Source organism: Chiloscyllium punctatum, chromosome 2 (genome assembly GCF_047496795.1).
Source record: "Chiloscyllium punctatum isolate Juve2018m chromosome 2, sChiPun1.3, whole genome shotgun sequence".
Lineage (NCBI taxonomy): Eukaryota > Metazoa > Chordata > Chondrichthyes > Orectolobiformes > Hemiscylliidae > Chiloscyllium > Chiloscyllium punctatum.
The window spans coordinates 3267877-3331964 of NC_092740.1; the positions used below are offsets into that span (position 1 = coordinate 3267877).

The 64088-nt window shown below is 51.7% G+C and overlaps 1 protein-coding gene across 1 annotated transcript; it reads left to right on the forward strand.

The window, feature by feature from the left end:
• The first annotated feature begins 590 nt into the window (after nucleotides 1-590).
• On the forward strand, nucleotides 591-42938 carry LOC140493650 (interleukin-7 receptor subunit alpha-like). Its single transcript, XM_072592342.1, has 8 exons — nucleotides 591-693; nucleotides 22380-22546; nucleotides 24830-24907; nucleotides 25732-25886; nucleotides 31371-31548; nucleotides 36617-36695; nucleotides 41988-42063; nucleotides 42507-42938. The coding sequence occupies exons 2-8, from the start codon at nucleotides 22390-22392 to the stop codon at nucleotides 42936-42938; spliced, it is 1155 nt and encodes a 384-aa protein (XP_072448443.1). The 5' UTR covers nucleotides 591-693; nucleotides 22380-22389.
• The last annotated feature ends 21150 nt before the right edge of the window (nucleotides 42939-64088 follow it).

Genomic DNA, 64088 nt, shown 5'->3' on the forward strand with positions numbered 1-64088 from the left:
GTTTTGTATCCACGTTGCTGCTGTCCCTTTTATTCCATGATCTAGAACTTTCCTCACAAGCTTTTTGGGTGGCACTGTATGGGTCTGGCCCACTGGAGTGGTATAAAGGCTGTATCTCTTTTATGTCTCTGTATGTCGGGTTGTGGACTGAAATGAGAAAAGGACTGTTTTCTAAACCCTGAGGATTGTGGGAGGGATTGGTGCACCTTTCCAAAACAAACAGCCTGCCCCTCACTGGAAGTGCTGTTTACACAGCTGCTTGCTCAGTCAGTGGGAGGGGCTTCCTGAAGATGAGCTGGGGTCAGGGGCTGGGTCATTTCTGAACTTAGTAATAAAACCGAGTGAAAGGAAAAAATGGTTTGTTGTGGTGGTTGAATGAAAAGATTGATATAAATAGCAGAGCTGGGGGGCCAGTATATTCCTTTTGATGATTGTAACTTTGGTGTGAAGGTGGCCTGTGGGATTGGTGAGTGTTGTGAGAGCTGTGTGGCAGTGACAGGGTTAATATCTCCGCTGCTGAGTGCAGGATGTGGGTTACTGTGAGGCACAGCTGCTGACACCAGGAGATTTCACTCTGAGCGACGGGCTCCAAAATGCTGGGACACGCAAGTTTCAAGAAGTGCCTTCTCCTGGCCATCATCGTGCAGCTGCTTCAGGATCTGCCCCGGATACTGGCTCAAAGTGGGTCCGAAGGTAAGCAGATCCCAGTGAAGGCACTGGCTCTGACAAGCACAAACTGAAGGGACTCAGCAGCTCTGGCAGCATCTGTGGAGAGAGAAACACGGTTCACATTTCAGCTCCAGTCCAACTCACCTTCTAGACTGAGAGCGCCTGGGAATGGGGGGAAAGAGGAGAGGATGGAGATGGGGGTCCAGAGGAACAGAGAGAGAAGAAGCAGACAAAGGGACGGTGAGTGATCAGGATATGGGCAATCAACTGGGAGAGATAGATAAATGGATTGACTTTTCTGGGAATAACTCCAACAGAGCCAGGTTCTCCAGCACTTTCTGACTGGGATTTCAGTTTCCAGCTGCTCTCTGTTCTATGTTGCTGTCTCTGACACTTCATGGTGACACTGGGACAGGACTGCTCAGCTCAACTACTGCCGTGTTCACACCGGCATCTCACTGCGATCTCACTGGGATCTCACCGGGATCACACAGGGATCTCACTGGGATGGCACCGGGATCTCACCAGGATCACACAAGAATCTTACCAAGATCTCATCGGGATCGCACCAGGATCTCATTGGGATCTCACCGGGATCTCACTGGGATCTCACCAAGATGAATCCAGAGAAAGTATATTCCTGTCAGGGTGAAAGGGAAGGCTGGTAGGTATAGGGAATGCTGGATGACTAAAGAAATTGAGGATTTGGTTAAGAAAAAGAAGGAAGCATATGTCAGGTACAGACAGGATAGATCGAGTGAATCCTTAGAAGAGTATAAAGGAAGTAGGAGTATACTTAAGAGGGAAATCAGGGGACATGAGATAGCTTTGGCAAATAGAATTAAGGAGAATCCAAAGGGTTTTTACAAATACATTCAGGACAAAAGGGTAATTAGGGAGAGAATAGGGCCCCTCAAAGATCAGCAAAGTGGCCTTTGTGTGGAGCCTCAGAAAATGGGGGAGATACTAAATGAATATTTTGCATCAGTATTTACTGTGGAAAAGGATATGGAAGAAATAGACTGTGGGGAAATAGACGGTGACATCTTGAAAAATGTCCATATTACAGAGGAGGAAGTGCTGGATGTCTTGAAATGCATAAACGTGGATAAATCCCCAGGACCTGATCAGGTGTTCCCTAGAACTCTTGTGGGAAGCTAGAGAAGTGATTGCTGGGCCTCTTACTGAGATATTTGTATCATCGATAGTCACAGGTGAGGTGCCGGAAGACTGGAGGTTGGCAAACATGGTGCCACTGTTTAAGAAGGGTGGTAAGGACAAGCCAGGGAGCTATAGACCAGTGAGCCTGACCTCGGTGGTGGGCAAGTTGTTGGAGGGATCCTGAGGGACAGGATGTACATGTATTTAGAAAGGCAAGGACTGATTAGGGATAGTCAACATGGCTTTGTTCATGGGAAATCATGTCTCACAAACTTGATTGAGTTTTTTGAAGAAGTAACAAAGAAGATTGATGAGGACAGAGCAGTAGATGTGATCTATATGGACTTCAGTAAGGCGTTCGACAAGGTTCCCCATGGGAGACTGATTAGCAAGGTTAGATCTCATGGAATACAGGGAGAACTAGCCATTTGGATACAGAACTGGCTCAAAGGTAGAAGACAGAGGGTGGTGGTGGAGGGTTGTTTTTCAGACTGGAGGCCTGTGACCAGTGGAGTGCCACAAGGATCGGTGCTGGGTCCTCTACTTTTTGTTATTTACATAAATGATTTGGATGCGAGAATAAGAGGTACAGTTAGTAAGTTTGCTGATGACACCAAAATTGGAGGTGTAGTGGACAGTGAAGAGGGTTACCTCAGATTACAACAGGATCTGGACCAGATGGGCCAATGGGCTGAGAAGTGGCAGATGGAGTTTAATTCAGATAAATGCGAGGTGCTGCATTTTGGGAAAGCAAATCTTAGCAGGACTTATACACTTAATGGTAAGGTCCTAGGGAGTGTTGCTGAACAAAGAGACCTTGGAGTGCAGGTTCATAGCTCCTTGAAAGTGAATCGCAGGTAGATAGGATAGTGAAGAAAGCGTTTGGTATGCTTTCTTTTATTGGTCAGAGTATTGAGTACAGGAGTTGGGAGGTCATGTTGTGGCTGTACAGGACATTGGTCAGGCCACTGTTGGAATATTGTGTGCAATTCTGGTCTCCTTCCTATTGGAAAGATGTTGTGAAACTTGAAAGAGTTCAGAAAGGATTTTCAAGGATGTTGCCAGGGTTGGAGGATTTGAGCTACAGGGAGAGGCTGAACAGGCTGGGGCTGTTTTCCCTGGAGCGTCGGAGGCTGAGGGGTGACCTTATAGAGGTTTACAAATTATGAGGGGCATGGATACGATAAATAGGCGAAGTCTTTTCCCTGGAGTGGGGGAGTCCAGAACTAGAGGGCATAGGTTTAGGGTGAGAGGGGAAAGATATAAAAGAGACCTAAGGGGCAACTTTTTCACACAGAGGGTGGTACGTGTATGGAATGAGCTGCCAGATGAAGTGGTGGAGGCTGGTACAATTGCAACATTTCAGAGGCATCTGGATGGGTATATGAATAGGAAGGGTTTGGAGGGATATGGGCTGTGTGCTGGCAGGTGGGACTAGATTGGGTTGGGATATCTGGTCGGCATGGACGGGTTGGACTGAAGGGTCTGTTTCCATGCTGTACATCTCTGTGACTCTATGATCTCACTGGGATCTCACCAGGATTTCACCAGATCCTCACAGGATGTCACCCGGACCTCACTGGGATCTCGCCAGGATCTTACAAGGATCACACCAGGATCTCAACGGGTTCTCACCGGGATCTCACACAAACTCACTGGGATCTCACTGGGATCTCACATAAACTCACCGGGATCTTACACAAACTCACTGGGATCTTACAGGGATCTCACCGGGATCTCACACAAACTCACCGGGATCTCACACAAACTCACTGGGATCTTACCGGGATCTCACACAAACTCACTGGGATCTCACTGGGATCTCAAACTCACCGGCCTCTCACACAAACTCACTGGGATCTCACACAAACTCACTGAGATCTCACTGGGATCTCACCGGGATCTCACACAAACTCACCGGGATCTCACTGGGATCTCACCGGGATCTCACACAAACTCACCAGGATCTCACACAAACTCTCTGGGATCTCACCGGGATCTCATGGCTGTTTGTTGTCAGACAGTTTGTAACACAGAAATATTTCTCCAGTCACTTGGAGCAGTTACTCAGCATCTGGTGAATGGGTTGAAGATGCTGCTGAATACACTGAACAGAATTCTTGCAACTTGTACCCACCAATAGCAGAGGTCAAAACAATGACTGCAGATGCTGGAAACCAGATTCTGGATTAGTGGTGCTGGAAGAGCACAGCAGTTCAGGCAGCATCCAAGGAGCTTCAAAACCCACCAATAGCAGGACCCACAGGAGCATTGAAATTCAGAGGGACCTTGGTGTAAGTCCATTGCTCCCTGAAAGAGGCAGCAGAAGTGGATAAGGTGGTAAAGAAGGTCGATGGAACACTTACCTTCATCAGATAGGGCACTGGGCATCAAGGTTGGCATGTCATGTTCCAGCCGTACAAACCTTTCATTCGGCCACATTTAGAGGATTGTGTGAGTTCTGGATGCTGCACTATAGGATGGATGTGGAGGTTTTGGAGAGGGTGCAGAAGGGGTTTACCAGGATGTTGCCTGGATTGGAGGGTATTAGCCTGAAGGGGAGGTCGGACAAACTTGGGCTGTTTTCGCTCAAGCATCAGAGACTGAGGGGGGGAACCTGATCGAGGTGTTTCCAATTCGGAGAGGGATGGATGGGGTGGCTAGTCAGAGTCTGCTTCCCAGGGTGGGAATGTCACATACTGGGGGGCATTGGTTTAAGGGGAGAGGGGGAAAGGTGTTTACACAGAGGGTGGTAGGTACCTGGGACACACTGCCAGGGGAGGTGGTAGATACAACAGCAACGTTTAAGAGACATTTGGACAGACACATGAGCAGGCAGTGAACCAGAGGGATATGGACATGTGCAGGCTGATGGGATTAGTTTGGAATGACATCATGGTTAGCACAGACACGGTGGGCCGAAGGGCCTGTTCCTGTACTAGACTATTCTGTGTTCCATGATTTGCTTCTCTCTGTTGTTCTTGCAATTTCTATCACTTTGTTTTTCTGTATCTCTCTCTCTCTCTCTCTCTGTCTATCTCAATGATCTCTCTCTGTTCACTGCTTATTGATCTATTTTTATCTCACTCAACTTTTCCATCTCCGCACTGGCGTCTTTCACCATCTCTCTTTTGTTTTGTCTTTTGATCCCTTTCTCTCCATCAGAATCTCCCCCCTCTCTCTCCCAGTCTTTCTCTTTCTGTTGGTCTCTCTTCCTCCGATCTCTCTCTCTCTCTCGTTCTCTCAGTGGAATCAGTCTGTGTGTGATGATGCTATTACAGAAGGTGTGGGTGTCAAGTTGGGAGGAGGCTTCAGAGGGCCTTGGATAGAGCAGGAGCAGAGCGAGATTCTAACATTGTGTGTATGTACTCACTGTAACTGGAGAAGCAAGAAGACAAAGCATTTCTTAAATCTTAAGATGTGGAGATTTAGTGATGGTGCCAGCATTGACTCTCAAGGGGCAGTGATTGTGGTGTCTCTTGTTGGTGATGGTAATTACTTGGCATTTGTGTGGCGCGAATGTTACTTACAACTTGTCAGCCCAAGACTGGATATTGTCCAGATTTTGTTGCATTTGAACACGGACTATTTCAGTATCTGAGGAGTCACGAATGGTATTGAACATTGTGCAATCATCAGAGAACACCCCCACTTCTGACCTTATGATGGAGATTTTCTGAAGCAGCTGAAGATGGTTGGGTCGAGGTTATTAATGTGGATTTCCTGATGACCTTTGAGAAAATCCCTCCTGAGAGACTGTTCCCTGAAGATGGAGCTGATGAAACTGAAGATCCCTGATTGGTCAGGATTGAAACAGTGAGCACAGCTCCCTGGATTACACCTCTTCCCACCCTATCTCCTGCAAAAATCCCATCCCGTATTCCCAATTCCTCCGCCTCCACCGTATCTGCTCCCAGGAGGACCAGTTCCACCACAGAACACACCAGATGGCCTCCTTCTTTAGAGACCGCAATTTCCCTTCCCAAGTGGTTAAAGATGCCCTCCAACGCATCTCGTCCACATCCCGCACCTCCGCCCTCAGACCCCACCCCTCCAACTGTAACAAGGACAGAACGCCCCTGGTGCTCACCTTCCACCCTACCAACCTTCGCATCAACCAAATCATCCGCCGACATTTCCGCCACCTCCAAACAGACCCCACCACCAGGGATACATTTCCCTCCCCACCCCTTTCCGCCTTCCGCAAAGACCGTTCCCTCCGTGACTACCTGGTCAGGTCCACACCCCCCCACGACCCACCCTCCCATCCTGGCACCTTCCCCTGCCACTGCAGGAACTGTAAAATCTGCGCCTACACCTCCTCCCTCATCTCTATCCAAGGCCCTAAAGGAGCCTTCCACATCCATCAAAGTTTCACCTGCACATCCACCAATATCATTTATTGTATCCGTTGCTCCCGATGCTGTCTCCTCTACATTGGGGAGACTGGACGCCTCCTAGCAGAGCGCTTTAGGGAACATCTCCGAGACACCCGCACCAATCAACCCCACCGCCCCGTGGCCCAACATTTCAACTCCCCCTCCCACTCTGCCGAGGACATGGAGTTCCTGGGCCTCCTTCACCGCCGCTCCCTCACCACCCGACGCCTGGAGGAAGAACGCCTCATCTTCCGCCTCGGAACACTCCAACCCCAGGGCATCAATGTGGACTTCAACAGCTTCCTCATTTCCCCTTCCCCCACCTCACCCTAGTTCCAAACTTCCAGCTCAGCACTGTCCCCATGACTTGTCCGGACTTGTCCGACCTGCCTATCTTCTTTTCCATGGTAAAAACAATGACTGCAGATGCTGAAAACCAAATACTGGATTAGTGGTGCTGGAAGAGCACAGCAGTTCAGGCAGCATCCAACGAGCAGCGAAATCAACGTTTCGGGCAAAAGCCCTTCATCAGGAATAAAGGCAGTGAGCCTGAAGCGTGGAGAGATCTCCACGCTTCAGGCTCACTGCCTTTATTCCTGATGAAGGGCTTTTGCCCGAAACGTCAATTTCGCTGCTCGTTGGATGCTGCCTGAACTGCTGTGCTCTTCCAGCACCACTAATCCAGAAAGTGAGCCCAAAGGGTCAATCTAGGAGCCAGGCCTCTCGAGGATGGAGCAGATACCACAGTCAGACCCATTGTGATCTCATCGAATGGCAGACTATCACTGAGGGATTGTTTGGGACACACTTTCTCCTACTTTCTGTGGTTTGTCGAGAGGCTGCAAGCAGGAGACAGATGGAGGAATGGGCAGGAAGTAAATGGTTGCGTCTTGTGAGGATCGATGCTGGGTCTCACGGTATTCATGAACAACCTTGAAGGTTACATTTTTTTCAATTAGATTCCCTACATTGTGGAAACAGGCCCTTCGGCCCAACAAGTCCACACCAACCCTCCGAAGAGTAACCCACCCAGACCCATTCCCCTCTGACTAATGCACCTACCACTGTGGGCAATTTAGCCTGGCCAATTCGCCTGGCCTGCACATCTTTGGACTGTGGGAGGAAACCCACGCAGACACAGGGAGAATGTGCAAACTCCACACAGACAGTCACCTGAGGCTGGAATCGAACCCGTGTCCCTAGCGCTGTGAGGCAGCAGTGCTAACCACTGAGCCACTGTGCTGTCCTAAATAGAATGCGAACCTACACATTTGCTGCTGATACATTCAGGAACAGTGTGGGCAGAAACACCAAATCATAAAGAGATTCAATGAAGGTGCAGAATCTGTGACTAATGTGTTCTCACATCGGCAGATGTGAAATCACCCACTCTGCGCAGAAAAGGGATTCTCTCCAGCACTATTCTTACAATGTCATCAAAATGTACAGAGAAAGATCCCAAAGACTAAATAATGGAATTAGAAAGAGTGGGTTTTTTCCCCTTTATTTTCTCTTTGATCTGATGACTCTCAGGTTTCTTTGTTGAAACATTTCCAGCTCTGAGATTCCAGAGACTTGGCTGAAAGAGGGACAGCACTGGCAGCTGAATGTGCCAGAATTTCGATGTTTCAGGTGTGATAGAAAAGGAGGGAAAAGAGTGAGAGAGTTGCATGGCTGGTAACGGACTATCTCACTGCTGTACTGAGGGAGGATACCTCTGAGGGCTCACATGGTGGGGCAGTATGGGTAGAACTCAGGAATGGGAAAGGTGAAATTACAATACCACAGGTCTCTCAACAGCCAGCAGGAAGTAGAGGAGAGACGATGTAGACAGATTTTGGTAAGAACAGCTGGGTTGTTGTGGTGGGTGATTTTAACTCGCCCCACAGTGACTCGGACTCACTATGTGCTGGGGCTTGGCACGGGGCAGAACTTGTAAAGACCATTCAGGAGGGACTTGGACACAATAACTAAACAGTCCAATGAGGGAAGGAGTAATACTGCACCTGGCTTTGGGAAATAGGTCCAGCAAGATGAGTGAAGTTTCAGTGGAGGAGCATTTCTGGAGTAGTGACCATAATTACGTGAGTTTTAACATACTCAGGGATAAGGATAACAGCTTTCCTCGGGTGATGGTGTTAAACTGGAGGAAGGAAAACTGAAACAGTATTGGGCAGGAACTGGAGAATTTTATTACAGGCTGTTGTTTGAGGGTAAATCTATATCAGACATTGGGGAGTATTTCAAACAGCAGTTGATAAGAGTTCAGCAGCAGCACGTTCCCGTGAGAATGAAGGAGAGGTACGGCAAGTTACGTGAACCTTAGATGACCAGGGACGTTATGACCTTGGTCAGAAAGATAAAGGAAACATTCATTAGGTCTGGGTGGATGGGAACTGGTGAAGCCCTTGAAGTATATAAGGAAAGTAGGGACAAACTTAAACAAGGAATTAGAAGGGCTAAAAGGAGGCATGAAAAACCATTAGTAAACAGGATTAAGGAGAATCCCAAGGCTTTATATCCAGATATAAAAAGCAAGAGGGTAGCCAGGGAAAGGGTTGGCCCACTCAAGGACAAAGGAGGGAATCTATGTGTGGAGCTAGAAGAGGGGGGTGAGGTTCTAAAGGAATACTTTGTGTTGATATTCACCAAGGAGAAGGAATTGGTGGAGAATGATCTCAGGGAAAGGAGTGTTGCGTTTCTAAGCCAAGTTGCTATTAAAAAGGAAGAAGTGGTACGTGTCTTAAAAACAATTAATGTAGCTAAGTCCCTAGGTCCTGATGAGATCTATCCCAGATTATTGAGGAAGGCAAGAGAACAAATTTCTGGAGCATTGACACACATCCTTGGTCCTCCTTGGCCACAGGCAATGTCCCAGATGACTGTCCTATTGTTTAAGAAGGATAGCAGGGAGAATGCAGGAAATTATAAGCCTGTCAGTCTCACGTCAGTGGTAGATAAATTATTGGAAAAGGTTCTCAGGAACAAGATCCATACGCATTTGGAAGCAAGTAGGACTATTAGTGATAGACAGCATGGTTTTGTGCAGGGGAAGATTGTGCCTCATTAACTTGATTGAGTTTTTGAGGAGGTGAAGAAGATTGATGAGGGAAAAGCAGCTGATGTTGTCTACATTGACTTCAGTAAGGCCTTTGACAAGGCCCGTCATGGCAGACAGATACAAAAGGTGAAGTCACATGGTATCAGGGAACTAATTAGTATGTTTGTGGACAATACAAAGATTACTGCAGTTGTGGATAGTGAGGAGGATTGTCAGAGGACACAGCAGGATATCGATCAGTTGGAGGCATGGGCAGAAAGATGGCAGATGGAGTTTATTCTGGATAAGTGTGAGGTGATGCATTTTGGAAGGTCAGGTACAGGTGAGAATTATACAGTGAATGGCAGAACCCTTTGGAGTATTGCTGTGCAGGGGGGTCTGGGTGTGCAGGTCCACAGATCACCGAAGGTGGCAGTGCAGGTAGATAAGCTAGTGAAAAAGGCCTATGGCATGTTTGCCTTCATTGGAGGGGGCATTGAGAATAAAGATGGACAAGTTATGCTGCAGCTTTAGAGAACTTTAGTTTGGTCAGACTTGGAATATTGCACACAGTTCTGGTCACCACACTCCCTGAAGGATTTGGATGCTTTGGAGATGGTAGAGAAAAGGTTTCCCAGGATGTTGCCTGGCATGGGGGGATTTTAGAGATGAAGGAAGGTTGAATAGACTGGGTTGGTTTTCACTGGAACACAGGAGTTCGAGGGGGCGACCTGACAGAAGTTTATAAAATTGTGAATGGCATGGATCGTGTGGGAAGATCGAGGCTTTTCCCCAGGATGGAGGGGTCAATTACTCAGGGACACGGGTTCAAGGTGCGGGGGGGGTTGGGGGGGGGCGGGGGGGGGGGGGTAGTTTAAAAGAGATGTGAGAGACAAGATGTTCACACAAAGGGTGGGGAGTGCCTGGAAGGAGCTGCCTGAGGAGGTGGTGGAAGTAGACACAATAGCAACATTCCAGAAACACCTGGATAAATACAGGAATAGGAAAGGGAATTCAGGGATACGGATCCTGTAAGGGAAGACAGGTTTAGTGTGGAAGGGCAAAACGTGTCAGCAGAGGCTTGGAGGGCCGAAGGGCCTGTTCCTGTGCTGGATCATTCTTTGTTTTTTGTGTACAACTTAACTGCCCAATCAGAACTCCAGCTTTAGGGACCGCAATACAAGAGAACATTTATCATCATTGCAGAACATGCTGGAGAAACCCAGCAGGTCCAATTTCTGTGAGCTCCTCTTCTGAAGACTTATACCAGCCTCACAAAGTTAACTCTGTTTTCCTCTCCAAAGACACTGCCAGATCTGCTGAGTTTCTCCAGCACATTCTGTGTTTGTTTCTGATTTCCAGTATCTGCAGGATTTTGTTTGTATTGAGGAATTTGTCAGATTTTAGCTGTTTATCCCACACCTGGCGAGGGCGCAGTTTAAATTCACCCAAGACACCCAGGACTGCAAGGGTTAAATTCCTGTGAACCTCTTGAATAAATCCCTCTGCTCTGACACTGATGTACCTCCAAATCGTTGCTTCTAATCCACTTTTGCTAAATTTGGCTTCTGTTCATACTTGGCTTGTGGCATTTCCTGGATACAGGACCCTGTGATAATGATGGCTCCGTTACACAGGACACATGGAGTTAAGGAGATTTAATGGAATAAATTAATTAAATTGTTGAAGAGCTTAATGGCGACAAATGGATGAATAGAGGGACACAACTGGGGAGTCAGGATTTGGGGAATAGTCTGAACATTTGAGTGAGATCTCTCAGGAGGGAATTAGGGAAGATATTGCTACACTAAGGCAATGCAGGCCTGGGTCTGTCTTAGGGTGGGCTTTGTGTTGAATCGGTCGCCTGAGATAGAAATGGAGAGGTCTAGGAAGGGGAGGGAGGAGTCTCAGCACCGCCTTCCTAACCTGCAATCTTCTTCCTGACCTCTCCGCCCCCACCCCCACTCCGGCCTATCACCCTCACCTTAACCTCCTTCCACCTATCGCATTCCCAACGCCCCTCCCCCAGTCCCTCCTCCCTACCTTTTATCTTAGCCTGCTGGACACACTTTCCTCATTCCTGAAGAAGGGCTCAGGCCCGAAATGTCGATTCTCCTGCTCCTTGGATGCTGCCTGACCTGCTGCGTTTTTCCAGCAACACTTTTTCAGCTCTGGGTCTGTCTTACTCAGATAGTGATTGATGTTAATTGATTGTTAGTTTTATTTCAGGACAAATAGATTCTAATTTGGGACAGAGTGCAAAGCTGGGAGTACTAGATGGGTTAGTGATCTGCCCTGATCTGACTGACCTGTACAACAAGCTCCAGAGTGTGAGAAAGTGCTTCTCCTTTGCTCCAATACTGAATTCCTCTTGAGCAGCAACTCCCACTGATCCAGAGTCAAACATCCCAGTCCAACCATGACCCTCGGATCTGAGGCCTCATACTCCCTGAGCTGACCACTAGGGCTTTCAAATCCCCCTCCCTACCCTCCATCCACTCCACTCTCACCCTCATTGGCCAGCGTCTCCCTTTCTCACTCCCTCACTCGCTGTTTCACCTCAGGATCAGTGGCTCAGTGCTATTCCCACGGAGCCATCATTATCACAGGGTCCTGTATCCAGGAAATGACACAAGCCAAGTATGAACAGAAGGAGGTACATCAGTGTCAGAGCAGAGGGATTTATTCAAGAGGTTCACAGGAACTGTGTTCCCACAAAGAGAAAGGGTGTGATGGTCAGATTCAGAGCTTGGATGTTGAGGAGCCTACTGGGTAAGACAGGACATAAAAAGAAAGCTTATGACCTATTGTCATAGGCCCAGGGCAATATGAAAACCAAGGGGTGAATTTAAAAAAATAGTTAGAAAACTCAAAAGAGGGTACGCAACAGTGACTCCTGGGGTATTGCAGGAATCAGTGCTTAGACTCCAGCTGTTCACAACATACACGTTAATGACTTAGATGAGGGAACAAAATGTAATATCTCCAAATTTGCAGTTGACACAAAACTTGGTGGGAAGGTGAGGTGTGAGGAGCATATAGAGCTATTAGGTAATTGCAACAAGCTGAATGAGTAGGAAAATGCATGGCAGATGCTGTACAATGCAGATAAATGTGAGATTATCCGCTTTGGTAACAAAAACAGGAAGGCAGATTATTATCTAAACTGGTGAAGGGGAAGGTGTGCTGAGGTCTGGGTGCCCTTGTACACCAGTCACTGAGAGTAAACATACAGGGCCAGCTGGCAGGGAAGGAGCAAAATGATCTGTTGGCCTTTGGAACAAGAGGATTCGAATACAGGGTAGTGAAGAAGGCATTTGGTATGCTTGTCTTTATTGGTCAGAGCATTGAGTATACAGGTTGGGAGGTCAAAACAATAACTGCAGATGCTGGAAACCAGATTCTGGATTAGTGGTGCTGGAAGAGCACAGCAGTTCAGGCAGCATCCAAGTAGCCTCGAAATCGACGTTTCGGGCAAAAGCCCTTCATCAGGAATAAAGGCAGTGAGCCTGAAACGTGGAGAGATAAGCTAGAGGAGGGTGGGGGTGGGGAGAAAGTAGCATAGAGTACAATAGGTGAGTGGGGGAGGAGATGAAGGTGATAGGTCAGGGAGGAGAGGTGGAGTGGAAAAGGAAATAGGCAGGTTGGACAAGTCATGGGTAAAAACAATGACTGCAGATGCTGAAAACCAAATACTGGATTAGTGGTGCTGGAAGAGCACAGCAGTTCATGAACCGCTGCTCGTTGGATGCTGCCTGAACTGCTGTGCTCTTCCAGCACCACTAATCCAGGACAAGTCATGGGGACAGTTACTGAGCTGGAAGTTTGGAACTAGGGTGAGGTGGGGGAAGGGAAATGAGGAAACTGTTGAAGTCCACATTGATGCCCTGGGGTTGAAGTGTTCCGAGGCGGAAGATGAGGCATTCTTCCTCCAGGCGTCTGGTGGTGAGGGAGCGGCGGTGAAGGAGGCCCAGGACCTCCATGTCCTCGGCAGAGTGGGAGGGGGAGTTGAAATGTTAGGCCACGGGGCGGTGTGGTTGATTGGTGCGGGTGTCTCGGATATGTTCCCTAAAGCGCTCTGCTAGGAGGCGCCCAGTATCCCCAATGTAGAGGAGACCGCATCAGGAGCAACAGATACAATAAATGATATTAGTGGATGTGCAGGTAAAACTTTGATGGATGTGGAAGGCTCCTTTAGGGCCTTGGATAGAGGTGAGGGAGGAGGTGTGGGCACAGGTTTTACAGTTCCTGCGGTGGCAGGGGAAAGTGCCAGAATGGGAGGGTGGGTCGTAGGGGGGTGTGGACCAACCAGGTAGTCACGGAGGGAATGGTCTTTGCGGAAGTCGGAAAGGGGTGGGGAGGGAAATATATCCCTGGTGGTGGGGTCTTTTTGGAGGTGGCGGAAATGTCGGTGGATGATTTGATTCATGCGAAGGTTGGTAGGGTGGACAAAATTTGGGAGAAGATTTGTAGCTCGGGTGCTCGTTGTTGTGGTTCTGTTCGCCGAGCTGGGAATTTGTCTTGCAAACATTTCGTCCCCTGTCTAGGTGACATCCTCAGTGCTTGGGAGCCTCCTGTGAAGCGCTTCTGTGCTGTTTCCTCCGGCATTTATAGTGGCCTGTCTCTGCCGCTTCCAGTTGTCAGTTCGAGCTGTCCGCTGTAGTGGCCGGTATATTGGGTCCAGGTCGATGTGTTTGTTGATAGAGTCTGTGGATGAGTGCCATGAGTGCATGTGGTAGGGTGGAAGGTGAGCACCAGGGGCGTTCTGTCCTTGTTACGGTTGGAGGGGTGGTGCAGGATGTAGACAAGATGCGTTGGAGGGTATCTTTAACCATGTGGGAAGTGAAATTGCGGTCTCTAAAGAAGGAGGCCATCTGGTGTGTTCTGTGGTGGAACTGGTCCTCCTGGGAGCAGATCCGACAGAGGCGGAGGAATTGGGAATACGGGATGGCATTTTTGCAAGAGGTAGGGTGGGAAGAGGTGTAATCCAGGTAGCTGTGGGAGTCGGTAGGTTGCTCCCGATGTGGTCCCCTCTACATTGGGGAGACTGGGTGCCTCCTAGCAGAGCGCTTTAGGGACCATCTCCGGGACACCCGCACCAATCAACCACACCGCCCCGTGGCCCAACATTTCAACTCCCCCTCCCACTCTGCTGAGGACATGGAGGTCCTGGGCCTCCTTCACCGCCGCTCCCTCACCACCAGACGCCTGGAGGAAGAACGCCTCATCTTCCGCCTCGGAACACTTCAACCCCAGGGCATCAATGTGGACTTCAACAGTTTCCTCATTTCCCTTCCCCCACCTCACCCTAGTTCCAAACTTCCAGCTCAGCACTGTCCCCATGACTTGTCCGACCTGCCTATCTCCTTTTCCACCTATCCACTCCACCTTCTCCTCCCTGACCTATCACCTTCATCCTCTCCCCCACTCACCCATTGTACTCTATGCTACTTTCTCCCCACCCCCACCCTCCTCTAGCTTATCTCTCCACGCTTCAGGCTCACTGCCTTTATTCTTGATAAAGGGCTTTTGCCCGAAACGTCGATTTCAAAGCTACTTGGATGTTGCCTGAACTGCTGTGCTCTTCCAGCACCACTAATCCAGGTTGGGAGGTCATGTTGCAGCTGTACAAGACATTGGTTAGGCCACTTTTAGAACACTGAATACAATTCTGGTCTCCCTCCTGTAAGGAAGGATGTTGTTAAAGGTGAGAGGATTCAGAAAAGACTTACAAGGATGTTGCCAGATTTGGAGGATTTGAGCTACACGGAGAGGTTGAACAGGCTGGGGCTGTTTTCCCTGGAGCGTCGGAGGCTGAGGGGTGGTCCTGTAGAGATTTATAAAATCAGGAGGGGCATGAATAGGGTAAATAGACAAAGTCTTTTTTCCCAGGTTATGGGAGTTCAACACTGGAGGGCATAGGTTTAGGGTGAGAGGGGAAAGATATAAAAGAGACCTAAGGGGCAACGTTTTCACACAGAGGGTGGTATGTGTATGGAATGAGCTGCCAGAGGACACGGTGGAGGCTGGTACAATTACAACATTTAAAAGGCATTTGGATGGATATATGAACAGGAAGGGTTTAGCGGGAGGTGAACGAAATGCTGGCAGGTGGGACGGGGTCAGATTGGGATGTCTGGCAGATGCAGATGGGGTGTACTGAAGAGTCGGTTTCCCTGCTGGATGACTCCAGGTCAGAAACAGGGGGTAACGTGCTGCAATTGTACAGGACCTCACTTGGAATTCGACCCTCAGGTGACTGTCTGTGTGGAGTTTGCACACTCTCCCCGTGTCTGTGCGGGTTTCCTCTAGGTGCTCCGGTTTCCCCCCACAGTCCAAGGATGCGCACTTTAGGTGGATTGGCCGTGCTGAATTGTCCTGTAATATCCAGGGACGTGCAGGCAAGGTGGGTTTGCCGTGGGAAATGCAGGATTACAGAGATAGGATGGGAAGGGGGAGTTGGGGTACTCTTTGGAGAGTTAATGCTGACCCAATGGGCTGAATTCCTCTTCCTGCACTCTAAGGATTCTCTAATTCTGTGAATATTATCTGCATTTCATCTCCTTATCTGAGGAAGCATGTTCCTAGTTATTGAAGGAATGTAAGGCTTTCTAGACTAATTCCTGGGATGGCAGGACTGACAGTATGGAGATTAACTGGATTGGTGAGGACTATATTCACTGGGATTTTAACAGGACTGGACAGGATAGATGCAGGAAGGATGGTCAGGATGGCATGTGGGTCCAGTACTGGGGTCACACTCAAAGGATATGGGGTTGGCCATTTGGGGCTGAGATGAGGAGACATGTCTTTAACCAGAGAGTGCGGAGCCTGTGGGAGTCACTGTCACAAAAAGCGGTTGAGGCCAAAACACTGAATGTTTTCAAGAAGGAGGGAGATATAGTTCTTGGGGATAAAGGGATTAAAGGGTATGGAGAGAAAGTGAAAACAGGATGTTTAGTCATGATCATATTGAATGGCAGAGCAGGCTCGAAGGGCCGAATGGTCTACTCCTGTTCCTGTTTTGTATGTTTCTGTGAAACATTTTGTTGACTGAGACAGAGATGTTGGGCTTACCCAGTGAACTGTCTGGGAACTGACTGAAGGGGTTGGCCATTTGGGGCTGAGATGAGGAGAAATGTCTTTAACCAGAGAGTGCAGAGCCTGTGGGATTCCTGTTGTCGAGAGGCAGGAGGGAGACACTCTCCCTTTTTAAAGGAGCAGCAGAGGGAGAGGCCATGAGGAGGAGCAGAGGCTGCTGGGTATATATTTGGGCAGTGGCTGAATCCCAAGACACAACACTTGGAGTGTCTCCCCCACCCCGTCCTCCTGTTACCAAAGAATTGGGACTCTCGTGTGTTGCTAAGATAAGGCCTCTCAATTTATATTTCTTGTGTATTGTGTGATAGATTACTATCATTTCTAATATTACTGGCTAGCCTACCTTCATATTTGATCCTCTCCTTCCTTATTTCTCTCTTTGTTATCCTCTGTTTGTTTTTGTAGTCTTCCCAATTTTCTGATTTCCCACTGCTCTTGGCCACTTTATGGATCTCTCTTTCTCTATGATACATTTCCTGACTTCCTTTGTCAGCCATGGCTGTCTAATCCCTCCCTGGATAATCTTTCTTTTCTTTGGGATGAACCTCTGTACTGTGTCCTCAATTACACCCAGAAACTCCTCCCATTGTTGCTCTGCTGTCTTCCCCACCAGGCTCTGCTTTCAGTCGATTTTCGTCAGTTCCTTCTCATGCCCCTATAATTACCTTTATTTAACTGTAACAGCATTACATCGATTTTGCCTTCTCTCTTTCAAACTGCAGACTGAACTCTACCATATTATGATCGCTGCCTTCTAAGTGTTCCCTTACTTTAAGATCTTTTATAAAGTCTGGTTCATTACATACGAGGGAGGTGGGGAGGCTGCAGAAAGATTTAGACAGTTTGGGAGAGTGGTCCAGGCAATGGCTGATGAAATTCAACGTGTGCAAATGTGAGGTCTTGCACTTTGGAAAAAAGAACACAGACCTGGACTATTTTCTAAATGGTGAGGAAATTCATAAAGCCAAAGTACAGAGGGATCTGGGAGTGCTAGTCCAGGATTCTCTAAAGGTTGACTTGCGGGCTGAGTTCAGAAAGCAAATGTAATGTCGTCATTTATCTCAAGAAGGTTGGAATATAAAAGCAGCGATGTGATACTAAGACTTTATAAAGCTGTGATTAGGCCCCGTTTAAAATACTGTATCCAGTTTTGGGCCCCCACACCTCAGGAAGGACATACTGGCACTGGAGCGTATCCAGTGGGGATTCACACAGATGATCCCTGGAATGGTAGGCATAACATACAATGAACAGCTGAGGATCCTGGGATTGTATTCATTAGAGTTTAGAAGATTAACGGGAGAGCTAATAGAAACTTACAAGATAATACATGGCTTAGAAAGGGTGGACACTGGGAGGTTGTTTCCGTTCAGCGGGGTGACTAGGACCGTGGGCACAGCCTTAGAATTAGAGGGGGTCAATTTAGAACGGAAATGCGGAGACATTTCTTCAGCCAGAGAGTGGTGGGCTCTGCCATAGAGCACAGTGGAGGCCGGGACGGTAATTGTCTTCAAGGCAGAGACTGATAAATTCTTGATCTCGCAAGGAATTAAGGGATACAGGGAGAGTGCAGGTAAATGAAGTTGAAATGCCCATCAGCCATGATTAAATGGCGGAGTGGACTCGATGGGCTGAATGGTCTTGCTTCCATAGAACATACAACATTATAGTGCAGTACAGGTCCTTTTTCCCTCGATGTTGTGCTGCCCTGTAAAACCAATCTGAAGCCCATCTAACCTACACTATTCCATGTTTCCACTTCTATGTCTAATGGTCTAATGAAGGATTTGTCAATGAGTTCTCCCAGGACATTGTCTACTCTGCCCAGGGGTTCCTTACAAACACACAGTGTCATTCAGAGGAAATTTGGTGGTTTTTTTTCAGATGGTGATGATGAGCCCGATCTCCCCAGGATCACTTGCTACAGCAAATTGACCAATCAGGCTGCAAATGACAGAATCATCTGTGAACTGATTGAACCAATCACTGAGAGCGAGACACTCAACATCACTTTCAGGCAAGCAATGTCGACAAAGGGGGAAATGGTGAGAGATGTGGACCCCAAAGGGGTAATGGTGACAGGTATTTATCCCTACTTGGGGTAATGGTGAGAGATATTTACCCCAAAGGGGTAATGGAGAGAGATATTTACCCCACAGGAGGTAATTGTGGGAGAGACATAGAGTTGTACAGCATGGAAACAGACCCTTCGGTCCAACCCGTCCATGCTGACCAGATATCCCAACCCAATCTAGTCCTACTTGCCAGCACCCGGCCCATATTCCTCCAAACCCTTCCTATTCATATATCCATCCAAATGCCTCTTAAATGTTATAATTGTACCAGCCTCCACCACATCCTCTGGCTGCTCATTCCACACACGTACCACCCTCTGTGTGAAAAAGTTGCCCTTTAGGTCTCTTTTATATCTTTCCCCTCTCACCCTAAACCTATGCCCTCTAGTTCTGGACTCCCTCGCTCCAGGGAAAAAGACCTTGTCTGTCCATGCCCCTCCTGATTTTATAAGTCTCTATAATGTCGCCCCTCAGCCTCCGACGCTCCAGGGGAAACAGCCCCAGCCTGTTCAGCCTCTCCCTGTAGCTCAGATCCTCCAACCCTGGCAACATCCTTGTAAATCTTTTCTGAACCCTTTCAAGTTTCACAACATCTTTCCGATAGGAAGGAGACCAGAATTGCACGCAACATTCCAACAGTGGCCTAACCAATGTCCTGTACAGCCGCAACATGACCTCCCAACTCCTGTACTCAATACTCTGACCAATAAAGGAAAGCATACCAAACGCCTTCTTCATTATCCTATCTACCTGCGACTCCACTTTCAAGGAGCTATGAACCTGCACTCCAAGGTCTCTTTGTTCAGCAACGCTCCCTAGGACCTTACTATTAAGTCCTGCTAAGATTTGCTTTCCCTAAATGCAGCACCTCACATTTATCTGAATTAAACTCCATCTGCCACTTCTCACCCCATTGGCCCACCTGGTCCCAATCCTGTTATAATCTGAGGTAACCCTCTTCGTTGTCCAAAAGTAGAGGACCCAGCACCGATCCTTGTGGCACTCCACTGGTCACAGGCCTCCAGTCTGAAAAACAACCCTCCACCAGCACCCTGTGTCTTCTACCTTTGAGCCAGTTCTGTATCCAAATGGCTAGTTCTCCCTGTATTCCGTGAGATCTAACCTTGCTAACCAGTCTCCCATGGGGAACCTTGTCGAATGCCTTACTGAAGTCCATATAGATCACATCTACTGCTCTGCCCTCATCAATCCTCTTTGTTACTTCTTCAAAAAACTCAATCAAGTTTGTGAGACATGATTTCCCATGCACAAAGCCATGTTGACTATCCCTAATCAGTCCTTGCCTTTCCAAATACATGTCCATCCTGTCCCTCAGGATTCCCTCCAACAACTTGCCCACCACAGAGGTCAGGCTCACTGGTCTATAGTTCCCTGACTTGTCCTTGCCACCCTTCTTAAACAGGGGCACCATGCTAGCCAACCTCCAATCTTCCAGCACCTTACCTCTGACTATGCCAAAGAGGTAATGGTGAGAGATATTTACCCCAAAGTGGGTAATGGTGAGGGATATTTACCTCACTGAGGGTAATGGTAAGAGATATTTATTCCAAAAGGGGTAATAGTGGGAAATATTTACCAAATGGGCAATTGTGAAAGATATTTACCACCACTGGGGGTAATGGTGAGACATATTTACCCCACTGGGGGAGATGGTGAGAGATATTTACCCCAAATGTGTAATGGTGAGATATTTACCCCATTGGAGTAATTGTCAGAGGTATTTACCCCAAAGGGGTAATGGAGGGAGATATTTACCCCAATGGGGTAATTATGAGAGATTTTACCCCCAGCGGGGCTGATGATGGGAGATTTTTACATCCACTGGAGGTAATGAGATATTTACCCCAAATGGGTAATGGTGAAAGATATTTACCCCAAAAGGGTTAATGGTGGGAGATATTTACCCCAAATGGGGTAATGGTGGGAGATATTTACCCCAAATGGGGTAATGGTGAGAGATATTTACCCCAAAGGGGTAATAGCAGGAGATATTTATCCCCACTGGGGGGTAAAGGTGTGAGGTATTTACCCCCACTGGGGGTGGCAGAAAAAGATGTTTATCTCCAAGTGAAAGCTAGTTAACCCGTGTCGGGTGTAAACAAGGAGAGAGGTCGTGCCCTTCCCTTCCCTGACTGAGGAACTGGTTTCTGGGTGTCTCCATCTGCTCAGAGTCATGTGTCTGTGGGTTTAAGTCTGTCCCAGACTCTCTGGAATGTTCCAGTGCACACAGTAACCTCTTGGTACACTGTAACAGAGAGCCCCTCTCCAACCAAATGTCAGCTCATTTCGCTTAATGTCTGGTTTTGGGATAATGTTGGAAGCTATGATTAAAGATGTTCTAATAGGGCAATTGGGCAAGCCCAAGGTAATCAGGCAGAGCCTCCATGGTTTTGTCAAAGGGAACTAATTGATTGGAATTCTTTGAAGCAGTAATGTGTGCTGTAGATAAAGGGGACCCAGTGGATAGATTACATTTTCAGGAGACATTTGATGAGGTGCTACCTGAAAGATAATTACTGAGAATCGAAGCTCATGGTGTCGGGGGGGGGGGGGGGTGGTAAGGTATGTGAGCTGAGAAGGGGGCATAAGGAGCCCACAAAGGGATACAGGTAGGTTCAATACATGGGAAAAGATCGAGCAAATGGACGATAATGTGGGAAAGTGTGAAATTGAAAATATAGCAGACAGAATAAAAACAAACCAAATTACCTAAACGGTGAGAGGTTGCAGGGCTGGGAGATCCAGTAGGATCTGGGTGTCCTGGTGCATGGATCACAGGAGGTTAGAATGTAGGGACAGCAAGTCATCAGGAAAAGATCGAATGTTGTGTTTTATTGTTGGGGGAATTGAAAATAAGAGCAGGGAGGTGAGGTTTCACTCATACAGGGTACTGGGGAGTCTGCAACTGCAGTACGGTGTACAGGAGGATGTAAATGTGTTGGAAAAGTTCCGAGATGATTTATTAGACTAATCCCTGGATTGACCAGATTGCCAGGTGAGGAAAAGCCAAACAGACTAGGCCTGTATCCTCTGGGGTTCAGAGAGTCAGAGGTGACTTAATTAAAATGGATAAGATCCTGTGGGGAGTTGAACAGGTGGATGTGGAAAGGAGGCTTCCTCATGGGGGAGAATCTGGAACGAGGAGTCTCTTTATAAAACACAGAGGGCACCCATTTCAAACGGGGGCGAGGAAATATCTTTCTCTCTCAGACAGTTGTGAGTGTTTGGGATTCACTTCCTCAAAAGGCGGTGGATGCAGAATCTTTAAATATTGTTAAGGTCGAGCGAGATAGATTCTTTATTTACCAAGGGGATGGAAGATTGTCAGGGAAACGCAGGAATGTAGAGTTCTGGCTAAAGTCAAATCAATATCTCCCCCTCACTCCACCCAGGGCCCAGAGTGGTTCCCATCACCCCTACCCCTGACCACCCCACCCCCCCAACACCCCCACCCCAGGGCCTGGACCATCCTCCCCCCTGGCCTGGAGCTGTCTCAGGTAGGGCAGCCTGGAGGGTGAACCAGCGAAGGGCAGTCAGTAAATAACTGAGGCCCAGGTTAAAGCCTGAAGAAAGGGAAGTTGCCCCAGGAGGCCCAGAGGGAGAGTGTGTCTCAGGGCCTGCCAGTGGGATGGTGACCTCTCAGTGACCAACATAATGTCCAACAGAAGAGGATGGAGTCAGAGTCTAACTCCTGACCCCACTGCCATTGTCCACGGTACCATCAAAGTGAACCAGCAAAGACCTTGTCCAATCCCAGCGCCTGCTCAATGTGCCTGTTCATCTCTCTATCGCGGGTGAGTGGAGAGGGGAGGGCGAGACGGTCTGGGTGTGAGCAGGGACTCAGGGCTGTGGGCTGAAGATTGACCTGCCAAGACAGGAGGGTGGTCTGGTCAGTACACAAACCCCAACGTGAGCTCTGTGTTACCCCCACAGTGAGGACAATATGCTGGAACGCTGTCAGATCAGGCTGACAGAGACACGCAGCTGCAGTGTGGAAGCTTCACGGTTCACCCTCTTCAGTCCGTGCTGTATCCGGGTCAGCAGATCGGGATCACTGGAACATGATCTGTGTGTGCTCAACAAACAGATTGTTCACATGGGTAAGAACATCGACAATTCACAGCCCACTCATCGACTACTCCCTCACAGTAAGAGAGACAAGGACAGAGGGAGGGAGAGACACTGAGGGAGAGTGGGGAGAGAGTGTATGTGTGGGGGGAGAGAGGAGGAGAGAGTGTGTGGAGAAAAAGGGAAGGTGAGAGAGAGACACACAGAGAGAGTCAGAGAATAAACAAGAGAACAATACTAAGGAGTGTATGTGTGTGAGTGTGAGTCTAGACACGTGTCTGAGTGAATGAGTGTGAGTCTGTGTGGGTGAGTCCCAATGAGGGTGACTCCAGGTTAATGTGTGTCTGTGTGAATCGGGGCGGAATGAGAGTCCGTGTGAATGAGAGTCCTGCTGAGTGACAGGCCAGGTAAGTGTGAGTCACAGTGAGTGTGAGTCGTGGTGAGTGTCAGGCTCTGTGCTCTGCTCTCTCCGTACAGTGAAGCCGGAGTGTCCAATCCGGTGAGTGCGAGACTCGGTGAGTGTGAGACTCAGTGAGTGTGAGACTCAGTGAGTGTCAGTCCGGTGGAGTGTGAGTCACAGTGAGTGTGAGACTGGTTGAGTGAGAGTCACAGTGAGTGTGGGTCACGGTGAGTGTGCGATCTGGTGACTGAGAGTCCAGGTATGTGTGAGTCCTGGTATGTGAGAGTCCTGGTGAGTTTGAGTCTGGGTGAGTGTGAGTCATGGTGAGACCGGGGATGAGTGTGAGTCACTTGAGTGTGGATCATGGTAAGTGTGAGGTTGCTGTGCTCTGTTCTCTCCATACAGTGGATCTGGAGTGTTCGATCTGGTGAGTGAGAGACTTGGGGAATGAGAGTCCGGGTGAGAGTAAGTTGCAGTGAGTGTGAGTTGCAGTGAGTGTGAGTTGTGGTGAATGTGAGGTTGCTGTGCTCTGCTCGCCATTCAGTGAAGCTGGAGTGTCCGATCCAGTGATGGTGTGTCGCGGTGCATGTGTCGTGGTGTATGTGCGTCACAGTGTGTGTGTCGTGGTGCGTGTGTGTCACGGTGTGTGTGTGTCACAGTACTGGTGCGTCACAGTGCATATGCGTCATGGTGCATGTGTGTTATGGTAAGGGTGTGTCGTGGTGTGCGTGTCACGGTACGGGTGTGTCGCGGTGAGTGTGTGTCACGGTGCATGTGTGTCAGAGTGCATGTGTGTCATGGTACAGGTGTGTCGTGGTGCGCGTGTGTCACAGGTGAGTGAGAGATCTGGTGAGTGTGAGTCGCAGTGAGTGTGAGGTTGCTGTGTCTGCTCTCTCTGTACAGTGAATCCAGAGTGTCCGATCCAGTGAGTGTGAGTCTGAATGAGTAAGTGTGAGACTTGGTGAGTGTGAGTCACGGTGAGTGTGAGGTTGCTGTGCTCTGTGACACACAGTACGACACACACGCACCGTGACACACGTGCACTGTGAAACACAGAGTGTGCTCTGGTCTCTCCCTACAGTGAATCCAGAGTGTCCAATCCAGTGAGTGTGAGTCACGATGAGTGTGAGGTTGCTGAGTGTGAGTCGCGGTGAGTATGAGTCGCGGTGAGTGTGAGTCGCGGTGTGTGTCGTGGTGAGTGTGTCGTGGTGAGTGTGAGATTGCTGTGGGTGAGTGTGTTGCGGCGAGTGTGAGTCGTGATGAATGTGTCACGGTGAGTGTGGGTTTGCTGCGAGTGTGAGTCGTGGTGAGTATGAGTTGCAGTGAGTGTGAGTCACAGTGAGTGAGAGTCATGGTGAGTGTGTCACGGTGAGTGTGGGCTTGTTGTGAGTGTGAATCACGGTGAGTGTGAGGTCGCGGTAAGTGTGAGTCACGGTGAGTGTGAGGTCGCGGTGAGTGTGAAGTCACGGTGAGTGTGAGGTCACGGTGAGTGTGAGGTCGCGGTGAGTGTGAGGTCGCTGTGAGTGTGAGGTCGCGGTAAGTGTGAAGTCGCTGTGAGTGTGAGGTCGCGGTGAGTGTGCGGTCGCGGTGAGTGTGCGGTCGCAGTGAGTGTGAGATTGTGGTCAGTGTGAGGTCGCGGTGAGTGTGAGGTTGTGGTCAGTGTGAGGTCGCGGTGAGTGTGAGGTCACGGTGAGTGTGAGGTCGCGGTGAGTGTGAGGTCACGGTGAGAGTGAGGTCGCGGTGAGAGTGAGGTCGCGGTGAGAGTGAGGTCGCGGTGAGAGTGAGGTCGCTGTGCTGTGCTCTCTCCCTACAGTGAAGCCGGAGTATCCGATGCAGTTGCGGGTGAGTGTGAGGTCGCGGTGAGTGTGAGGTCGCGGTGAGTGTGAGGTCGCTGTGCTGTGGTCTCTCCCTACAGTGAAGCCGGAGTGTCCGATGCGGTTGCGAGTGAGTGTGAGTCACGGTGAGTGTGAGGTCGCTGTGAGTGTGAGTCACGGTGAGTATGAGGTCGCGGTGAGTGTGAGTCACGGTGAGTGTGAGGTCGCTGTGAGTGTGAGTCACGGTGAGTGTGAGTCACGGTGAGTGTGAGGTCGCGGTGAGTGTGAGGTCGCGGTGAGTGTGAGGTCGCGGTGAGTGTGAGTCACGGTGAGTGTGAGTCACGGTGAGTATGAGGTCGCGGTGAGTGTGAGTCACGGTGAGTGTGAGTCACGGTGAGTATGAGGTCGCGGTGAGTGTGAGGTCGCGGTGAGTGTGAGGTCGCTGTGCTGTGCTCTCTCCCTACAGTGAAGCCGGAGTGTCCGATGCGGTTGCGGGTGAGTGTGAGTCACGGTGAGTGTGAGGTCGCGGTGAGTGTGAGGTCGCGGTGAGTGTGAGGTCGCGGTGAGTGTGAGGTCGCTGTGCTGTGCTCTCTCCCTACAGTGAAGCCGGAGTGTCCGATGCGGTTGCGGGTGAGTGTGAGGTCGCGGTGAGTGTGAGGTCGCGGTGAGTGTGAGTCACGGTGAGTGTGAGTCACGGTGAGTGTGAGGTCGCGGTGAGTGTGAGGTCGCTGTGCTGTGCTCTCTCCCTACAGTGAAGCCGGAGTGTCCGATGCGGTTGCGAGTGAGTGTGAGTCACGGTGAGTGTGAGTCACGGTGAGTGTGAGGTCGCGGTGAGTGTGAGGTCGCGGTGAGTGTGAGGTCACTGTGCTGTGCTCTCTCCCTACAGTGAAGCCGGAGTGTCCGATGTGGTTGCGGGTGAGTGTGAATCGCGGTGAGTGTGAGGTCGCGGTGAGTGTGAGTCGCGGTGAGTGTGAGGTCACTGTGCTGTGCTCTCTCCCTACAGTGAAGCCGGAGTGTCCGATGCGGTTGCGAGTGAGTGTCCTGACCACAGCTGCCGAGATCGAGCTCATGTGGGAGAGTGCCCCCGTCAGGTTCACTGAGCTCAGGGACACACTGCTCCACCAGGTCTCCTACTGCAGCTCTGAACCACCCTGGGAGGTAAGAGGATGGGGTGGGTGGGTGTACTGGCCTAGGTGTGGGTGTTGGGGTAGAGGAGGAAAGGGCGAGGGGTGGGGGCTAGGAGGTAAGGGGAAGGGCATGCAGGGTGGGGGGGGTGACACAGTGACGCTAACTTTCATTGCAAAAATATACTTTATTCATAAAATGTCATTGTATACATCCCTCGTCACTAGAACAGTTGGATTCTGTACTGTCTGTACATACAGGGAACAGACAAAAACCCAAGGCATCCCTTAAACAAGACCATATTTACATCTATTTCAGACCCTGGGAGGGTCTGATAACTGAACGGACCCTCCTTATACCTCAGTAGGCGGAGCTCAGACACCGGTCTTTCCCCACTGTCCCTTGGCAACTTTAGTGTGTCCCTCAGATTATAACTCCAGAACTTGGAATGTGTCAGTCTGCAACACTCAGTCAGTGCCAGCTCCTTGCTCTGGAAGACCAACAGGTTTCAGACAGACCACAGAGTGTCTCTCCCTGAGTTGATGGTCCTCCAGGCACAGTCAGTGTTCACCTCGGTGTGTGTCCCGGGGAACAGACCCGACAGCACTGAGTCCCATGTCACTGAGCTGCTCAGGACAATCCTCCACACAAACCACTGCACCTCTCTCCAGACTTCCTTTCCAAAGGTACATTCCAGCAGGAGGTGTGTGACAGTCTCTCCAGCCCCTTCCCCACAGCCCACTCCTCTCAGTGACGCTGCCTACCCTTCACTGTCCCCTCATCTCACACGCTCCTTTTAATTACTCTACACAGGCTCACTATCCCTTTCTCCAGAGGAATGAGAGATGGACAATAAATGTTAGTCCAGCGAGCGACACCCACATCCCAAAAGGACATCAAAATTGACCATGAGGAAGAGCAGTGCAGTTGGTAGCTCTGTCATGGAGTTCTGAGCAGGGACTGAATCCAATATCAAAAGTATTCCCAGGAATGTTTTGGAGGGATGTTTGAATCAGTCCGTGCTGAGTATCAGAGTAACATTGTGATCATGGAGCTACAGCTGAGGGACTGTGGTAGCAGCCGGTGGGACAGAGTATGTGTACCTCCTCGTACATGTGGATGGTAATACTGTCTCAGAGGGTGACGGCAAGAGGCTGGCAGCTGATGAGAAATAAGGGGGGATGAGGATAGATGCAGGGAGGGGGAGGAGTTGCCTGGTCTCAGTGAGCCAGGCTAGGATCCATGCTGCTGGGAGCAATAGCACTGAGCTGGAGGTCAGAGAGAGAGAGAGAGAGAGACAGAGAGAGAGAGAGAGACAGAGAGAGAGAGAGAGACAGAGAGAGAGAGAGAGACAGAGAGAGAGAGACAGAGAGAGAGAGAGAGAGAGAGAGAGAGCTCAGAGGTGGGCAGGATGGACACTGTGACACAGGTCAGGAAGGACAAGACAGGAATGTTTCACATCGTGACACTCACAGGATGTGAACTGTAACTTTGACGGGAGGGGTCTGAATCCTGTCTGATTGGAGCCAGAGCCAGGGGGAGTTGAGGAGGGGCAAGGGGTTGCCAGGTGGTTGTAGGGGCTGGTGCCATGATCACAGATTAAAAGGGGAGAGGAACCCCAATGAGAGGGTAGGTGGGTATTGGGACAGGGGGGAACAGGGGAGGGTAACAATTGGTGGGCCTCATGAACAGGATGAACCGAGAGGAGAGAGAGAGAGAATGAGGGAGAGAGTGAGGAAAGGAAGAGGGGAAGAGAGAAAGAAGGAAGGGCAAAGAGAGACAAGGGGGGAGAGAGAGGAGAGAGAGAGGAGCAGGGGGTGAGAGAGAAACAGGGAATAGAACCATGGAAAGGGGGTGGAGTGGGCAGGGGGTAAGCTTGTGCTGGTGAACTGGGAAAGGGTTAGCAGAGAGACTGGACTGAATGGTCTCAGACATTGGGAGAGAAGGTGGTAAGGAAGACAGTGAAGAGACCGCATTGAGTACCTTTCTCTTGCCTTAGGGTGGGGATGAGAGTTCGGGGTTTGAAGAATGGGTGAAAGACGAGGAACAAACTGACACAGTTAGAAACAATGAGGAGAAAGAGAGGACTGCAGATGCTGGAGACGTAATGAAGGGTTTTTGCCCGAAGTGTCGATTATCCTGCGCCTCGGATGCTGCCTGACCTGCTGTGCTTTTCCAGCACCACACTTTTTGACAGTTAAAAACAAGCAAACTGAGGGAGATGCTATTCGCAAGGTCAAGTGGGGATTTGGTACAAATTCCACTTTTCCACAGAAACAGTCTCAGTGCTTGAATCTCCAGCAGGTAGAGCCCCTCAGACAAGTCTCATACAGGTACCTTAATCATGAAGCAACCAGGTTGGTCTGTCTCAGTGAGGGTCAGTATCTCACACTAACAGTCCTCTGTCTGTCTCAGTGAGGGTCAGTATCTCATACTAACAGCCCTCTGTCTGTCCCAGTGAGGGTCAGTATCTCACATTAACAGCCCTCTGTCTGTCTCAGTGAGGGTCAGTATCTCACACTAACAGCCCTCTGTCTGTCTCAGTGAGGGTCAGTATCTCACACTAACAGCCCTCTGTCTGTCTCAGTAAGGGTCAGTATCTCACATTAACAGCCCTCTGTCTGTCTCAGTGAGGGTCAGTATCTCACATTAACAGCCCTCTGTCTCAGTGAGGGTCAGTATCTCACACTAACAGCCCTCTGTCTGTCTCAGTGAGGGTCAGTATCTCACATTAACAGCCCTCTGTCTGTCTCAGTGAGGGTCAGTATCTCACACTAACGGCCCTCTGTCTGTCTCAGTGAGGGTCAGTATCTCACACTAACAGCCCTCTGTCTGTCTCAGTGAGGGTCAGTATCTCACACTAACAGCCCTCTGTCTGTCTCAGTGAGGGTCAGTATCTCACACTAACAGCCCTCTGTCTGTCTCAGTGAGGGTCAGTATCTCACACTAACAGCCCTCTGTCTGTCTCAGTGAGGGTCAGTATCTCACACGAACAGCCCTCTGTCTGTCTCAGTGAGGGTCAGTATCTCACACTAACAGCCCTCTGTCTGTCTCAGTGAGGGTCAGTATCTCACACTAACAGCCCTCTGTCTGTCTCAGTAAGGGTCAGTATCTCACATTAACAGCCCTCTGTCTGTCTCAGTGAGGGTCAGTATCTCACACTAACAGCCCTCTGTCTGTCTCAGTGAGGGTCAGTATCTCACACTAACAGCCCTCTGTCTGTCTCAGTGAGGGTCAGTATCTCACATTAACAGCCCTCTGTCTGTCTCAGTGAGGGTCAGTATCTCACACTAACAGCCCTCTGTCTGTCTCAGTGAGGGTCAGTATCTCACATTAACAGCCCTCTGTCTCAGTGAGGGTCAGTATCTCACATTAACAGCCCTCTGTCTGTCTCAGTGAGGGTCAGTATCTTACGTTAACAGCCCTCTGTCTCAGTGAGAGTCAGTATCTCACACTAACAGCCCTCTGTCTGTCTCAGTGAGGGTCAGTATCTCACACTAACAGCCCTCTGTCTGTCTCAGTGAGGGTCAGTATTTCACATTAACGGCCCTCTGTCTGTCTCAGTGAGGGTCAGTATCTCACACTAACAGCCCTCTGTCTGTCTCAGTGAGGGTCAGTATCTCACATTAACAGCCCTCTGTCTGTCTCAGTGAGGGTCAGTATCTCACATTAACAGCCCTCTGTCTGTCTCAGTGAGGGTCAGTATCTCACACTAACAGCCCTCTGTCTGTCTCAGTGAGGGTCAGTATCTCACACTAACAGCCCTCTGTCTGTCTCAGTGAGGGTCAGTATCTCACATTAACAGCCCTCTGTCTGTCTCAGTGAGGGTCAGTATCTCACATTAACAGCCCTCTGTCTGTCTCAGTGAGGGTCAGTATCTCACATTAACAGCCCTCTGTCTGTCTCAGTGAGGGTCAGTATCTCACACTAACAGCCCTCTGTCTGTCTCAGTGAGGGTCAGTATCTCACATTAACAGCCCTCTGTCTGTCTCAGTGAGGGTCAGTATCTCACATTAACAGCCCTCTGTCTGTCTCAGTGAGGGTCAGTATCTCACATTAACAGCCCTCTGTCTGTCTCAGTGAGGGTCAGTATCTCACATTAACAGCCCTCTGTCTGTCTCAGTGAGGGTCAGTATCTCACACTAACAGCCCTCTGTCTGTCTCAGTGAGGGTCAGTATCTCACACTAACAGCCCTCTGTCTGTCTCAGTGAGGGTCAGTATCTCACACTAACAGCCCTCTGTCTGTCTCAGTGAGGGTCAGTATCTCACACTAACAGCCCTCTGTCTGTCTCAGTGAGGGTCAGTATCTCACACTAACAGCCCTCTGTCTGTCTCAGTGAGGGTCAGTATCTCACACTAACAGCCCTCTGTCTGTCTCAGTGAGGGTCAGTATCTCACACTAACAGCCCTCTGTCTGTCTCAGTGAGGGTCAGTATCTCACACTAACAGCCCTCTGTCTGTCTCAGTGAGGGTCAGTATCTCACATTAACAGCCCTCTGTCTGTCTCAGTGAGGGTCAGTATCTCACACTAACAGCCCTCTGTCTGTCTCAGTGAGGGTCAGTATCTCACACTAACAGCCCTCTGTCTGTCTCAGTGAGGGTCAGTATCTCACATTAACAGCCCTCTGTCTGTCTCAGTGAGGGTCAGTATCTCACACTAACAGCCCTCTGTCTGTCTCAGTGAGGGTCAGTATCTCACATTAACAGCCCTTTGTCTCAGTGAGGGTCAGTATCTCACATTAACAGCCCTCTGTCTGTCTCAGTGAGGGTCAGTATCTTACGTTAACAGCCCTCTGTCTCAGTGAGGGTCAGTATCTCACACTAACAGCCCTCTGTCTGTCTCAGTGAGGGTCAGTATCTCACACTAACAGCCCTCTGTCTGTCTCAGTGAGGGTCAGTATTTCACATTAACGGCCCTCTGTCTGTCTCAGTGAGGGTCAGTATCTCACACTAACAGCCCTCTGTCTGTCTCAGTGAGGGTCAGTATCTCACATTAACAGCCCTCTGTCTGTCTCAGTGAGGGTCAGTATCTCACATTAACAGCCCTCTGTCTCAGTGAGGGTCAGTATCTCACACTAACAGCCCTCTGTCTGTCTCAGTGAGGGTCAGTATCTCACACTAACAGCCCTCTGTCTCAGTGAGGGTCAGTATCTCACACTAACAGCCCTCTGTCTGTCTCAGTGAGGGTCAGTATTTCACATTAACGGCCCTCTGTCTGTCTCAGTGAGGGTCAGTATCTCACACTAACAGCCCTCTGTCTCAGTGAGGGTCAGTATCTCACATTAACAGCCCTCTGTCTGTCTCAGTGAGGGTCAGTATCTCACATTAACAGCCCTCTGTCTCAGTGAGGGTCAGTATCTCACACTAACAGCCCTCTGTCTGTCTCAGTGAGGGTCAGTATCTCACACTAACAGCCCTCTGTCTGTCTCAGTGAGGGTTAGTATCTCACACTAATGGCCCTCTATCTCAGTGAGGGTCAGTATCTCTTACTAACGGCCTTCTGTCTTCACCAGCAGAATATGAATGTCACTGCCTGTTCCCTGAGACTGCTGATGAAGAATCTGATTCCCAGTTCCGAGTATCTGATCCGGGTTCGATCGATTCCTGATCAAAAGTACTTCAAGGGAATATGGAGTGAATGGAGTGAGACTGTGAATTTCCAAACCCCACAACGTGCTTACCGACTGAGCGCAGGTAAATACTTCACTCACATCGATACCACATCCTCACAGTGAACACGCACTGTTGACGGTCACTTCACCAATGTTTAAACTGAAGGGACAGGAGACCTCGAGGCAGAAATAAAAACAGAAATTGCTAAAGAAATGCAGTAAGTCCAGCAACATCCTGGGGAGACAGAAACACAATTAATATTTCAAGTCTTCTCTCTCACAGATATAGCCAGGTCTGCTGTGTTTCTCCAGCACATTCTGTGTTTGTTTTAGATTGTCAGCATTTGTAGGATTTTGGTTTGGTTGTAGCTGGGAGCAGAGAGTCTGTAGGCATGGAGAGTCTGGACTGAGAACTGGTTTGTACCAGATTCACTTGGGAAGATTTTGAACACAGCAGGAGAAACCTTTGCAAAGAGGTATGATGGTGTGCAATACACTCCCCATGTTCACAATTAAAACAGAAACTGCCTCAGGATTCAGTTGGAGAAGGAACTGGAGCAAAAGGTGCTGGATAGATTTGGGAATGGGGGGTGAATGTGATTGGAGCTATTCCCTTATGTGGAGAGTACGTGCCATCATAGACTGGATGGCTCGAATGGCCTGTTGGTGTGCTGTGTACACTTTCCAGTGAATGTTGACAAACCTCTGGCCAACTCAGATTAAAGGAAATCAGACCAGAAATAGAGCATCCAGCTCCTGTCAGTCAACCAGGCCACTGGTGTTCCAATTTGACCTGACTGTTCAGATTTACAGCGACAGCACTCTGATAACAGTCCGGAAAGTGAGAGTTCACCTTAATGCTTCTGGCAGCACTTTCTCTCACCCCTCACAAAGCAGAGAACAGGAACACACGGGTAATGACACTGAGCGAGTCACTCAAACACCAAGGCTGGTGCTCTGGGAAAAGGTAAAAACAATGACTGCAGATGCTGAAAACCAAATACTGGATTAGAGGTGCTGGAAGAGCACAGCAGTCCAGGCAGCATCCAACGAGCAGTGTTTGACTCTGACCAAAGCACACAGTGACTTTCAAACTGAAATCATTAACTTGGAATTAAAATCAAGCTGAAAGATGACCATGAATTAACTAAGAACAATGAACAGTACAGCACAAGAACACCAGGACTGGGCTAACACATGATGACTTTTTAAACTAAAAACCTTATGCCTCTTGTGTGGTCTGTATCTCTCTATTCCTTATTCATGTCTCTGTCAAGGTGCCACTTAAACATTGCGATTGTATCCGTCTTTCCCACCTCCTGGCAGCACATTCCGGGCACATACCACCCTCTGTGGAAAAAAACCTGGCTCTCACATCTCCTTTCAACTGTCCCCTAGTGATGGGCATCTCTTGCCTGGGAAAGAGACTCTGAATACTCATTCTGTCCACGCCTCTCATAATTTTGTAACCTTCCATCAGGCTGTCCCTCAGCGTCTGATGTTCATCTGAAGTTTTTGCCCATCTCTCCATGTAGCTCACACCCTCCAGACCTGGCAACATCCTGGCAAACCATTTATGTTCCCTCTCCAAAGTCCCCACATCCGTAATGTGGCAACCAGAACCGTACGCAGTATTCCAAATGTGGCCTTAACTAAAGTTCTGTACAGCTGCAACATGACTTGCCAATTTTTATACTCTCTACCCAGATTATGAAGGCAAAAGTCCCTGTGCCTTTTTGACCACCTTATCCTCGTGCTGTCACTTTCAGGGAACTGTGAACCTGTCTGCCTAGATCCCTCTGTGTGTTGATGCGACTAAGGGTTCTGCTGTTCCCTCCTGCATTAGATCTGTCAAAATGCATCACCTCACATTTCACCGGATTAAACTCTATCTCCGCCCAAGTCTCCATCCTGTCTATATCTCGCTGTATCCTCTGACAATCCTCCTCACTATCTGCAGCTCCCCCAATCTTTGTGTCATCCACAAACTTACCCATCAGACCACCTACATTCTCCTCCAAATCACTTCGAAATATAACAAATAACAAAGGTCCCAGCACTGATCCCTGCAGAACACCACTAGTCAGAGACTTCCAGTCAGAAAAAGACCCTTCCACTACTACCCTCCTATGACAGAGCCAGTTCTGTCTCTATCTTACCAGCTCACTGTGGACCCCATGTGACTTCACCTTCTGTATCATCCTGCCATGAGGGACCTTGCTAAAATCCACGTCGACAATATCTACCACCCTGCCCCCACCAATCATCTTTGCTACTTCCTCAAAAAACTCAATCAACTTTGTGAGACCTTCCCTTCATAAAGCCAAGCTGCCTATCCTTAATAGGTCCATATTTTTCTAAATTCCAAATTTTAAAGATTATTCCATGGGACATGGGTGTCGCTGGCTGGGCCCAGTATTTATTGCCTGTCCCTAGTTGCCCCTTGAGAAGGTGGGGGTGAGCTGCCTTCTTGACCCACTGCAGTCCATGTGCTGTAGGGTGACCCACAATGCCCTGAGGGAGGGAATTCCAGGATTCTGACCCCGGGACACTGAAGGAACGGTGATATATTTCCTAATCAGGATGGGGAGGGGCTTGGAGGGGAACTTGCAGGGGGTGGTGTTAAACTCACCAATTTCAATTGTAACCATTCACTGTTTCATTTCTTAGGGAAATGCCCTAACCAATCGGAATCTTCCGGTGGGGTTTAAAATGTAAATAAAACTTGGCTGTTAACTGTCAATCAGCATCAATGGCTGCTTTTTCTGTGCCACCCTGTATACCAATCAGAGTCCACTGGCCAACCAATCAGCAGGCTCCTTTCACACACCAAAGCCTTGATTTTCCTCTTGAACTGGTATTCTTGTGAATTGTCCTGATGAGAGCAAATAAGAATCTTTAACAAAGTGTGTCTTTTCTCACTTACAATTTACTGTGAATAAGCTTGAGTTTGACCTGATGTCTCCTCAATAAGCTGACCACATACGGAGCTGAGAGATTTGTTCAGTTGCATTCCCTTTGCAAACTATTCCACTTTACTTTGACTTAATGGAGACACCTTACACGTAATCAGATGAACCTGGTGCAGGAAGGTGGGGACATGGTGACCTGAGAATGAGGATGCTCTTCTGGGTTTATCACTAGACTAATGATCCAGAGAGACTCAGGTGATGTTCTGGGACATGGTTTCAAATGTCTCTTCATGTGAACCCACCCCACCACTTGCTTATTTTAAGCCTGTTTGAACATGCCGGTGATATTATTTTGTAGGTCTCTGTTTCCAGCTCAGGCAATGCCCCACTGGTATAACCTTCATTTTTCCCTAGTCCTGGAGCCAGTACCCAATGAATTGGAACTCAATTCTCTCATACTGATCTCTGAGCCATACATTCACACAGCTTTGCAAATTCATCATGCGTTCACTCTAACTGTGCACAGCTTTCCAATTGCTGGATACCTTCCCTGTAGGACAGCCAAAAATCGGCACTCAGAGCATGGAGACTACCTCCATCTCTTTCTTCAACCCTACCGTAACCCTTTTGAGACTGAAAATCCTTTCAGTGACCCCGCCTACTCTTCTGAGTGACCTACAGAAAACCTTGGAATGATCCCCTGCATCACCCAATCACTGGGCACAACTGAATTTCGTTTCGTGCATTGAATGTTACTTTGCACAAAAATATCTTCCCAGGTACAGAAAATGGCTTTCATCACAAGTTTAAGGATATGAATTCTGAAGGTGTGAATGTTTGAAATTGTTTATCCCAGGGGCTGTGGCTCCTCAGCTATTTAGCATATTCACAATCAAATCATTTTAAAACCAAATGATGTGGGATTGGTAGGGACATTAGGTGGTGTGTCTGTTATACTATTGTCTAGAGGGCTGGAGTCAGTTCAAAGCATCAAATACAATTAGTAGATGCTCATTCATCATTAATTTGTCCCAATACAGGTTTAGTTGTGCATCTTAAACCTGATCCCTTCAGCCTCTTGTTTTCTTCCCTTGACTTTTGTTTGGTAATTCTGAAGGCGGCGTTTGGGATGCTTGCCTTCAATGGTCAGAGCATTGAGTATAGGCAAAGGGGTGTCACGTTGTGCTGTGTGTAGGAGGCTGAGGGGTGACCTTACACAAGTTTATCAAATCATGAGGGGCGTGGATAGGGTGAATTGACAAGGTCTTTTCTCGAGGGAAGGGGAGTCCCAAAACTAAAGGATATAGGTTTAAGGTGAGAAGGGAAAGATATAAAAGGGACCTGAGGGGCAACTTTTTTACACAGGGTGGTGCTTTTATGGAATGAGCTGCCAGAGGAAGTAGTGGAGGCTGGTACAATTGCAGCATTTAAACGGCATCGGGATGGGTAAATGAATAGGAAGGGTTTAGAGGGAAAAAGGTAAAAACAATGACTGCAGATGCTGAAAACCAAATACTGGATTAGTGGTGCTGGAAGAGCACAGCAGTTCAGGCAGCATCCAACGAGCAGCGAAATCAACGTTTCGGGCAAAAGCCCTTCATAGGGAATTCCTGATGAAGGGCTTTTGCCTGAAACGTCGATTTCGCTGCTCGTTGGATGCTGCCTGAACTGCTGTGCTCTTCCAGCACCACTAATCCAGGGTTTAGAGGGATATGAGTTGAACATGGGTACACGGGACTAGATTAGTTTGGGAAACCTGGTTAGCATGGATGAGAAGGGTCTGTCTCTGCGCTGTCTGACTATATGACAATGTGTTCATGACCCAAGGAGTAATCTCGAGATTATTACCTTTGAAGTTGTGCTTTTTAATTTCATGCTGAGCTTTCTCCAACGCTGTCAGCAGAGTCCTGCTGATGTTGCCGGCAGACAGCTGGACAATGTCAGCAGAATCCTTCCCCACTTCCTGTAATCTCATTCCAGTCCTAAGGAGGCAATCTGAACCCTGTGACAGGGCGGGTAAACCCAGCCTGGACAATGCACTCTGTTGGTGTCAGTCCCACACTACAATCAACTCATCCGACAGACTGAATGACCCTGGCCTGCAGACCTCTGAGATTGTACTGGGTCAATACAAACAAACCAAATGCACACTGCACAAGGGGACAGTGAAACAGGCAGAATGCCTCAATGGAATGCCATTACTCTGATATGTCTTTATATTTTGGCTTTTGGCTACAGGTATCAAGTTAACCATGTCCTTACTGACCCTGCTTCTCATCATTGTAATCGGCCTCAGTGTACTGTGCTGGGAAAACAGGTCAGTGCAATTCAAGAGCTTTTACTACACAGAAACATAAACTGTGCCACAAGCAATCCCCCTTCCACAGCCCCGTGTACCCTCCTCCCCCATCACTGACCCTAGCTCCCCACACTGTGTATACTCTCCCCCTATCATTGGATGACACAGTGGCTCAGTGGTTAGCACTGTTGCCTCACAGTGCCAGGGACCCGGGTTCGATTCCAGCCTCGGGTGACTGTCTGTGTGGAGTTTGCACATTCTCCCCGTGTCTGTGTGGGCTTCTTCCTACAGTCCAAAGATGTGCAGGTTAGGGTGGACTGGCCATGAAATTGCCCAATGTTCAGGGATGTGTAAGTTAGGTGGGTTAGCCATGGGGAATGCAGGCTTACAGGGATAGGGTTGGGGCAGTGGATTGATCGTCAGCTAGTTGGTGTAGACTTGATTGATCAAATAGTCTGATTCAACGCTGTTGTGATTCCATAATCATTGACTCTACTTGCCCATTTAATCCCCTCCAAAGACCCAATATTCATGAGTTCACTCCCTACCATGTTCCCTACTCCATATCCAAATATATTCCCCCCATCACACATATCCATATCTCCCTTTCCATGCCCACCCATATCCTCCACTCTACACCGACCCAAAGCCTTCACCTCACACCCACCCTTATCCCCAATTCTTCCCCCAAATCCCCACACACAAGAGAGCAGCATTGGGGAAAATCTGCTCCTCCAATCACTGGCTGGTTTTGTCCTACACTCTCTGCTGATAGGCTTGATAGGATGCCAATCAGCAGCATACCAGGAGAGATACAATCTGTGATTGGAGAATCAGTGAGTGGTTGGGAAATGAAGAAGCAGAGTCACTGGTGGGTTCTTACCTTAGGCTTGGCCAGGCTCCAGCGTGGTCCCTGGGAAGGCAGGGGTCCAGGTTTAGTGCGAATGAGGAAGCTCCTCGGGAGGGAAGATGTTTCTATTGGACGAAGTAAGGACCAGCAAGATCAAGGAGAAAGAGGCTGCAAATAAAAATGTCAGCTTGAAGCCTGTCAAAAAATAATACTCAGCTAACTGCAAACAGGAATACTCAAAACCAAATGAGGCAGCATGGTGGCTCAGTGGTTAGCACTGCTGCCTCACAGCACCATGGACCCAGGTTCGATTCCAGCCTCAGGTGACCGCCTGTGTGGAGTTTGCACATTCTCCCCGTGTCTGCGTGGGTTTCCTCCGGGTGCTCCGGTTTCCTCCCACCGTCCAAAGATGTGCAGGTTAGGTGAATTGGCCATGCTAAATTGCCCGTAGAGTTGGGTGCATTAGTCAGAGGGAAATGGATCTGGGTGGGTTGCTCTTCGGAGGGTCGGTGTGGATTTGTTGGGCTGAAGGGCCTGTTATTGCACTGTAGGGAATCTAATCTAATCTCAGGGGAAAGGTACATTTGAAAATGAATGTGGATCTCTAGTTTAAGGTTGCATAAATTCAGAAGCTACTAAATAGGGGAAACGTGGTACATGCTATGTCATGCATACTGTGTGCCAATGGTTACATTTAACTGCAATCTGAGAAGAACTGAAAAGAGCAGGAAACTCTCATGGTAGAGCTTGAAAGAAGGTTCTGCTGAACGATTTTGAATACTTAGGAGTCATAGCATCGTAGAGACGTACAGCACGGAAACAGACCTTTTGGTCCAACTTATCCATGCCGACCAGATATCCCATTTGCCAGCACGCGGCCCATATCCCTCCAAACCCTTCCTATTCATATACCCAGCCAGATGTATTTTAAATGTTGCAATTGTACCAGCCTCCACTACTTCCTCTGGCAGCTCATTTCATACACGTACCACCCACTGTGTGAAAAACTTGCCACCTAGGTCTTTTTTATATCCTTCCCCTCTCACCTTAATCCTATGCCCTCTAGGTCTGGACTCCCTCACCCCAGGGAAAAGATGATCCTGTCTATTTACCCTATCCATGCCCCTCATAATTTTATAAACCTCTATAAGGTCACCCCTCAGCCTCCGATGCTCCAGGGAAAACAGCCCCAGCCTGTTCAGCCTCTCCCTTTAGCTCAAATCCTCCAACCCTGGCAACATTCTTGTAAATCTTCTCTGAACCCTTTCAAGTTTCACAACATCTTTCCGATAGGAAGGAGACCAGAATTGCACGCAATATTCCAACAGTGGCCTAACCAATGTCCTGTACAGCTGCAACATGACCTCCCAACTCCTGTACTCAATACTCTGACCAATAAAGGAAAGCATACCAAACACCTTCTTCACTATCCTATCTACCTGCAACTCCACTTTCAAGGAACTATGAACCTGCACTCCAAGGTCTCTTAGTTCAGCAACACTTCCCAAGACCTTACCATTAAGTGTATAAGTCCTGCTCTGATTTGCCTTTCCAAAATGCAACATGCAAAATGCAGTCATAAAGTTTCTACAGCACAGAAAGAGGTCCTTTGGCCCATCATGCTGGTCATCAAACATCCATCTATCGAATCCCACTTATCCTCACCTGACCCATGGTCTTGCCTGCGTAGTATTTGAAGTGCCCATTTAAATACTTCCTCAATGTTTTGACGGTTCCTGCTTCTAACATCTTTTCAGGTGACAAGCTCCAGATACCCACTACCATTTGGGGAAACTTGATTTGATTTATTATATGAAGTATAATGAAAAGCTTTGTTTTGTGAGCAGTATTGGCAGATTATAGCAAACAAGAGCATGTAGATCATAAGGTGTTTAGACAGACCGAGGCATTTACAGACTCTCAGCTTCCATTGCTTTCCTGAAATCTCCTTTAAACCTTCTGCTCCGTACCTTAAAGGCAGATAATTCCCCTGGCCCTGGTCACTTGCATCCTAGGATCATAAAAGGGGTAGCTACAGAGATACTGGATGCATTAGTTATAGTGTTCCAAAAATCCTTAGATTCTGTAGAAGTACCAAAGGATTGGTGAACTACTAATATAGGGGAGAGAGGCAAAAAAAAAGGTATCCATAGGCCAAGGAGCCTAATATCTGTTGTTAGAAACATATTGGAATCAATCATTAAGGGAGTAATAGCAGAACATTTCGAAAATCCGAATGTAATCATGTAGAGGCAGCCTGGCTTCATGAAAGGGAAATTGTGTCTGACTAATTTATCATAGTTTCAATCAGAATAGATAGAGGGGAACCAGCAGGTTATATTTGGACTTCTAGAAGGCGTTCAACAAGGTACGTCACAAACAGTGAAGGCATAAGAGCCCATGGTGTGGGAGGTGGGATATCGACGCGGATAGAGCATCGGTTAATGGGCAGGAAACAGTGAGTGGGGATACAGGCTTCCTGTTCAGGTTGGTGTCCTGTAATCAGTGGGGGTCCACAGGAATCTGTGCTGTCACCATTACTGTCTCCATTACACATTAACCACTTGAAGGAAGGAGGCAAATGTACTGTAACCAAATTAGCAATTGACATAAAAATCGATGGATAGGCAGATGGGGAGCAGGGATACATTGAGTTTACAAAGAGATATTGATGGGTTAGTGAGCAAAATGTTGGCTTATAGAGTGTAATGTGGGAAAATGTGAGGTGGTTTAGTTTGGAAGGGAGAAAAGCACAAGTATTATTGAAATGAAGAGGAACTGCAGAAAGCTGCAACACAAAGGGCTTTGGGGGATACTTGTACACAAAGCCCAGAAGGCTCACCCACGGGGGACAACAGGTCATCGGGAAGGGCGAATGGAATGTTGGCCCATATTTCAGGAAGGTTGGAGTGTAAGGGTAGGGAAGTCTTACTGGAACTGTACAGGGTGCTGGGGAGAGCACGTCTGGAACACTGTCAGCAGTTTTAATCCCTCATTGAAGAGAAAGACATCAGCTCATTGGAGGCAGCTTAGAGAAGGTTCACTTTGATGATCCCAGTATGGGGAAGAGAAGGGATTGTCTTAGGAGCAAAGGTTAAACAGATTGGGACTCTACCCACTGGGGTTTAGAGAGTGAGAGGTGATCTCACTGAAACAGACTGGATTCTTAAGGGGTTTGTCAGGGTCAATGCTGAGAGAGTGTTCCCCCTCAGGGGAGAGTCTGGGACCAGAGGGTACAGTCTCTGAATAAAGGGACACCAATGTCAGACTGAGATGGGGAGGAATTCCTTCTCTCAGAGGGTTGGGAGTCTTTGGAACTCCTTGTCACAGAGAGAGCTGTGGGGGCAGAGTCCTCGGGTATATTTAAGGCTGAGAGAGATTCTGGATCAGTCACTGGGTCAAGGGGGAAGAGCAGGAAAGTGGGTGTGAGGAATGTCGGATCAGCCATGATCCTATTGGACGGTGGAGCAGGCCGGAGGGACTGAATGGCTTCCTCCTGTTCCTGACTGTCTTACATTCAGCCATTCGGTCCCCAGAGCCTTCTCCACCATTGGATTTGAATTTTTGAGGAGGTAATGAGCATGATAGACAAAAGGGATAGCAGAATGCTGCCCACAGAATGGCCTGGGAATCGAGGTCATTGCTGTATATCAGGGAAGGCAAGGCTACCCCACAATAACCCCCAGGGAACTCCAGCTCAAACAAAACATCAATTTACCATCACCTCTCGGTTTCCTGTCACTTACTCGAGTCTGTATCTGTGTAGCATCAAAGTGGTTCAGAGGAGTTTCACTCACCTCATTCCTGGGATGAAGGGATGATCTTATTAGAAAAAGTTGGAGAGGTTCAGCCTGATTGCATTGGCCATTTGAAGAATGAGAGGTGATCTTATTGAAGCATATCAGAGTGTGACGGGGCCTGACAGACTACACACCAGGAGCCGGAGACCTGAACTATGGGAGATAGTTTAAGACCAAAAGTCTCCCATCCACAATGGAGTTGAGGATAATATTATTTTCTCTCTGAAGTGTTACACTGGGGTATTGTCTCCATCAGACAGCAGTGGACACTGGGTCATTGTCTTTACCCAGACTATTTCAGACAAGTTACTGGTTGTCAAGGGAGCTGAGTGTTCTTGGGGCTGGACAGGAGCCTGGTGCAGACCAGCTACAATCTCATTGACTAGTGGAATGGCTCAATGGACCAATTGGCTCCTTCTGCTCCTGTTGATCCACCAACCTTCAAATGAAATTCCACATTGCTCAATCTCTCTGCCCCCAAATACATCACACCATGATTTTTTACAATCCCTCTACAAACTAAATGCACATGCAGCTATCCTGTTGGAGGTAGTGTGTTAGGACATGGGGAATATCCTGGTAACAGGGAATAACCCACCTCAGATTGTCCACTGCGCTCTGACTGTGTACAATTAATTTATTCAAATGTTTTCCTTCCAGGATCAAGCCACACATCTGGCCCAAAATTCCAAACCCAAAATTTACACTGGACAAGCTCTACATGAAACCAAACAAGGTAGGCTTAGTATACAGAGCTGGGAGTGTGTGATAGGAGGCAATGTAAAGAGGTGTTTTACTCTGTATTTAACCCCGTGCTGTCCCTTATCCTGGAAGTGTTTGATGGGGGACAGTGTAGAGAGAGCTTTACTCTGTATCTAACCCTGTGCTGTCCCTGTTCTGGGAGTGTTTGATGGGAACAGTGTAGAGAGAGCTTTACTCTGTACCTAACCCCGTGCTGTCCCTTATCCTGGGAGTGTTTGATGGGGGACAGTGTAGCGGGAGCTTTACTCAGTATCTAACCCTGTGCTGTCCTTGTCCTGGGAGTGTTTGATGGGGTCAGTGTAGAGAGAGCTTTACTCTGTTTCTAACCCTGTGCTGTCCCTGTCCTGGGAGTGTTGGATGGGAACAGTGGAGAGCTTTACTCTGTACCTAACCCCGTGCTGTCCCTTATCCTGGGAGTGTTTGATGGGGGACAGTGATTTGAACACCGCACCAGAGAGGGAGTTGCTGATGACAGACAGAGCACCAGGAGACATCGGGGACACCAGCTGGCAAGGAGGGAAGTGTGCGGGCCAGGACGGGGCGGACAGTCCACAGGATCTGAGGCTGACCAAGAGAGACCCCGAGGGTGAGGGGCTGCCTGACTCTCACCATGACCTTGTCCCAGGACCCAAGGGTCAGAGCACAGTGAGGAAAACCACACCTGAGCACAGCTACAACCATGGCACAGCCTGTGGGGGGCAGAGGCTCAGTGGTCAGGGCACTGGGCAATCTTGCATTGATCAACTGGATCAAGGGACAGGTCTGGGATCTACATTAGCTGAGGGATGCCCTCTTACCACATCTGACCAATCATACATCACCATGTCCAACCTGTACAAGATACAGTGAGAATGTAACTCCTCTCCCCTCACCATCGCCCACCAGATCCACACACCTCCCTGACCCACTCCCCATCCCCGTGAGACCCACACACACCAGACCCACACGACCCACTCCCCACCAGACCCACACACCCCTGAGCCCCCACTCCCCCAGACCCACACACCCCAACTCCCCCAGAACCTCACTCCCCACCTCCGAGACCCACACTCCCCACGACCCACACCCGAGACCCAAACTCCCCAACTCGAGACCCACACTCCCCACACATCGCGAGACCCACACTACCCAACCCCCAGACCCACACCCACCGAGACCCACACTCCCCACCCATCCGAGACCCACACCCACCGAGACCCACACTCCCCACCCCTCCGAGACCCACACTCCCCACCCCCCGAGACCCACACTCGCCTCACCCCCCAGACCCACACTCCCCACCCCCCAGAGACCCATACCCCCCAGCACCCGAGACCCACAAACCCCAGACCCACACTCCCCACCCCCCAGTCCAACACTCCCCACCCCCCAGACCCACACTCCCCAACCCGAGACCCACACACCCCCTAGCCCCCACTCCCCATCCCCCAGACCCACACTCCCCACTCCCCCGAGACCCACACACCCCCTAGCCCCCACTCCCCACCCCCGAGACCCACACACCCTAACTCCCCCAGACCCATGCTCCCTACCCCCCGAGACCCACACTCCCCAACCTGTGAGACCCACACACCCCCTAGCCCCCACCCCCCGAGACCCACACACCCCAACTCCCCCAGACCCTTGCTCCCTACCCCCCAGAGACCCACACTCCCCACCCCCGAGACCCACACTCCCCACCCCCGAGACCCACACTCCCCACCCCCCCCGAGACCCACACTCCCCACCCCCCCAGAGACCCACACTCCCCACCCCCCCAGAGACCCACACTCCCACCCCCCCCAGAGACCCACACTCCCACCCCCCCCAGAGACCCACACTCCCACCCCCCCCAGAGACCCACACTCCCACCCCCCCCCAGAGACCCACACTCCCCACCCCCGAGACCCACACTCCCACCCCCCCCGAGACCCACACTCCCACCCCCCCAGAGACCCACACTCCCACCCCCCCAGAGACCCACACTCCCACCCCCCCAGAGACCCACACTCCCACCCCCCCCAGAGACCCACACTCCCACCCCCCCCGAGACCCACACTCCCCACCCCCCCGAGACCCACACACCCCACCCCCCCCGAGACCCACACACTCCACCCCCCCCGAGACCCACACACCCCACCCCCCCGAGACCCACACTCCCCACCCCCCCGAGACCCACACACCCCACCCCCCCTGAGACCCACACACCCCACCCCCCCGAGACCTACACTCCCCACCCCCCCCGAGACCCACACACCCCACCCCCCCCGAGACCCACACACCCCACCCCCCCCGAGACCCACACACCCCACCCCCCCCGAGACCTACACTCCCCACCCCCCCGAGACCTACACTCCCCACCCCCCCCCCGAGACCCACACTCCCCACCCCCCCGAGACCCACACACCCCACCCCCCCCCCGAGACCCACACTCCCCACCCCCCCCCCCGAGACCCACACACCTCACTTCCCCAGAGGCCCACACTCCCCCCCCCCCCCCCGAGACCCACACTCCCCACTCCGTAGACCCACACCCACACTCCCCATAGACCCACACTTAGCACCCCCCAGACCAACACTCCCCACACCCCCAGACACATACTCGCTATACCCCCAGACCCACACTCCCCACCCCTCAAGACCCACAGTCCTCCCCAATGCACTCCTCAATCCCCCCAGTTTCATCTCCCCAGCTCCCTCCAGGTGCACACTATCCCCCAGACCCACTCTCGCCCAACCTGTCTCTCACTCCCCCACCTCCCCCCTCCCCTACCAACTCTCACTCCCCACCTCCCCTCACTCTCACTGCCACTGGGCCCCGACTCCCATCGGGCCTGCTTGCATTACTGTATGATCAGACAATTTTAGAGAAGTTGTTCTGAGAGCTGCTGCATTTTTCTGAGAAAGACCTTTTCTGAAATAACTCCAGGAGCAGAGTGGGAGGATTCAGGAACTAGATGTAGTCCTCACTTCAGACAGGACCAAAGATAATGCTGGCTCCCTCTGGCCTAGTCTGGGATATCACTCGGATTTGTAGATAACGTGTGGTCAGCACCCAAAGCAAAACACCATGGGGTGTATGGGAGTGCTGTTGAGGGGTGCGGTGCTGTTTTGAAACAGTCAATGCCTTAATGTGAACAAGACTTAGCTTCCGCAGAGTCATATGATCACAGCTGCAATCTTAACTCGTCACTTCGGAATGAGATGCTGCCTTGGAAGAGAGATTCCACCACAAACTACAGAGACTTACTTTGCCTCTCTATTAATTAGCATTCTTCTGTCTTATCAGGATGTCTTTTTAAGTTTTATATTTTGTCTCATAACTGTACCATATTTTCACTTGGTAAACTTTAGCTATAAAATATTGTGTAATAAACGAACAAAACCTTTCAAACTGACGAATGAGACAAAGCCTTTGACAAGGTCTCACACGGGAAACGGATACAGAAGGTAAAAGCTCATGGGATCCAGGGTCACTTGGTAAGATGGATCCAAAGCTGGTTTAGTGTCAGGAGACAGAGGGTGGTGACAGGAGGCTGTTTGTGTGACTGGAGCCCGGGGTGTAGTGGTGTCCCACAGGGATCACTGCTGGGTCCCTTATTGTTTGTGATCTTCATAAACAATGGAGATGGGAATGTGGGAGGGATGGGAAGGAAGTTTGTGGATGACACAAAGATTGGCCGGGTGGTTGGCAGTGAGGAGGAAGGTGTTAGATTACAGGAGGATAGAAACGGATTGGTCAGGTGGGCAGATCAGAGGCAGATGGAATTAAACCCTGAGAAATGGGAGGGGATACACTTTGGAAGAAGGAACAAGACATGGGAGTACTCAGTGAATGACAGGACAGCAGGAAGCTCAGAGGAACAGAGGGATCTTGGGGTGTTTGTCCACACACCCCTGGAGGTGGTAGGACAGGGTAATAGGGTGGTTAAGGCGGCCATGGGGACACTGGCCTTTATCGGTCGAGGCTTGGATGATGAGAGCAGGGAGGTTCTGGTGGAGCTGTACAGGAGTTTAGGGAGGACACAGCTGGAGGACTGTGTGCAGTTTCTGGTGCCCACACTATAGGAAGGATGGGATTGTACTGGGAGGGGGGTACAGAGGGGATTCACCAGGATACTGCCTGGGATGGAGCAGGTTAGTGATGAAGACAGGCTGGAGAAGCTCAGGTTGGTTTCTTTAGAGCAGAGAAGGCTGAGGGGGGGGACCCTGATCGAGGTGGATAAGGTTATGAGGGGCTTGGACGGGGGGGGATAGAAAGCAGCTGTTCCCCCTTAATCACAGCGACAATAACAAGGGGGAACATTTTTAAGGTGAAAGACAGGAGGTTTACAGGGGATTTCAGTTCAGGGTTATTGGCCTAGTGCTAGGAAGGGGATGGGTTTCGAGTAGTTTTTTGGACGGTGCAGACTCGATGGGCAGAAAGGCCTCTTCTGTACTGGATGGTTCTCTAAGACTTACTGCTCCAACCCATGGTGTATACTTCAATACGGCAAGGGCTCTGAATCCTTCGGTCATCGGGACATGGCACGGGTAAACCATTCAGCCCATCTAGCCTGCTCCACCATTCAATACCAGCATGAGTGATCCTCCAACTTCACAACCTGCTGCTACTTTGTCCCCAAACCCTTTGATCCATTCTTCCCCAAGTGCTAGACCGACCTCCTCCTTGAAAACAACACGTTCTTTGGCACAGAGCTCCACAGGCTCCCACTCTCTGGGTGAAGACATCTCTCCTCAGCTCAGTCCTATACGTCCCACCTCGTATCCTTCAACCGTGACCCCAAACATTACAGTCATTTCTTTCTTGTCATCACTGTCACACTGGTCAGCCCGGTCACTCCTATCACACCGGTCAGCCCGGTCACTCCTGTCACACTGGTCAGCCCGGTCACTCCTGTCACACCGGTCAGCCTGGTCACTATCACACCGGTCAGCCCGGTCACTCCTGTCACACCGGTCAGCCTGGTCACTATCACACCGGTCAGCCCGGACACTCCTGTCACACCGGTCAGCCCGGTCACTCCTGTCACACCGGTCAGCCCGGTCACTATCACACCGGTCAGCCCGGTCACTCCTGTCACACCGGTCAGCCCGGTCACTCCTGTCACACCGGTCACTCCTGTCACACCGGTCAGCCCGGTCACCCCTGTCACACCGGTCAGCCCGGTCACTCCTGTCACACCGGTCAGCCTGGTCACTATCACACCGGTCAGCCCGGTCACTCCTGTCACACCGGTCAGCCCGGTCACTCCTGTCACACCGGTCAGCCTGGTCACTCCTATCACACCGGTCAGCCCGGTCACTCCTGTCACACCGGTCAGCCCGGTCACTCCTGTCACACGGTCACTCCTGTCACACTGGTCAGCCCGGTCACTCCTGTCACACCGGTCAGCCTGGTCACTCCTATCACACCGGTCAGCCCGGTCACTCCTGTCACACCGGTCAGCCCGGTCACTCCTGTCACACCGGTCACTCCTATCACACCGGTCAGCCCGGTCACTCCTGTCACACCGGTCAGCCCGGTCACTCCTGTCACACCGGTCACTCCTGTCACACCGGTCAGCCCGGTCACTCCTATCACACCGGTCAGCCCGGTCACTCCTATTACACCGGTCACACTGGTCAGCCCGGTCACTCCTGTCACACCGGTCACACTGGTCAGCCTGGTCACTCCTATCACACCGGTCACTCCTATCACACCGGTCAGCCTGGTCACTCCTGTCACACTGGTCAGCCCGGTCACTCCTGTCACACCGATCACACCGGTCAGCCCGGTCACTCCTATCACACTGGTCAGCCCGGTCACTCCTGTCACACCGGTCAGCCCGGTCACTCCTGTCACACCGGTCAGCCTGGTCACTCCTATCACACTGGTCAGCCCGGTCACTCCTGTCACACCGGTCAGCCCGGTCACTCCTGTCACACTGGTCAGCCCGGTCACTCCTGTCACACCGGTCAGCCTGGTCACTATCACACCGGTCAGCCCGGTCACTCCTGTCACACCGGTCACTCCTGTCACTCTGGCCTTTACAGTCATTCTCGTCACTCAGTTTGGTCAGTCTGGACACACCGGTCAGACCAGTCAGTGCGGTCAGACTGGTCAGTCCGATCACACCGGTCAGTGTGGTCACACCGGTCAGTGCAGACACACCAGTCAGTTCAGTCAGTGCAGTCACACCGGTCAGTCTGGTCAGTGCGGTCACACCGGCCAATGCAGTCACACTGGTCAGTCCTGTCAGTGTGATCACACCGGATCAGTGCGGTCAGTGCAGTCACACCGGGTCAGTGCGGTCACACCGGGTCAGTGCGGCCACACCGGGTCAGTGCGGTCACACCGGTCAGTGCAGTCACACCGGGTCAGTGCAGTCACACCGGGTCAGTGCGGTCACACCGGGTCAGTGCAGTCACACCGGTCAGTGCAGTCACACCGGGTCAGTGCGGTCACACTGGGTCAGTCTGGTCATAAGGGTCAGTGCGGTCACACTGGGTCATTGCGGTCACACCGGTCAGTGCGGTCACTCTGGGTCAGTGTGGTCACACCGGTTAGTGCGGTCACACTGGGTCAGTGCGGTCACACCGGTCAGTGCGGTCACACCTGTCAGTGTGGTCACACCGGGTCAGTGCGGTCACACCGGGTCAGTGCGGTCACACTGGGTCAGTGCAGTCACACTGGGTCAGTGCGGTCACACTGGGTCAGTGCGGTCACACCGGGTCAGTGCGGTCACACGGGTCAGTGCGGTTACACTGGGTCAGTGCAGTCACACCGGTCAGTGCGGTCACTCTGGGTCAGTGCGGTCACACCGGTTAGTGCGGTCACACCGGGTCAGTGCGGTCACACCGGTCAGTGCGGTCACATCTGTCAGTGTGGTCACACCGGATCAGTGCGGTCACACCGGTTCAGTGTGGTCACACCAGTCAGTGCGGTCACACTGGGTCAGTGGAGTCACACTGGGTCAGTGCGGTCATACCAGTCAGTGCGGTCACACCGGGTCAGTGCGGTCACACCGGGTCAGTGCGGTCACACCAGTCAGTGCGGTCACACTGGGTCAGTGCGGTCACACCGGGTCAGTGCGGTCACACCAGTCAGTGCGGTCACACGGGTCAGTGCGGTCACACCGGGTCAGTGCGGTCACACCTGTCAGTGCAGTCACACTGGGTCAGTGCGGTCACACCAGGGCAGTGCGGTCACACCGGGTCAGTGCGGTCAAACTGGGTCAGGGTGGTCACACTGGTCAGTGCGGTCACTCTGGGTCAGTGCGGTCACACCGGGTCAGTGAGGTCATACCGGGTCAGTGCGGTCACACTGGGTCAGTGCGGTCACACCGGTCAGTGAGGTCACACCGGGTCAGTGCGGTCACACCTGTCAGTGCAGTCACACTGGGTCAGTGCGGTCACACCGGGTCAGTGCGGTCACACCAGTCAGTGCGGTCACACCTGTCAGTGCAGTCACACTGGGTCAGTGCGGTCACACCGGGTCAGTGAGGTCACACTGGGTCAGTGCGGTCACACCGGTCAGTGCGGTCACACCGGGTCAGTGCGGTCACACTGGGTCAGTGCGGTCACACCGGGTCAGTGCGGTCACACCAGGTCAGTGCGGTCACACCAGGTCAGTGGGGTCACACCAGGTCAGTGGGGTCACACCAGGTCAGTGGGGTCACACCTGTCAGTGCAGTCACACCGGGTCAGTGTGGTCACACCTGTCAGTGCAGTCACACTGGGTCAGTGCGGTCACACCAGGGCAGTGCGGTCACACCGGGTCAGTGCGGTCAAACTGGGTCAGGGTGGTCACACTGGTCAGTGCGGTCACTCTGGGTCAGTGCGGTCACACCGGGTCAGCGAGGTCATACCGGGTCAGTGCGGTCACACTGGGTCAGTGCGGTCACACCGGTCAGTGAGGTCACACCGGGTCAGTGCGGTCACACCTGTCAGTGCAGTCACACTGGGTCAGTGCGGTCACACCGGGTCAGTGCGGTCACACCAGTCAGTGCGGTCACACCTGTCAGTGCAGTCACACCGGTCAGCGCGGTCACACTGGGTCAGTGCGGTCACACCGGGTCAGTGCGGTCACACCGGGTCAGTGCGGTCACACCTGTCAGTGCGGTCACACTGGGTCTGTGCGGTCACACCGGGTCAGTGCGGTCACACCAGTCAGTGCGGTCACACTGGGTCAGTGGGGTCACACCAGTCAGTGCGGTCACACCGGGTCAGTGCGGTCACACCAGTCAGTGCGGTCACACCAGTCAGTCCGATCACACGGGTCAGTGCGGTCACACCGGGTCAGTGCGGTCACACTGGGTCAGTGCGGTCACACCAGGTCAGTGCGGTCACACCGGGTCAGTGCGGTCACACCGGGTCAGTGCGGTCAAACTGGGTCAGGGCGGTCAAACTGGGTCAGGGCGGTCACACTGGTCAGTGCGGTCACTCTGGGTCAGTGCGGTCACACCGGGTCAGTGTGGTCACACCGGCCAGTGCGGTCACACCGGGTCAGTGCGATCACACCGGGTCAGTGCGTCAAACTGGGTCAGTGCGGTCACACTGGTCAGTGCGGTCACACTGGGTCAGTGCGGTCACACCGGGTCAGTGAGGTCACACCGGGTCAGTGCGGTCACACTGGGTCAGTGGGGTCACACCGGTCAGTACGGTCACACTGGGTCAGTGCGGTCACACTGGGTCAGTGGGGTCACACCGGGTTAGTGCGGTCACACCAGTCAGTGCGGTCACACTGGGTCAGTGCAGTCACACCGGGTCAGTGCGGTCACACCGGTCAGTGCAGTCAAACCGGGTCAGTGCGGTCACACCGGGTCAGTGCGGTCACACCAGTCAGTGCGGTCACACCAGTCAGTGCGTTCACTCTGGGTCAGTGCGGTCACACCGGTCAGTGCGGTCACACCGGGTCAGTGCGGTCACACGGGTCAGTGCAGTCATACTGGGTCAGTGCGGTCACACCGGGTCAGTGCGGTCACACGGGTCAGTGCGGACACATCGGTCAGTGCGGTCACACCGGGTCAGTGCGGTCACACCAGTCAGTGCGGTCACACCGGTCAATGCGGTCACACCGGGTCAGTGCGGACACACCAGTCAGTGCGGTCACACTGGGTCAGTGCGGACACACCGGGTCAGTGCGGTCACACCGGGTCAGTGCGGTCACACCGGGTCAGTGCGGTCACACTGAGTCAGTGCTGTCACACGGGTCAGTGCGGTCACACGGGTCAGTGCGGTCACACTGGGTCAGTGCGGTCACACCGGCCAGTGCGGTCACACCGGGTCAGTGCGGTCACACTGGGTCAGTGCGGTCACACCGGTCAGTGCGGTCACACCGGGTCAGTGCGGTCACACCAGTCAGTGCTGTCACACCGGGTCAGTGCGGTCACACCGGTCAGTGCAGTCACACCGGGTCAGTGCGGTCACACCGGTCAGTGCGGTCACACCGGTCAGTGCAGTCACACTGGGTCAGTGCGGTCACACCGGGTCAGTGTGGTCACACCGGACAGTGCGGTCACTCTGGGTCAGTGCGGTCACACGGGTCAGTGCGGTCACACTGGGTCAGTGCGGTCACACCGGTCAGTGCGGTCACACGGGTCAGTGCGGTCACACTGGGTCAGTGCGGTCACACGGGTCAGTGCGGTCACACCGGTCAGTGCGGACACTCTGGGTCAGTGCGGTCACACCGGGTCAGTGCGGTCACACTGGGTCAGTGCGGTCACATTGGGTCAGTGCGGTCACACCAGTCAGTGTGGACACACCAGTCAGTGCGGTCACACCAGGTCAGTGCGGTCACACCGGTCAGTGCGGTCACTCTGGGTCAGTGCGGTCACACCGGGTCAGTGCGGTCACACTGGGTCAGTGCGGTCACACCAGTCAGTGCGGACACACCAGTCAGTGCGGACACACCAGTCAGTGCGGTCACACCGGGTCAGTGCGGTCATACAGGGTCAGTGCGGTCACACCGGTCAGTGCGGTCACACCGGGTCAGTGCGGTCACACCAGTCAGTGCGGACACACCAGTCAGTGCGTTCACTCTGGGTCAGTGTGGTCACACCGGTCAGTGCGGTCACACTGGGTCAGTGCGGTCACACCGGTCAATGCGGTCACACGGGTCAGTGCGGTCACACTGGGTCAGTGCGGTCACACCGGTCAGTGCGGTCACACGGGTCAGTGCGGTCACACGGGTCAGTGCAGTCATACCGGGTCAGTGCGGTCACACCGGGTCAGTGCGGTCACACGGGTCAGTGCGGTCACACTGGGTCAGTGCGGTCAAACTGGGTCAGTGCGGTCACACCGGTCACACCGGGTCAGTGCGGTCACACTGGGTCAGTGCGGTCACACCGGTCAGTGTGGTCACACCGGGTCAGTGCGGTCACACCAGTCAGTGCTGACACACGGGTCAGTGCAGTCACACTGGGTCAGTGCGGTCACACTGGGTCAGTGCGGTCACACCGGTCAGTGCGGTTACACCGGGTCAGTGCTGTCACACCGGTCAGTGCGGTAACACCGGGTCAGTGCGGTCACACCAGTCAGTGCGGTCACTCTGGGTCAGTGCGGTCACACGGGTCAGTGCGGTCACACCGGGTCAGTGCGGTCACACTGGGTCAGTGCGGTCACTCCGGTCAGTGCGGTCACACCGGGTCATTGTGGTCACACCGGTCAGTGCGGTCACACCGGGTCAGTGCGGTCACACTGGGTCAGTGCGGTCACTCTGGGTCAGTGCGGTCACACTGGGTCAGTGTGGTCACACCGGCCAGTGCAGTCACACTGGGTCAGTGCGGTCACACGGGTCAGTGCAGTCACACTGGGTCAGTGCGGTCACACTGGGTCAGTGCGGTCAAACTGGTCAGTGCGGTTACACCGGGTCAGTGCGGTCACACCGGGTCAGTGTGGTCAAACTGGTCAGTGCGGTCACACTGGGTCAGTGTGGTCAAACTGGTCAGTGCTGTTACACCGGGTCAGTGCGGTCACACCGGTCAGTGCGGTCACACCGGGTCAGTGCGGTCACACCAGTCAGTGCGGTCACACCAGTCAGTGCTGACACACCAGTCAGTGCAGTCACACTGGGTCAGTGCGGTCACACTGGGTCAGTGCGGTCACACCGGTCAGTGCGGTTACACCGGGTCAGTGCTGTCACACCGGTCAGTGCGGTAACACCGGGTCAGTGCGGTCACACCAGTCAGTGCGGTCACTCTGGGTCAGTGCGGTCACACCGGTCTGTGCGGTCACACCGGGTCAGTGCGGTCACACTGGGTCAGTGCGGTCACTCCGGTCAGTGCGGTCACACCGGGTCATTGTGGTCACACCGGTCAGTGCGGTCACACCGGGTCAGTGCGGTCACACTGGGTCAGTGCGGTCACTCTGGGTCAGTGCGGTCACACTGGGTCAGTGTGGTCACACCGGCCAGTGCAGTCACACTGGGTCAGTGCGGTCACACGGGTCAGTGCAGTCAAACTGGGTCAGTGCGGTCACACTGGGTCAGTGCGGTCAAACTGGTCAGTGCGGTCACACTGGGTCAGTGTGGTCAAACTGGTCAGTGCTGTTACACCGGGTCAGTGCGGTCACACCGGGTCAGTGCGGTCACACCAGTCAGTGCGGTCACACTGGGTCAGTGGGGTCACACCGGTCAGTCCAATCACACCGGTCAGTCCAATCACACCAGTCGGTGCGGTCAGTCCAGCCACCGGGTCAGTGCACTCACACTAGTCACATTGGTCAGTGCGGTCACACCAGTCAGTGCAGTCAGACCAGTCAGTGCAGTCAGACCGGTCAGTACAGTCAGACCGGTCAGTACAGTCAGACCGGTCAGTGTGGTCAGCTCAGTCAGTCTGGTCAGTCCGGCCACTGGGTCAGTACACTCACACCAGTCAGTCCGGTTGCACTAGTCAGACCGGTCAGTGCGGTCACACCAGTCAGTGCAGTCAGACCAGTCAGTGCAGTCAGACTGGGTCAGTATGGACAGACCAGTCAGTGTGGTCAGACCGGTCAATGTGGTCAGACCGGTCAGTATGGACAGACCAGTCAGTATGGACAGACCAGTCAGTGTGGTCAGACCGGTCAGTGTGATTACACAGGTCAATGTGGTCAGTCTGGTCACATTGGTCAGTGAGGTCACACCGTTCATTCTGGTCAGTGGGGTCAGACCGGTCAGTGTGGTCAGACAGGCCATTGCGGTCACACTGGTCAGTGAGGTCACACCGTTCAGTCTGGTCAGTGCGGTCACACCGGTCAGTGTGGTCAGTCTGGTCACACTGGTCATTCCGGTACACCAGTCAGTGCGGTCACACCGGTCAGACCAGTCAGTGCGGTCACACTGGTCAGTGAGGTCACACCAGTCAGTGGGGTCAGTATGGTCAGTCTGGTCACACTGATCATTCCGGTCACACCTGTCAGTGGGGTCACACTGGTCATTCCAGTTACACCGGACAGACCGGTCACACCGGACAGTGGGGTCACACCGGCCAGTGTGGTCAGTATGGTCATTCCGGTCACACTGGTCACTGCGGTCAATATGGTCAGTCTGGTCACACTGGTCATTCCGGTCACACCAGTCAGTGCAGTCACACGGTCAGTGTGGTCAGACTGGTCAGTGCAATCACACCGGTCAGTCTGCTCACACTGGTCAGTGAGGTCACACCGTTCAGTCTGGTCAGACCGGCCATTGCGGTCACACTGGTCAGTGTGGTCACACCAGTCAGTGTGGTCACACCATTCAGTCTAGTCAGTGGGGTCGCACCAGTCAGTGCGATTACACCGGTCAATGTGGTCAGTCTGGTCACACTGGTCAGTGTGGTCACACCGGTCAGTGCGGTCAATCTGGTCAGTGCGGTCAATCTGGTCAGGGGGGTCTCACCAGTCAGTCTGGTCACACCGGTCAGTCTGGTCACACCGGTCAGTGGGGTCAGTCTGGTCACACTGGTCAGTGGAGTCTCACTGGTCAGTCTGGTCACACCAGTCAGTGGGGTCACACCGGCCGGTCTAGTCAGTGCGGTCACACTGGGTCAGTGTGGTCACACCGGTCTGTGGGGTCACACTGGTCAGTGCGGTCACACCGGTCAGTCTGGTCACACCGGTCAGTGCGGTCACACCATTCCGTGGGTCACACCGGTCAGTGCGGTCACACTGGTCCGTGGGGTCGCACCGGTCCGTGGGGTCGCACCATTCCGTGGGGTCGCACTGGTCAGTGCGGTTACACCGGTCCGTGGGGTCACACTGGTCAGTGCGGTTACACCGGTCCGTGGGGTCACACTGATTAGTGCGGTTACACCGGTCCGTGGGGTCACACTGGTTAGTAGAGTCACACCGGTCCGTGGGGTCACACCGGTCCGTGGGGTCACACCGGCCCGTGGGGTCACACCGGCCCGTGGGGTCACACCGGCCCGTGGGGTCACACCGGTCCGTGGGGTCATACCGGCCAGTAGAGTCACACCATGGCTAAGAAGATTAGGGTAAATCCAAGGAGGTTTTTAAACACATCAAAGGAAAACGAGGTAGAGAATAGGACCCCTCAAGTCCAGAGTGGACATGTAGGTGTAGGACTGCAGAAGGTAAGCGAGATCCTCAATGAAGATTTCTCCTCTGTGTTTATCATGGAGAAAGACATGACGGCTTGGGAACTTGAGCAAGTTAGTGGTCATATCTTGGGGACAGTAGAAGTGTTGGATGTAGTAGAATCTATAAAGGTGGATAATCTCCTGGTACTGACCAGATATATCCAAAGTGAGAGAAGACATTGCAGGGCCCTGGCTAATATTTTTGCATCATTGTTAGCCATGGGTGAGGTCCCAGAAGACTGGAGGTAGCAAATGCTGTGCCCTTATTCAAGAAGGGAAGCAAAGAAAATCCTGGGAGCTATAGAGCAGGAAGCTTAAAATCTGTGGTGGGTAAGTTACTCGAGAAGATTCTCAGGGATAAGATATACACACATTTGGAAAGACAGGGTTTGATCAGGAGTAGTCAGCATGGCTTTGTGATTGGGAGATCTATTCTCAAAGATTTGTTAGAGTTCTTTGATGAAGTGACCAAGAAGGTTGACAAGGGCAGGGCGGTAGATGTAGTCTATATGGATTTAAATAAGGTCTTCGATAAGGTTCCACATGGTCGGCTGCTCTGGAAGGTTAGATTGCATGGAATGGGGGATGGTGGAATGGGGGGGTGGTAGCAAATTGGATACACAATTCGCTTGATGGTGGGAGCAGAGGGTAATAGTGGATAGGTGCTGGTCGGACTGGAGGCCTGTGACTAGTGGAGTGTCTCAGGGCTCGGTGCTGGGCCCATTGCTGTTTGTTGTCGATATCAGTGATTTCGATGGGAATGCACAAGGCAGGATGACCCTAAAATAGGTGGTACCGTGGACAGAGAGGAAGGTTCTCAGAAATTGCAGCAGGACCTTGATCAGCTGGGAAAGTGGGCTGAGAAATGGCAAATGGAGTTGAAGATAGTTAAGTGTGAAGTCTTGCATTTTGGAAAGTCAAATCAAGGTAGGAGTTTCACAGTGAATGGTAGGGCCTTAAGGAGTGGAGTGAAACAGAGGGACATTGGGGTTCAGGTGCATGGTTCTCTCAAAGTGGGGTCCCAGGTAGACAGGGCAGCGAAGAAGGCTTTCCATTCCACCCCCAGTCCTGAAGAAGGGTTACCTCTGAAACGTCAATGTCTCCACCTCCTGATGCTGCCTGGCTTGCTGTGTTCTTCCAGCCTCCTCCCTATCGACTCTCTATCTCTTGCTGGCTGTTGGGAGGCCTGTAGAATAATCCCAAAGTGACTGTGTATTTCCTATTCCTGAGGTCCACCCGTAAGGCCACAGTGGGTAAGCCCTCCAAGGTGTCCTCCCTGAGTATCACCGCGATAATCTCCCTGATCAGGAACCGAACTCTCCCAACCATTTTACAACCTTCACTAGCTTGTAGAAATGTCTAAATCCTCAACTGTTAAGCTGCCAGTCTTGTCCCTCTCTCAACTAAGTCTTTGTAATAACCACAACATCAAAGTTACCTTTATTAACCTAAGCTCTAAATTCACCTGCCTTCCCTGTCATCCTCCTCGCATGAAAACAAATACACCCTAGACCACCAGTCCAGCTGTGTTCAATGGCCTCTCCCTGTCTGTTCTTCCTCTTAGCCTTACTGACCTTAGTCTCTAACTTCACCTCAGTCATTTTACTTGTTGAGCTATTGCTCTGGTTCCCACCTCCCCCGCCACACGAGGTTAAACCCTCCTGAGTGGCACTAGCAAATCTCCATGCCAGGATAGTGGTGCCCCTCCAGGTTAGGTGCAACCCATCCTTCTTGTACAGGTCCCTCCTGCCCCAGAAGACATCCCATTGACCCACATACCTGAACCCCTTCCTCTTCCACCAGCTCTTTAGTCATGTATTTAACTGTACTTTCTTCCTATTCCAACCTCATTGGTACGTGACACAGGAAGTAATTGAGATTATAACCTGAGAGGTCCTGCTTTTCAACTTCCTACCTAACTCTCTGAACTACATTTGCAGGACCTCATCTCTCTTTTGGCCCAAATACTGTACATCTTTCAGGTGAAGTGGTGCTTTACCTGCACTTCACCCAATCTGGTCTATCACATTCACTGCTCACAATGTAGTGTCTCCTCCACATTGGGAGAAACGAAGCATAGACTTGCTTTGCAGAACACCTACATTCTGGCCCCAAAAATGACCCTGAGCTTCCAGCTGCCTGCCACTTCAACACCCCACCCTGTTCCCAGGCCAACATCTCTGTCTCAGGCTTGCTGCAGTGCTCCAGGGAAGCTCAACACAAGCTGGGAGAACACCACCTCATTTTCCGCTTGGAGACCCTGCAGCCTTCCGGACTTAATATCAAGGTGAACAACCTTAGGGCTTGAGCTCTCCCATGTCCTTACCCCAATCCCACACACCAGGCCTTGGTATCACATAGGCTGCCATTACACAGTACCTACTGTTAGCCACTAACAGTCTCCATTAACTCTCTTGTCTGTCCAACTGCTCTTCTCTCACTTTGGGCTCTATCCACACCTATCATTTCCTCCTTAGCCCCTCCCTCCACCTTACCTTCTGCATTTAATCCAACTTTTTGCTCATTACCATCAGTGCTGAGGAAGGATCACTCAACCTGAAACATGAACTTTGATTTCTCTCCACAGATGCTGCCAAACCTGCTGAGCTTTTCCAGTAATTTCTGCTTTTGTTTCTGCTTTAAAGTATCTACAGTTCTTTTGGTTTTTATCTGATAAAATATTCTGTCATTTCAAAACACTCTCGCAAATAATGCAGTGACCGAGTGCTCAATCCCTGCCTTATCATCAATTCACAAATAATGGACGAGAGGCCAGACCAGCCTCTCAAGGCTGTTGAGAGACGGCACAGTTTGGGTTTCTGGACAGGAAGCCCATATGACAGAGGGAGCAGATGACCAGGCTTTTACCTGCTAGGCTCAGGGAGGTTTTGGCAGTGCAGACTGAAAGCCAGCCCCAGCACCACCGAACTCTTCCAGTCCCCAAGACAGGAGGCAAACCAGACAGCTTCAGGAACCAGCCTGCTGAGCAGCAGCAGTTCGACTGTGTACTTCACACTCCAGGTGGAGGACAGCTGCTGTTCTCGTACTGCCCGTGAGACACGGCACTGCCGCAGGAAGACCACTCGGGGAAAGCAACCTGATCAGAAACACAATGGCAAACAGTTACAGCAGTGACAGGCAAGCTCTGGCATGCAGGCTGGGTGTACCACCTCCCCAGCTACCCCCCCCCCCCCCAACTCTACCCCCAACCCAACTCTACCCCCACCCCAACTCTACCCCCAACCCCCAACTCTACCCCCACCCCAACTCTACCCACAACCCCCAACTCTACCCCCACCCCAACTCTACCCCCAACCCCAACTCTACCCCCAACCCCAACTCTACCCCCCCCCAACTCTACCCCCCACCCCAACTCTACCCCCCACCCCAACTCTACCCCCACCCCAACTCTACCCCCACCCCAACTCTACCCCCCACCCCAACTCTACCCCCCACCCCAACTCTACCCCCACCCCAACTCTACCCCCCACCCCAACTCTACCCCCCACCCCAACTCTACCCCCACCCCAACTCTACCCCCACCCCAACTCTACCCCCCCCAACTCTACCCCCAACCCCAACTCTACCCCCCCCCCAACTCTACCCCCAACCCCAACTCTACCCCCCAACTCTACCCCCCCAACTCTACCCCCCACCCCAACTCTACCCCCACCCCAACTCTACCCCCACCCCAACTCTACCCCCAACCCCCAACCCTCCACCCCCACCCATTTACCTCTCAGCCCCAGCCCACAAGCCTCATTCCTGAAGAAGGGCTTATGCCCGAAACATCGACTCTCCTGCTCCTCAGATGCTGCCTGACCTACTGTGCTTTTCCAGCACCACACTCTCTACTCTGATCTCCAGCACCTGCCGTCCTCACTTTCTCCTAGACCCCTTTAGGAGACTCACTATAAAAGACCCCCGTCTAGACGGTGCTTAACACTCCAACTGTCACTTCACCCAAACCCTCCCAGTAAGCACCGACCCCCTTCCTGCCCAGGCAGCTCTGTGACAATGCCACGTCCAGACACTACTTTCCTCTGGTGCCACTTCCCACCTTCAGCACAGTTTACAAGGAGCCCAGATACTGGCAAATACCCTGACTGTCAGTTTGAGCACAGTTGGTGCCATCTCGCTGAGGAATGTCAGAACACAGTCGCACCTGCTTTGCAATGCAGAGGTGGCAGGGTGTCAATATGGTGAGGTGGCATCACAAACACAGGCTGGTTACTGAAGTACAGAGCCATGAAACGGGCAAGTGATTGTATCACAGCGAGAGCAGCATCCAGCCCTACGTCAAGCACCACCGAGACGTCCGGCACCAGCCCAGGCATCTCTTGATTTAATATCTGTCTTTACTTCCATATCCTTTTCCACAGTAAATACTGATGCAATATACTTGTTTAGTATCTCCCCCATCTCCTGTGGCTCCACACAAAGGCCGCCTTGCTGATCTTTGAGGGGCCCTATTCTCTCCCTAGTTACCCTTTTGCCCATAATGTATTTATAAAATCCCATTGGATTCTCCTTAATTCTATTTGTCAGACCTATCTCATGTCCCCTTTTTGCCCTCCTGATTTCCCTCTTAAGTATACTCCTACTGCCTTTTCTCTTCTGTCTATACCTGACATATGCTTCCCTCTTTTTCTTAACCAAACCCTCAATTTCTTTAGTCATCCGGCATTCCCTAAACCTACCAGCCTTTCCTTTCACCCTGAAAATGTGTTGCTGGAAAAGCGCAGCAGGTCAGGAACCCTGAAGAAGGGCTGATGCCCGAAACGTTGATTCTCCTGCTCCTTGGATGCTGCCTGACCCGCTGCACTTTTCCAGCAACACATTTTCAGCTCTAATCTCCAGTCCTCACTTTCTCCTTTCCTTTCACCCTGACAGGAATATACTTTCCCTGGACTCTCGTTGTCTCATTTCTGAAGGCTTCCCATTTTCCAGCCATCCTTTACCTGCGAACATCTGCCTCCAATCAGCTTTAGAAAGTTCTTACCTAATACCGTCAAAATTGGTCTTTCTCCAACTTCGAACTTCAATTTTTAGATCTGGTCTATCCTTTTCCATCACTATTTTAAATGTAATAGAATTATGGTCACTGGCCCCAAAGTGCTCCCCCACTGACACCTCAGTCACCTGCCCTGCCTTATTTCCCAAGAGTAGGTCAAGTTTTACACCTCCTCTAGTAGGTACATCCACATACTGACTCAGAAAATTTTCTTGTGCACACTTAACAAATTCCTCTCCATCTAATCGCTTAACACTATGGCAGTCCCAGTCTATGTTTGGAAAGTTAAAGTCCCCTACCATAACCACCCTATTATTCTTACAGATAACCAAATCTCCTTCTTGCCTTCATTGCTCAGTCCTATGAGTATACAAGTTGAGGAGTCATGTTGAGGTTGTACAGGAAATTGGTGAGGCCTCGTTTGGAACACTGTGTCCAGTCCTAGTCGCCCAGTTATAGTACCTTCTCTAGTAGGTACATCCATATACTGAATCAGAAAATTGTCTTGTACGCACTTAATAAATTCTTCTCCACCCAAACCCTTAACATTATGGCAGTCCCAGTCTATTTTTGGAAAGTTAAAATCCTCTGACATGAATACCCTATTATTCTTACAGATAGCTGAAATCTCCTTACAAAGTTTTTCTCAATTTCCCTCTGACTATTGGGTGATCATCCTATTCTTATTTCTAAGTTCCACACAAATAACTTCACTGAATGTATTTCTGGGAATATACTCCCTCAGTACAGCTGTGGTCCTTCCAGTCTCTCTCTCTGGTCCTCCCAGTTTCTCCCTCTGGTCCTCCCACTCCCTCTCTCCCTCTGGTCCTCCCAGACCAACTGTCCCTCTGGTCCTCCCAGACCCACTCTCCCTCTGGTCCTCCCAGTCTCACTCCCTCTGGTCCTTCCACTCTCTCCCTCAGGTCCTCCCACTCTCACTCCCTCTGGTCCTCCCTGTCTCTCTCTCTCTCTCTCTCTCTGGTCCTCCCAGTCTGTCTCTCTCTGGTCCTCCCAGGCTCTCCCTCTCTGGCCCTCCCAGTCTTTCTCCCTCTGGCCCTCTCAGTCTCTCTCCCTCTGGCCCTCCCAGTCTCTCTCCCTCTGGTCCTCCCAGTCTCTCTCCCTCTGGTCCTCCCAGACCAACTGTCCCTCTGGTCCTCCCAGACCCACTCTCCCTCTGGTCCTCCCAGTCTCTCTCCCTCTGGTCCTCCCAGTCCCTCTCTCCCTCTGGTCCTCCCAGTCTCTCTCTCCCTCTGGTCCTCCCAGTCTGTCTCTCTCTCTCCCTCTGGTCCTCCCAGTCTCTCTCTCTCTCTCTGGTCCTTCCAGTCTCTCTCTCTCTGGTCCTCCCAGTCTCTCTCTCTCTCTCTCTCTGGTCCTCCCAGTCTCTCTCTCTCTCTGGTCCTCCCAGTCTCTCTCTCTCTCTGGTCCTCCCAGTCTCTCTCTCTCTCTCTCTCTCTGGTCCTCCCAGTCTCTCTCTCTGGTCCTCCCAGTCTCTCTCTCCCTCTGGTCCTCCCAGCCCCTCTCCCTCTGGTCGTCCCAGTCTCTCTCTCTCCCTCTGGTCCTCCCAGTCTCTCTCGCTCCCTCTGGTGCTCCCAGTCTCTCTCTCCCTCTGGTCCTCCCAGCCCCTCTCCCTCTGGTCCTCCCAGCCCCTCTCCCTCTGGTCCTCCCAGCCCCTCTCCCTCTGGTCCTCCCAGTCTCTCCCTCTGGTCCTCCCAGTCTCCCTCCCTCTGGTCCTCCCAGTCTCTCTCCCTCTGGTCCTCCCAGTCTCTCTCCCTCTGGTCCTCCCAGTCTCTCTCTCTCTCTGGTCCTCCCAGTCTCTCTCTCTCTCTCTGGTCCTCCCAGTCTCTCTCTCTCTCTGGTCCTCCCAGTCTCTCTCTCTCTCTGGTCCTCCCAGTCTCTCCCTCTGGTCCTCCCAGTCTCTCTCTCTCTCTGGTCCTCCCAGTCTCTCCCTCTGGTCCTCCCAGTCTCTCTCTCTCTCTGGTCCTCCCAGTCTCTCTCTCTCTCTGGTCCTCCCAGTCTCTCCCTCTGGTCCTCCCAGTCTCTCTCTCTCTCTGGTCCTCCCAGTCTCTCTCTCCCTCTGGTCCTCCCAGCCCCTCTCCCTCTGGTCCTCCCAGTCTCTCCCTCTGGTCCTCCCAGTCTCCCTCCCTCTGGTCCTCCCAGTCTCTCTCCCTCTGGTCCTCCCAGTCTCTCTCTCTCTCTGGTCCTCCCAGTCTCTCTCTCTCTCTCTGGTCCTCCCAGTCTCTCTCTCTCTCTGGTCCTCCCAGTCTCTCTCTCTCTCTGGTCCTCCCAGTCTCTCCCTCTGGTCCTCCCAGTCTCTCTCTCTCTCTGGTCCTCCCAGTCTCTCCCTCTGGTCCTCCCAGTCTCTCTCTCTCTCTGGTCCTCCCAGTCTCTCTCTCTCTCTGGTCCTCCCAGTCTCTCCCTCTGGTCCTCCCAGTCTCTCTCTCTCTCTGGTCCTCCCAGTCTCTCTCTCTCTCTGGTCCTCCCAGTCTCCCTCTCTCTGGTCCTCCCAGTCTCTCCCTCTGGACCTCCCAGTCTCTTTCTCTCTGGTCCTCCCAGTCTCTCTCCCTCTGGTCCTCCCAGTCTCTCCCTCTGGTCCTCCCAGTCTCTCTCTCTCTGGTCCTCCCAGTCTCTCTCTCTCTGGTCCTCCCAGTCTCTCTCTCTCTCTGGTCCTCCCAGTCTCTCCCTCTGGTCCTCCCAGTCTCTCCCTCTGGTCCTCCCAGTCTCTCTCTCTCTGGTCCTCCCAGTCTCTCTCTCTCTGATCCTCCCAGTCTCCCTCTCTCTGGTCCTCCCAGCCCCTCTCCCTCTGGTCCTCCCAGTCTCTCTCTCTGGTCCTCCCAGCCCCTGTCCCTCTGGTCCTCCCAGTCTCTCTCTCTCTGGTCCTCCCAGTCTCTCTCTCTGGTCCTCCCAGTCTCTCCCTCTGGTCCTCCCAGTCTCTCTCTCTCTGGTCCTCCCAGTCTCTCTCTCTCTGGTCCTCCCAGTCTCTCTCTCTCTGGTCCTCCCAGTCTCTCTCCCTCTGGTCCTCCCAGCCCCTCCCTCTCTCTGGTCCTCCCAGCCCCTCTCCCTCTGGTCCTCCCAGTCTCTCTCTCTGGTCCTCCCAGCCCCTGTCCCTCTGGTCCTCCCAGTCTCTCTCTCTCTGGTCCTCCCAGTCTCTCTCTCTGGTCCTCCCAGTCTCTCCCTCTGGTCCTCCCAGTCTCTCTCTCTCTGGTCCTCCCAGTCTCTCTCTCTCTGGTCCTCCCAGCCCCTCCCTCTCTCTGGTCCTCCCAGCCCCTCCCTCTCTCTGGTCCTCCCAGCCCCTCCCTCTCTCTGGTCCTCCCAGCCCCTCCCTCTCACTGGTCCTCCCAGCCCCTCCCTCTCTCTGGTCCTCCCAGCCCCTCCCTCTCTCTGGTCCTCCCAGTCTCCCTCTCTCTGGTCCTCCCAGTCTCTCTCTCTCTCTCTGGTCCTCCCAGCCCCTCCCTCTCTCTGGTCCTC

Coding starts and splice junctions, on each gene's coding strand:
- LOC140493650 (XM_072592342.1), top strand. CDS start 22,390: ATGCTGGAACGCTGTCAGATCAGGCTGACAGAGACACGCAGCTGCAGT. Junction 22,547..24,829: donor CAAACAGATTGTTCACATGG/GTAAGAACATCG, acceptor CTCTCCCTACAG/TGAAGCCGGAGTGTCCGATG. Junction 36,696..41,987: donor GTACTGTGCTGGGAAAACAG/GTCAGTGCAATT, acceptor TTTTCCTTCCAG/GATCAAGCCACACATCTGGC.